Here is a 68898-nt window from a genome sequence, read left to right on the forward strand (position 1 = left end):
CATAGGCGCTTCTTATTGAAGACGCACAAATACCGCAGAATGAAGGACTTCTTCGATGGCACCAATGAGAATGATTTTGTTCCAAAACTAGCTACTGGTACAATAGTATTTGAAATGTGCAAGAAGGTCAAGTTCAAACTCGGTAAGAGGTCATTAGGAGGTGCTGAAAAGTCGAGAAGGGGAAGGAAGCAGGTTGAAACTACAGACATCACAGACGTGCCATTTAAGAAGATGTCTATCTTCTTTAAGTATTTACCATACTGGCGAGAGCTGGCGGTGCGCCATGCCATTGATGGGATGCATCTTCAGAAGAATGCGTTCGATAGCACCATCAGATTCTTGAGCTTATCAAGCAAAGCAAAGGACGGACTAAAATCACAAAAGGATCTTGTTGACTTTCAATTAAGACTAGAGCTCCACCTGCAAGAACTACCTAATGGTAAGCATTATCTTCCCCTAACTAGCTACAACTTAACACCAGTAGAGAGATTGGCCATGTGCAAGTGCTTACGCGGGTTGAAAGTGCCGACCGGATTCTCATCAAACATCCGATCACTAGTCTCATTGAAGGACATGACGCTTGTCGGCTATAACTCTCATGATTGCCATGTGATGATCACAGTTTTTCTCGCTATTGCGATTCGAGCTATCAAACCAGTATTCATGAAGATGGTTATCACACGGATGTGTTACTTCTTCAACGTGATTTTGCATAAAGTGATTGATTGTGTCGAGTTGGCTAGGCTTCAACTGCTTGTGTTGGAAACTCAGGCCCAACTCGAGATGTGCTTCCCTCCATCCTTTTCCAATATCATGGAACATCTCATGGTCCACATGGTCCAGCAAATAACTGAACTAGGGCCTATGTACTTCCATCAGATGTGGACATACAAATGGTTCATGTCGACTCTCAATGGATACATGAGAAACAAGGGCTTTCCAGAGGGCAGCATGATCGAGAGCTACTATACACAAGAGAGTGTTGATTGCTGCATAGATTACATAAAAGATAAGAGAGCTATTGGTTTATCAAAATCTCGGCATGAGGGCAGATTGTCCCCAAGAGATACCATTGGAATGAAAAGTTCATCAACAAGAATAACTAGCAATTGGAGAAAACGCATTCAAGCATTCTACAATTGCTTGCAATAGTGGATCCCTCCATCGAGCAACACCTAAATGAGGTCCGTGGACAAAGTAATGGTTGCTTTGAGTATTGGATCATCAAAGAGCAAAGCGTCGATTCCCATCATGGTTGAAGGATCATTAGCATCTATTTTAAGGAAATTCCATAGAAGATGTAACATTGACCAGGTTGGTGTCTGGACCATCAAGCAATGTCACCTCATGGCAAGCATATAAAATTAATGGATACACATTTTATACCACCACAAAGGACAACAAAAGCGTGGCTTACCAAAATAGTGGTGTTCGCATAGAGGCGATTGATACATCCAGAAAGAACATAACTTACTACGTTTCATAGAGGAAATATGGGAACTTGACTATGGAGAGAATATTCGGATCCCCGTCTTTCGAAGCCAATGGGCAAAACACCGAAATGGCGTTACAGATGACAATTATGGGTTGACACTTGTAGACCTAGCCAAAATAGGTTACAAAGATGACCCATGGGTACTCGCTAACGTGTTGCACAGGTATTCTACATAACAGACCCTATGAATGCAAAGAAGCACATTGTCATCTTCAGAAAACAAAGGATCCTTGGAGTTGAAGGTGTAGTGGACATTGAGGATTACAATGAGTATGAGGAATTGGACCTTTTCAAAGACCATTGAAGCATCCCCACATAAGTAGAGATTAAATATGATACAAATATCAGTCCTATGAGGCTGATAACACATTTATTCAACAGATGGTTCAAGAACCGTACAACTCCCGAGGGAGCGGGCGTGAAAGCCATGCCAAAATGATAAGTAAAACAACAACGGTAATGATCCAAGCTACTGTCCACATGAACCCTAGACAGCACTCAGGACTATGCGCTAGCGGAAGCATCCTACAAAGGGCCAACACCACAGGCAACGTTGGGTGCGGAAGCGACCACCTACTCGATGTCCTCGGCACCAAAGTCCGGGTCTTCCTCTGAAGCAACAAAACAAGGGTGAGTACAAACATACTCAACAAGTCCAACCACACCCACGGAGGGGGAATAACAATAATATGCACAGTCATAACAAGGATAAGGCTAAGATTCATTTGCAATAAAGCTACATGCAAGGGTTCACTTTCAGAAGGGTTTTCACAAAGCCTTTATTTAGTAATCGAATAATTGAGTGGGGTTGATCCTACACAAAGGATTCAAATTTTAATGCTATCGGACTCCACGTCCATGGTAGCTCATGGCACAACTGCCGAACACTTCCAAAATTCAACACACGTCGTGAAAATCATCCATCTCCCAAAAGCTAGTTATGTGACCAAGCCGTAACTCGTCCAATACCGTGGACATGGCTATTCAAATAGGTTTTAACTCTGCAGAGGTGTACACTTTACCCACAAGTAGGGTACCGCAGCACGATCACCTTAGTGTCAGTGCGGATCCTATAAAGCCATTCCACCTTCGCTAAGACCTGACTAGCCAACATGGAAGCAACCAAGGGGGTTAATGACCTACCAACGAGGTCTTAACCGGGACCTAAGTCACAAAGACTTACTCCTTCTCCATGATTTTCTGTTGCTCACCAGCTCTCCTAATGGCTAACAGACCAGCCAGTGGGATTTATGCTAAGCCTTTGCCCCATACAAAGGTTGAGTGGTTGCACAATAGATTGCGTTAGGCAAGATGACACATCAAATCGGTCCTTAATTAAGACAAAACGGATATCTCCCAACCTGCTCAACTACTAAGGTACGAACCCAACTTGGCATTTCACACAAGAAACACCCATCCTTCTCATCAAAACATTTTTTCTTATCTTTCACAAAAATCCCATTTATTTTCACCAAAACACTCATGCATTTATTATTTGATAAAACACATTGTAGTCATAATTGAATTGTAATAAAATGAGTAATAAGGTCCTAAGCATTTTAGCAGCAATTATCATCCAAACAAAGCATATCATATTTAGAGATAATTCTAGGACATCAAGGAATAATCATATCAATCAAGGGGTGGCTATCCAACCGGGTCTTTAAGCAGTAAAACACTATGCAATTTATAAAAATGGCCAATAGGTTGTTTCTGCAAAATTGGGATAAATATGCATCAAAGGGTGAGATTAGACTTGCCGTCCTCAAAGCCTTCCGGGAGTTCTTGCTCGCGGTACGGGTCTACGGGCTCCAGCTCGCGGTATTGGCCTTCAAGCTCCCCTTCAGGCTCCTCCTCCTCAGTCACTCCGCGATCTATGGCACACACGAGCGAGCACACAATAAATAAAAGAAAATAAAGTTTTACCCGTTGAGCTCGGAGAGAGAGAGAGAGAGAGAGAGAGAGTGAACCAAAAAAAGAGAAAGGAAGAGTATTTTTAGGGAATTGGTAGATGACTCAGTGGAAATATATTTGGGAGTGATGTGGTCGAATTTGGGGTTCATAGGAGGAAGTTTGGCGCATAAAATGTCAGCGAGAAGGTGCTTAGGGCCTACTTTGAAAGGGTTTAGGGACCTTTTTGTAAAGAAATTTGAGAGAGGGAGGGCTCCTAGCAAAAATAGGAAAATAAAGGGGAAGGATCTCGGTGGGAAAAGGGAAAGGGGGTTTAGAAGCAAAATGGCCTTTCTTCCTCCTCCAAACAGAAACAGAGGAGGGGGAAAGGGAGGGGGCGGCCGGCCGGCGGGAGGGGGGGAGGGAACGAAGAAGGGAATGAGGGGGTTCCATTACCTTCCTCACCTTGGGTGAGGGCGGCGTGTGGAGGTGGCGCGGAGGTGGCCGCAGGGAGGCAGCGGTGATGGCTATGGCGGCGGCGCTGAGAGGCACGGGAGGGAGAGGGAGTTGGCTGGGGGAGCTTGTGGTGGAATGAAGGGTGGAGCGAGCCCCTTTTATAGGCTGGAGGCAAGGAGGAGGGGGTGGCAATGGGCGGTGCACAGGGGGCGCACAGGGACGGGTAGAGTAATGGCGGCTGGGATGTGCGGGCACAGGGCGATGCTGTGCACCGAGATATGCGGCGGCGACGGGCGGCGCGCCGGCGTGCGAAAGAGCGTGGCGCCGGCGTGCGGCGCGGTAGCGGGCAGGGCCAGAGCGCGCGCATCAAGGCGGACAGGTGTGTGGGGTCAGGGCAGTGGCATGTGCGAGAGCGCGCGGGGCCGGGCATAGGGTGGCGAGCGCAGGACATGTGCGTGTGCGGTGGGGCCGGGCAGCGTGCGCGGGGCACGGTAGGGGCTAGGCGCGGCACGCGGCAGGAAAGAAAAGAGGAGAGGAAAAGGAAGGGAAAGAAAGAAGAAAGGAGAGAGGAAGAGGAAGGAAAAATAAAAAGAAGAAAAAGAAAAAGGAGATGGGGTAAAAGTAAAAAGGTAGAATTAAACTGTTGAGAATTAAAGGGGTGGAGACGGAGACGGCGGGAATCGCGGGAGCAGTCGCGGGCACAAGTGCTGCGGTCTTTCAACCGGCACATGGCGGAATTCGCGGAGAGAGAGAAGGGGAAAAAGGATGGTGGTCGGCTTTGGTGCCGGAATGGCAGAATCGCGGGCAAAACGGGATTTGGGAGCTCAAGTTGTAAAAAGATTTAAAAAATAATTTTTAGCGAGTGATTTAATTTGGTGAATTTTTACGGACGTTACAACCATGAACAAAGAATCAAGTGTGTTGAAGCAAGCATTGATAAATCCATGAAGCTATGGTTACAGACTAACTGTGAAGGAAGAATTGTTAAAGGATAAATTACATTTATTTTCTCTTATGTTGTTTGACTAATTAATATTCTTATAAGACTTATTAATTATCTTGTAAGACTTTATTAATGTGTACTAGACTTTATTAGCTTGTAACTTATTGCCAGCATAAGAAAAGGGTAGGGGTACATTCAAGCCACAATTCAATATAACCAGTTCTGATAATAGTGCAAGTTATTACATCAATAATTAAAGGTCCTAGAGAGAAGAAGTTCAAATGCATAAGAAAACGATAGCGGTATAACCATGCATGTTACATATTTCATCATACTCTAGCTCGCCTCCTTAGATATGAAATATAGTTAATGTCTCCAATCGTTCAGCCCAGAACTTCATCAAAATAAGTGAGAGCATGGATCAGTGCACTCTCCTTCGCTTCACATGGATGACCACGTACATTACTATAAACGGAGAACATTGGTGACGTTAACTGATTTGGCCTATAGAAAGTGAGTTTCGCTTGGAACCTCCATTCCGGGGTGAAGTTCGGGTGTCCACCCATCTAAGTCAAATGAAGCGTATCCAGAACTTGATCCAGAATCGCACGAAGGCTCGCTTCGGCAATGGTGCTACCATGAAATATGTCCTATAAAAGATGATAAGAACATGATGAAAGTTAAAAGATGTAACGCTACTAAAGTTAAAAGAATGATAAAAGAATGTTCCATACCATGTCATGAAGTCAAGAAAGCCTCTCGGTAGTCATAATCACATTGTTGTCTTCCTCCTCGAGGCATCTCATTCGAAACCATGAAAAGTCTAGCACAAATTACCCATGACGGTTAAGCTGCTCTAGGCAGGCCTCCACGACGGTCCTGTCAACAGTCACCATAAATGCCGCTGCGCTACCCCATGCGGCAATTGAGACCATCGGATGGCCTGTCCTGGTGACAACGAGGTGAGATCTGCACGTCGATCATGTACTTGAAAAGAGAGACGTTGTCTTTGCATATTTGGTCCTACGTCCTCTGTTTGGACCACAGGTAAAGTACCACCTAAATGTTGAACAACATCTCTGAGCCATCTAATATTATTGATAACTTGCATTAAGGTAAATTTAGAATTTATTCATGCGTAGTAACAAAATCAATTAAAAGAAGGAAAAAATATTACTATGTTGGGAATTGTTCCTCTGGTTTGATTGACGAATGGAATGTCAATGGGCCCATGGAATTGCAGTCCTGGAACACTAGGTGGAGTGTCATCGTGCCCAAAATATCCATAACCACCTCCACGGCCACCACCACTTGCCATACTTAGCCCAAACAATCCACATAAAATTTACAAAATGTTCAGAATAAAAGATTATCCAAAATAATGGAAGAAATTTACAGTTGTAGGTTTATATCTCATGAACATTGTTATAACTAATTGGAACTAATTGGCCACCTCCTCTCCTCCTCCGCCACCACTCCTCCACCGCCGCCGCCTCCGCCGCTCCTCCTCCTCACCTCCTCCACCGCCGCTCCTCCTCCGCCTCAAAAGTCGCCGCTCCTCCTACGCCACCTCGCCTCCTCCTCGCCGCCCACACCCACCTCTCCTCCCCCCGCCCGCCGTGCCTCCCTCCTCCCCACCGTGACATCATGTCATGCCGCGGCTCCTCCCCGAGCCGCGCCTCCTCCTCGACCGCCGGCACGCCCAACGTCCCCGATGCCTCTAAGCTGCCACTGGCCCTCCCCGCAGCCTCCGCACCGCTGGCTGGCACTAAGCCTCAATGAGTTTAAACTTTAAAATTTGAAACGATTAAAGCTCAAAGATATTTAAAATTTGATATTTTGAACCAATTGAAGTGACACCTTATGAGTTAATGATAATTCATCCAGGATTACTGGAGTAGATAGCATTTTCCATCGAGAAAAACTGGATGAAACATGAGGTGTCCTAATTTTATGACCAAATTTGGATATTATTGTAATTATTATTTGGTGCAAAAAAATGAAAACTATGCGAGAGATGTATCATTTTGGGAACAATGTATATGTTGCCACTTCAATTTGTAGAATTTTATGACCAAATTTAGATATTATTGTAATTATTATTTGGTAATCTGAAGATATAAGTTAGATGCAAACATAGTTCAATTTTGAATTAATTTTGATAACCATGTAGAAATTCATTTAAAATTTAGAAAATAGTAAATTTTGGGTGACGAATTGAAATATTTTGAGTGACCAATTGAAATATTTTGAACCAATTGAAATATTTTGAACCAAATGATATTTTGAACCAATTAGGTGTACAAATTTGCGTTGATATGCATAAATTCATGAATAATTTTTAATTGCAAGTATTACAATTTTGCATATTAAGATTGACTGAATACGTCAAGGAGGATTCTGATTCCGACGGCACATATGGATCGTACAAGACTCCACCTGAGTACGAACCAAGCCCACTGTTGGGGGAAAATATTAACGACCTCCTAATGCCCATTAAAACATCAATCGTGAAGGCCCAGGCCCACCTGAGGTAATGAATATTGTCGTCGGCCCAACATGGGAGGAGAGAGCCCCGCTCCGCCTCGCCCCACCCAGTGCCCCGGGGTCGGACGAGCCTGACCCCTTGATGGCCAGATTCCGCCTCGCTCGACCCCTTGACAGACAGGCTCCGCCTCGCCCGACCCACGGACCCTGGGTCGGGAGCGCCCGACCCCTCGCTGCAAGACTCCGCCTCGCCCGACCCAGGGCGTAGGGGGTCGGACTCATCTGGGCCCACAAGACAAGTATCCGCCTCGGGCGTAGACTGAAAGGGAGCGCGGATCTCGTGGGCCCCCTGTCAAGCTCGCCATAAATGCGCCGCAGCTCTAGCGCGCAGAAAGGCGCCCGCGCCCCCGACGCGACCCGCCACAAGTACCCATGCACGACCGCACAGCACAGGCTACGGTGGTTGCGGCTCTCCCCGATTCGTTACAGGGCACTCATGACCTGCGCCGCCCGGGACAGGAGGAGGCCCCGCTCGTTCTCACGCCCCGCGCATCCGGCGACAGGGACGTGACATCCGCGTCCCACGGGCCATCAGCGAGATAACAGGACCGCCGCCTTACCCGACGGGCACAGATGCCACGGCCAAACACCATCATTATGCCTGGCGGCAACGGCCACCAGGGAGATCGTCGACAGGATCCGAAGGTAGCCGCCCTCTTCCGACGGACGCGCTGACAGGAGCCGAAGGCCAGAGCGGGGGGCGGCGGCCCTGGAACTTGGTCCTTCCCCTTGTATTGTATTTTACTTGAATTAGCTTATCTCTTTTACTTCTCCTCACATCCGGTCTCACTTGTAACCCCGGTGGCCTCCTTGCGCTATAAAAGGAGAACCGGGGGCCCTAAGACAGGGGACTCTCTCAAGCCAACAGAACCAAGGTACTCTCCTTCAGAGCATCAGTGCACACCCAAGAGACTTGGGACTAGCTCCCTCTCTCGCCCTTCTGTAACCCCTACTACAGACCCCACGTGGGCAACACGAGCAGCACCCCATACTGGACGTAGGGCTTTCCTTGCCCGAACCAATCTAAACCCCGTGTCTCCCACGTCACCATCCGAAGCCTTACGCGCATAAAAGAAATTCACTAGTCTTAGTCTTGATCCGCTAATCTCGACAACGACACGCACCTAGGACTCACAGGCGTCCAGATGACTTGGACCCTAAATACAATCCAACTGCGGATCATCAGGTACCTGCATGCACATTCATATACTAGCTAGTGATGCGTTTGTTGTTCACATGAAGATGATAAACTCCAACTAATGTTTTCTCTATAGAACGATGACCAATCCCTAGATCATTCGCCGCCACGACGTCGTAGAACATCAACTTTTTCTGCAGGAAGGTGAGGTAGCTGCCTCTGCAACAGAGCCTTCGGCTGCAACACCTTCCAGTAGTGCTTCGAAAAAGCAACGTGGGAAAAGATCCCAAAATCAGATCCCTAAGAAAGGTACTCTCATCATAGAGATGCTTGGCTCCAAAAGTGAGTCTATATTACATGAGGGGATAGCTGCTAGGTTTCGGAACATATGTCAGGGACAAATTGCAGACCTGGATCACGACCAGTAACTAGAAGAATGTGCCTTCCACTACGAAGGAAGTTTTGTGGGCCACATTGAAAGAAAAGTTCACTTTTCCTGAAGGTCATGAGGATTCCGCAAGAAAATTTGTTGAGGGCCTCCTTGGGAGATGTTTCAGGAATTTGAGGTCTATGCTTAATACAGAGTATGCAAAGAAAGGTAAGAATGCTAGGGATGACTTCGATAGGATTCCTCCAGAAATGTGGGAGGAGTTCGTACAACAGAAGAACACGCCGAAAGCAATAGCCCTAAGCAAAGAAAATACAGGAAGGCTATGAAAGCCGCCGAGAACTGCCATCACTTGGGTGCGGGAGGGTACGCGGCCAAGATCGCTAAATGGAGGAGAGAGCAAGAAGAACGGCGATTAGCTGGTTTACCGAATTTGAAGGCCTGGATGAGCGCAGCAGGAATTGGGTGCTAGCGCGAGTTGTGATATTCACACTCGACGGAAAGGTTACATTCAAACACCCAACAACAACGAAAATTTACAAGAGGTTGGAACAGCTCGCCGAGATGCAAAAGAAGGGTCTTTTCAAGTCGAACAGGGAGAGAAATCAGCTAACCGCCGCAATCAAAACCACGGAACACACTGGCCATGTTCAAGGAGTGTCATCAACATTGCCCTGAGGTAAAGTATTCTAGAACGACCAAGGAAGCTACAGGAAGCGGGATCGTTATAAGAAAGACCTTGAGGAGAAGATGAGAGCAATCGCCAAGCAGGAGTTGATTGAGTTCTTTGCCACCTAGCAAGCACATGCACAAGCGATGACCAACCCGACAGCATTTGATGCTCAATGACAGGCAGAACGACCCCTGCAGCTAGCCAACATAGGATACATTGCTCTGAGTAGTGCTGGCTCCATTGCAAATGTGAGGTATCCCGTAGATGAGATACAAGTGAATACACCATGCAGGTTGGTGATACCTTACGGAAACAGAATAAGTTTTGAGAGGTTGCAACCAGCATGGTAGTAACGGCTCATTTGTTCCTAAAGGAACCCCTGCCAGAATACTCCTAGGTGCAAATTGTTACTATGTTGGATGAGTCGTGCGAGCTTGACATCCCTACTGATGAGGGGATTAAAGGTTCTCGGTGATGCGATGAACCAGTACATACTGTGGCATTACCGAGATATCATTCTGAATGTTAATGCATCGCTAGAAACCTCACAGCCGAGCCACTGAGGGTAGCTACCACTGAGGGTGAGCAGCCAGGTCAGTCACATGTGCAGGGAGCTACCAATGAGGGCGGGCAGCCAATGCCGCAATCACCTATGGAAGAAGGTCTCACTGAGCAGGAATGGACTTTGTTTCTCCAAGGCGATGATCCAACATCGCCGAGGCCGCCATCTCCACCTCCCTAGAGGCCGCCATCTCCACCTCCCCAGCCGCTAGCAGTACCTCGTATGGTCAGGACATATGAGAATAGGAATCCATCGACACAAGTCAACAAGTTCATGAATGTACTAAAGACCAAGGCTTCATCTTCCGGTGAGGTGGAGAAATTTGTAGCCTGCGGCCCCTCTCGGCGAAAGGAAATAGATGAAGGCCTCAATGTCTTTGGGTCAGATGAAGTCCTAGATAAATATGAGCATGGCAAACCATTCTTGTATCGATGGGATCTGGTGGGAGGCCCATGGGAACTCAATAAGCTGCATGTATGGATCATGACCGCAATGAAGCAAGGCATTCGAGCAATCACCACGCTTATCCTAAAAAAGGTTTTCCTTGGCGCTGAAGATTACCCACTTGTGATCGATTTCAAGGATTTGTTCAGACTTTACTGTCATCAACACCTCGACATCCAACTCATTGTCGTATGGTGCTTGTAAGTCCGCATGTGCCGCATACATGATTTTACATGCATACATATATATTTTACATGTCTAGTACCAAAGCGACTACCTATTCTGCAGGATGTAATGAAAAGAGGAAGAATTGACGAACGGCAGGTACTCGGTAGCGTACCTTGACCCAGCATGAATTAGCAAGCCAGAGCACAAGTTCAAACTGAATGAAAGGGTCAAAAGAGAAATGGAAGCAGCACAAACACAAGCGGAGAAAAATGTTATAAAGGAAAAAGCCCAAAAAGAAGAAAAGCACAAAGTGTCTGTGTACATTGCAAGACTTATGAGGAAAAAGGCTCACAAGCAGTGGATCATGGGGGCTTACAATTTTCAATAAGCAAGCTAGTTTAAATTACTATTTACATACTTGGTGTTAATTAATGCCATCATGCAGAGACCACTGGATTTGCATTTGTATTTACCCCAAGCTTGGATTTGCAATTATCCTCGACTCTCTCGGATATACCAAAGATAGTTACAAGGAATTCCTAGACATTGTACAAAAGTAAGACATCCCTTGGCAGTACTTAAATGCATGTTGAGATTCTATGCACCTAAGTTATATTACTAACTCTTGCCTTTATATCCTCAAAGTGCGCACAGGCTTTACATACTCAAAGGTGGGGAATGCCTTGAAAACAGGAAGAAAGTGATGAAAATAATAACACATAGATGGCTAAGAATATAAAAACTTGGTTTCTTTTCATATAACGTAGACTTGTCGTTTATAACAACTCATCATTTTTCTATTTGATTGCAGTGCCACAAGCAACCGTCCGATTCTGTGCTATGCGGATATTATGTGTGCAAGTTTCTTAGAAACAATGGGAGGTACCCGACAAATCCCGAAGACGTAAGTCTCTTATACACTGCCGTGTGCTAACTTTTTAATGGTAATACATCCTAATCTTCATTTACTGTATACCTGCAGATGCTTAGGATCGACACTCGCGATGTGGCGCTCGAAGACAAAGGCATCATCAACATTTGTATGGACATGGTGAGGTTCATCCAACGGGAGATTTGTCATGAGGACAAAGAATTCTTTAATCCAAATGGCGTGTTGGCGGCGGACGGATGCCAACATCTTCGTAGTTGGACGAAGGCGCCGCCGATGTAGCTCTATTCCAATTGTTGAATTATGTGAATTATTTATTATTCAAGTTTGTTGAATAATGTGAATTATCTATTTTGTATGATACACTTTTTAATAATGTAAATTATTTATTATTTAAGTTCGTTGTTATGTGGTTGGAAATACGTATTTAAATTTGGCCGCAAAAAACTAGCGAAAAATAGAAATTATAAATAAATCATGAGAAATAATATATAGGGTGGGAAAATAAATATTTCTGTCGGGTGGAATAACCAACCGTCAGCACAGAATGCCAGTGTGCTGGCGGTGGGTTATGCCACCCGCCAGCACAGAGAGCTTCTGTGCTGGCGGGTGGATAACGTCGCTCGCCAGCATAGACCGTCATTTGTGCCGGTTCAAAGTTGCTGGTTAGTGCTCGGCCCGCCAGCACAGAGCTCTATTAGCCGCCAGATCTTTTCTGGCCTGGTGTATACCTAGCAATCTAGCATCGAATGTTCATGAGTATCGGATGGCTTTCAAATCATGCGGTTTGCCGCTCTCGATTGGCTGCTCTTTCCCTCAACCTTTTAATAGCATGGAATCCTAAGAGTAAACATCGAGTCAGAGACCAAAACAGCACACGCAAAACTCCTGCATTTCTCTTGCCGTGTTCTTGCACGTTCTCCAAAGAAAAAAAAGTGTGGTGTTTTCGCGATGGAGATGCTCTCCAGCGCGGTGGTCGGCGAGCTCGTGAACCGGTCCATATCGTTCCTGGTGTCCAGGTTCGAGAAGGAGACGCCGACGGCGACCGCGGAGGACATGCAGCGGCTGCGCCACCAGCTGCTGAGGAGCGGCGCCATCGTCCGGGACGCCGAGCAGCGGCACGTCCCGAGCAAGGCCATGCTGCTGCAGCTCAAGGCCCTGAGGAACGAGACTTTCAGGGGCTACTACATCCTCGACGTCGCCAGCTGCCGCAACGCCCTCCGAGGAGGAGACAGGCGGCGGCGCAACGGCAACGATGAGGCAGAGGACGACGGCGGCGACGAGGTGGGACGCCGCGCGTTCTCCCTTTCCAGGTTCAACCCGGCGAAGCGCGTCCGCTTCCGCTCCGGTGCTCCAGAGACCGAGCCGGTGCCGGTGGATCTGCAGCAGGTGGCTCGCAGCCTGGAAGTCATCATCAGCGACATGAAGGAGTTCGTCATGTTCCTGGGGAGCTACCCGCCCTTGTACCGTCAGCCTTACAGCGCCCACATGTTCCTGGAGAAGTGCATGTTCGGCCGCCACATGGAGAAAGAGATGGTCATAGATTTCCTGCTGCAAACAACGGAGCCTCCTCCTGGTGCTGAGAACCTAGACGTGCTCCCGATCGTCGGCCCCGCGTACATCGGGAAGAGCACCCTTGTGGAGCATGTTTGCCAAGATGAAAAGGTGCGCGGCCACTTCTCCCTGATCCTGGTTTACAGCAGGAACTGCCTTAGAGATGAGACGGCGGCAGGTTTCAGAGACAACTGCGTGATCAAGCACCAGAATGACAGTGCCCTAGAGGAGAAGCTCCTGATTGTTGTTGAGCTCTCAGGGGATGTGGATGATGAGACATGGGAGAGGCTGTACTCGTCCGAAAGAGGCATGCCACATGGGAGTAAAATGATCCTCACCAGCCGATCCAAGGAGATAGCGAGGTTTGGGACAACACAAGCTCTCTGTTTGAAATGTCTGCCAACAGAAGTCTATTGGTATTTCTTCAAGAGGCTTGCCTTTGGAGGTGATGATCCAGAGCAGCACCCAAAGATGGCATCCATAGCTATGGAGATGGCACGTAAGATGCAAGGATCTTTCATGTACGCGCACATTGGTTCAGCATTGTTAAGAGCCAATTTTAGCATTAAAAGTTGGTCCATGGTTCTCACCAATTTAAGAGAGTTTCTGCAAAAGAATATGTCATTGCTGGGTGAAGAATACCCAGATGATCTCAAGGCCAAGGATCATCCTCAATGGACTTGGAACTTAACCAAACAGAAACATGACGAGTACTTTATGCTGTATGAAATTTACCCAAGGGGATCTGGTGCAGAGGAGGTCCCAGATATAACAATGATAGATCTGCTATTTGGATGTGCTCAGCCGCGAGGGAAGTACGAGGTCTTGTTTTGGAAATCTCAAATACCACCCTACTTTAATTATATTTGTACATGTGAGACTGTGGTCTGTGAACAGTAATGATCTGTTTGAAAGTATGTATAATGAAGTAAAGTGTTTTAATTCTGTGTTTGTTTGAAATAACAAATAGCCCAATTAAATACTTTTGATCTGTCCACACTCTAGCTCCAAAAAAATTCTCCGAGCTGATACATGCTCTATTAATAAACAATCAATAAACACTACGGCATTAGGTTGGATAGAGTCTAAAGGTAAACCCTTGGGCTCTTGGTGATATGTCCATTGGTTTGAAATAGTCCTGTTTCTGTGTGGTCACTCCAGCTAACTCGGGTGGGTATTTCATTTTAACGTAATAAAACCATCAAGTTTTCCTTCTTGTGATTCTTAGTCTAGCCAGATGGGCGAAAGTTTCTTAATTGTTCTTGAATGGGTGTGTGAGGTGTTTCTCTGTTTTTTTTAGTTCGGCTGATAACATTTGGATTAGATATGTTAATAAGAATCATGCTCAATGATAATTTATTGGTGAGCCTAGCTCAATTGGTTATGTTTCTTGTATGGGAGCTGCCCACGAAGGTATGAGCTTCTGACTCAGCATAGGAGCTCATTTTTCGGAAAAGATAATCATGTTGCTCGGAAAAAGAAAAGAACCGACACCACTAGCAGTCTAGATTAAACTAGATAGACCATGTTTAACACAAGTATTTCCTCCATCCTAAATTGTAGGTTGTTTTGGTATTTCTAGGTTCGTAGCTTTTGCTATCTATCTAGATATATACTATGTCTAGATACATAGTAAAATATATGACTCTATAAATACCAAAACGACCTATAATTTGGAACGGAATGAGTACCAAATAGTAAACTTTTTTGGGGTGGGGGAGTGGTAAAAATAGTATTCTGATTTTTCATACGAATTAAGGAGAATTATGCCTAAATAGTCCATATGAAACACATTTAGCACAACTCACTCAAGTTAAAAACTATGTGAATTACTGGTTTGGTTTCATATGAATTGGGAAAAAAATACAGAAATGAAGAGTTCATATATAGAATACTATTAATAAATAGATAGATTCAGAATTATAAATTATTAAAAAGTTAGTACTTTGATTTCCATATGACTTGCGGAAAACTTAAATAAAGATTCGGTGTAAAATACATACATAAGCAAAATAAGGGTGTTTGGATTCAGGGGCTAAACTTTTATCACTAAAAATTAGCTCGTGATGATCCAAATAGAGGGACTAAATGTGGGTTAAAAATTAACCAACTTCTAACTAAACTTTAGTTCATTACCCCTCCAAATCCAGCTAATGGGGCTAATTTCAGACCCCAAATGCTAAAAGACCAAATACCCTCCCACCAAAAGAACAAGCAGTGCGGGAATAAGTTGCAGCATGTCCCACTTGGGGTAGAATGGACTTTGATCAATATATATGAGCATGATCAGTGTACGAATCAGTTGGCATGTGGGTACTCGATAAAGGCATGGTATGAGACTGATGAAGAAGCAGGTGTCGGTTTCTGACTTTATGTGGTATTCCTACAGTACGTATATACCTACGGGTAGTGACCTGAAAGGTATGACAGTGTCCAGTTTCAAAGACATGATCAAGCATCACACTAATTAACAATGCTTCAGGCGAGAGATTGTTGGTCGTCAATGAGCTTTTAGAGGATGCGGATGACGAAACATGGAACAAGTTGTACTCTTCCCAAAGAAGCATAGCACAGGGGAGCAAAATAACCATCACCAGTCGATCGGAGAAGATTGTGAGGTTTGGGACAACACAAGCTCTTAGCATGAAACGCTTGCCTGTAGAAGCCTACTGGTATTGGTTCAGGACGGCAGCCTTTGGAAGCGGTTATCCAAGGCAGCATCCTGACATGGCACCCTTAGCTTTGCTTTGGAGATGGCGAATGTGATGCAAGGATCTTTTCATGTTCGCATACGTCGGTGCTGCCCTGTTAAGAGAGAACTTCAACCCTCAAAGTTGGTTCAGGGTTCTCACAAGGCTAAAACAGCACCTTCAGAAAAATGCCTCCTTGATTGGCGAGTACCCAGACGATGTCAAGACCAGGGATGATAATTCACCCTTCACCTTATTGTGTGATCTTGTACCGTATAAACAGAAGCTCCAAGCTCGTTGTTTATGGCGGTTTAGTATAACTAGTGTATCAACTCGTGCTCCTGCACGGGCTAATGGTTTTTAAAACTGTTGTATTTGAAAAATATTTATAAATTAAACTCCTAGTTAATAATTGAAATTGTTTACCTACTACTCTCTCAGTTTTTTCAATACTTTCACACGATACTTATATAGATGTGTACTTATTTTTGTCCAGTTATGATTGATTTTTAATTATTAATTACTCTATACACTTTTTCATCCACGTTCATATTTTTTTTCATTTTGTATCTCATCTCCATACATTATGTTTAACATAAAAATAAATACTTTTCATCACCTCCTCACATACATGTACAGATAGTCTACATGGTGACACTCATCATACGTATATATCTTAACTTAGTATTTCTATATTAACAATGACATAAATAGGTAATTTAGAATTATATATTAGTTTACTTTTGAACTTTTTTGAATGATGCACGTGAAGATAATTAGATTAAGGTTTAGTTGTTTACTTTAGGTTATTTTTAATAACAACATACATGGGTAATTATGGAGTTACTTTAGATTAGTTTTTATAATGGTAGAGCTCGGTAATTTAGATATAGGTTTAGGTTTTATTTTAGAATAGTTTTATAATGATAGTGGTGGTTAACTTTTTAGAAAAAAATAATATACCAATGACTATGATTATTAGAGTTTACAGGATTGACGTTTGATGTGATGTTTCTGATTTTTGTGAAAATTTATAGGATTTGTTTTTTTTCCTAGCGTGTCATGAACTAATGCGGAGTCTCTAATGGAAAAAATAAGGCCCTATTGTTACATAACTATTACCTTGATCTATCTCTCATCTGTTAAATATTCGAACACAATACTTATATAGATATATACTTATTATCTTCATCCGGTTGCAACAGATTTTAGTATAATATTTTCATCCATATTTACAATCTTTAACTTTTTCACTTTTCATCGATGGTATGCGCTTGAATTTGTTTAACAGACCCTAAATTTGACCTATAATTTTAACATAGAAATCTATATTCTCATCACTTTTTCTATATATTTATAAACGATGACACACGTCAATGCTCTTAATTATTATATCACATACTAATAGTGTAAGAAATAAATAATTTAGAATTATATATTGGTACATATTTAATTAAGGTGATTTGGATTCAGGGTTACCTCATGTTATTTTTAATAATAGCATATGTGTGTAATATAGATGCAAATTTAAGGTTGCTTTAAGTTGTTTTTTTAAGTATTAGTGGTGGGCAATTTAGTTGCAAATTTAGGGGTTAGTTGAAATATTGTTTATAATGGAATAAGTGGGTAATTTAGATGAAGATTATGGGTTACTTTAGTTTATTTTATATAATAATAGAGGTGGGTAATTTAGATATAAATTTTGGGGTTACTTTAGGCTATTTTCACAATGGCATAGGTGGGTAATTTTTTAGAAAACATAATAGATTCAATGGCTATGATGATTTGCCTACCGATTGATGGCCAGATGTTGATTTGCCTACCGATTGATGGCCAGATGTTTTGTTTTTTGTTGAGAATTTCTAAGATTGCTCTCTTTTTCTAGAGTGTCTCCTAGGATCCTAGGTGGCTTCATCTGCAAGCTTCAAAAGGAGCTTCCATGGTCAGATGTTTTGCTTTTTTTGAGAATTTTTAGGATTGCTCTTTTTTTTCTAGAGTATCCACCTAGTATCCTAGGTAGCTTCACCCGCAGTTTTCAAAGGTAGCCTTCAATTATTTAAGATTGTAACTCTGCAGTTCAACCGACGACATGTCAAAATAAAATCTAGCTAGTTTTCAGATGTGCTTCACAATGTCAACTGACTGCGTGATCAATCAAAGCTATGTTAGATTTTCCGCACTCTGTTACCATGATCTCTTGTCTTAAGGATGTCTTCGGTACCCTGTGATTTGTGAACCATTGCGATACTGTGAGCTCTGGAGTTCAGTTAGAAATGAGATGAGCTTTCAAGTTTGAGACCGCATCAAGATTCGCCTGTGATTCTTGCCGCTGTGCTGGCTGCAGCTCCATCAACACCGGTTCCTGTAGTTTTAGCAGGCTAGCTGTTGCAGCCGCAGCTGCAACAATCTCAGCCAAACAGGACGGTGTGCAGAACTATAGAAGGAACTATCCCTTTCTAGCACCCTACAAATCTTCTAAAAATCCACAGCTCTAGCAAATGCAACCTCAGAGCAAGCAGCAAACCTCCGGGGTGAAGGGCACAGCCTGGCGTGTGCGGTGGCGGGCAGGACATACGCGCGGGCGGCGGGCACCTCGCCCAGACGAAAGACCAGGTGAGCGATCGCCTTTTACTCGCATCAATCAGACTGCAGCTCCGGTTGGTGCCTGAAGACTGACGTTACAATCAGTAATGCTCTGCAGAGCCATGGCATTGAGCTGGATCCGTAGAACCAGTGTGAAACATTCACAAACTGATCAATCAGCAGCAGCATTTGACGGAAGACGCCTACAAGTTACCAGCACCTAATCCTCAAAAAAAAAGTTACCAGCACCTGGAATCAGAATCGTTCAAGTCCTGAAAAAATTGAACAAAAGGGGATTCCAGAAGAAAAAATCGCGTATCAGCACAAATAGCCGCAAAACTGAGATAAAGCTGGGAACTCTCGACTGACACAGCGGGGAATAAACAACATGCGACGGCATTATGTCTGATTAGCAGTAGCACAGTAATCTGCGGACAAACTGGACTCGGCGCTGACAGCAAGGAAAGTATGTGTTTTCAGGCAGCAAAGTATGTTTTCAGGCAGTAGGTGCTTCACTTCCCACCAAGCGACGGGAACTGGGATTGGTCTTGGATTGCAGGAGCAGCTGGTGGAGCACGATAACCCCCACCATATCCCCCTCTGAAGCCCCCACGGTCACCACGGCCCCTGCCACGACCACGGCCACCATAGAACCTTTCTCCTTCAGCAGGTTTCAGGAACTCATTGATGCTCACAGACTGAAAAAGTAAGTGAAGGATTACCACATTAGCAGCATAAAGTAGAAAAGGAACTTGTAAATTCTGACATTCGTTTGAACTTTGAATGCACCAAGCAGGAGAAACAGCTATAGCAGTTATAACCACAGGACAGGAACAGCAAATCAACCCAGTAGAACAGGCAATTCTAGTGTGTTCATGCTGTGGAGTTCAAAAGAGCCAAAAAATAAAAGGCCTCGCCACAATTGAGTGGCTATTTTTAGTTCACCAGAATGGAAATCAAACTTTTTTAGTATTTTTCAGCAGCCTGATAAGGGGAAGTCTGAAAGAGGAGAATGATGCAAGACCTTCTTAGCGCGCTCATCACGTTCAGCATTTTCTTTCTTCTTCAGAGCATCCTTATCAGAACCCTATAGAGAAAATAGTTCATCAGGCTCGAACACCTCTCCATTATATTATAGGTGCATGAAAAGATTAACAGGCATAATGGAAACTTACCAATTTTACGAAAATTTCATCATTTTCTTTCTTGTTGGAAAGCGGCTGCATAGACTGAAGATCCTTATCAACTTCAACCTTCCTCTCTTCTGTCTTTAGGGCAAGAAGTGCCTTCCGCTTTTCCTCCCTTATTTTCTCAAACTCCTCAAGAGTCATCTCCTGCATCATCAGATATTTCATTCAGACAATCATAAACATGGTAAAAGATATAAGTACAATAAATGAATAAGGAATTCAAATATCTTGCTTATGGGGAACAGACGTAATGATCACCCAGCCCCTGGAAGAGCAACTATGAGAAGGAAATATCAGAAAATATATCGCAAATTTCAAGTTGAATCGGGGCACTGGATTCCGCTACTTTTGCTATTGATAATCGCCCGTTGATCCTTAAGGTAGATTCAATAGCCCCATCAGTATCGCAAACACGCTTTAAAATTGGTGTTTCCTAAGATACATAATAAATTGTCTGCGAAAGGGAAACAGAGCCAATTACTCACTCCTCTACTGGTTCCATAAAACATGCACATCATGAAGCCATAGCAGCTCTGTGGCTGCTGTGAGTCTAAACAAATAAATTGGATATGCCTGTGTTTTGTTGCATGATTGTTGTAAAGCATTGCAGAACAAACATGAACCAGATCCCACTGACTGACAGAAAATAACAGTGGTTTAAAATGATTAACTAAGACGCGATCCGCTTGTTAACTTCAAATTAATTCAATATGCAAAAAAACAAAGGAAGAAAAAAACAACAACCACACAACAAGCAAGTTAACAACAAAAAACCTTTAGTCCATATTATTAAAGCAGGAACTAAACATGTTAACAGATCACATTTATTGTGAGGCTGGGAAGGACAGTGGATTACCAGACATTGTGATTTTGCCTTCAAATAAACTTTAACCCATATAACTCTATCAAAACAAATTACATTCAGAGTGCATATACAGCAGGCAGATGTATACCTTATCCTCTTCCTTCTCTTCTTCGGCATTTGCGTCCTTGCTATCCTTGTTCTCCTCTGCCTGTGGAGCATCCTCCAGTGCACCCTGCTTCTCTGGAACAGGGGCCTTCTCATCCAGCTTCAGGCCTTCCTCAGTTTCCCTGGTCATCCAAACAAAAAAACTTGTTAACTCTGTTCACTAACATGTTCCTCAACAGCTTACAACAATACATAGGCACACAGCTATCTTACTGGGAGATAATTTCATCAGTGGTAGTTCCCCAGTTCCCACGGCCTGCACCCTCGCGCTTCATTTCATACCCACGGCCGGTACCACTATGGCGCTCATAGGTCCTCCGAGGTGGCCTCTCAGAGTCATCACCAAACTCACCATCACGGTACCCACCCCGCCGGCCTCCTCCGCCTCCACGGTAGGGTGGCCGAGGGCCTCTGTCCTGGGCACCTTCTTCACCTCCAGCTCTGGCACCACCTCCAGCACCGTATGCTCCCTGAAACCCATTAGCGTCTTCGCTGCCATAGTCACGGTTCTGGCCATAACCTCGCCCACCTCTGCCACGGCCGCGTTCACCGCGTCCATATCCTCCACGGGAGGGAGCACCACCGCTGCGAGACTCCCTCACTGAAACATGTACAGCATAAGTATTCCGTCCACCAAAAATTCATCTTTTTATGGCATCTAAGGCTAAAATCTGACTAATTGTTTCAAACATCACAAAAATTAATTCTCAGGATGACATCAAAATTAATGTTTTGTATGCTAATCAGCAGGATATCCTAAAATTGCCCCTAGAAAACAATATCCAAGCCTCAAAATGGGGAGAAAACCTATCCTAAACCCCAGATCCAACACCCAAGTGACCCAACCCCAAACTCACCGGCCTGTGCGGGGGGAGCAGGCTTGGTTGGCAACTTGGCGGGGGCTGGCTGCGCGCCCTTTCCTGCGGCCGCCGCCGCCTGCTTCTTCGCCTCGGCCTTCTGCTTCGCTGCCGCAGCAGCGGCCAGCAGCTGCGTGGGATCGTCGTTGTCGACGGCGCCCAGGATGTCAAAGGGATTGAGGGTCGCCATGGAGACGGCGGCGGCAAAGGTCACACTGCACTCGCGTTCTTGTATGTGGGGACTGGGGAACTGACCCTTCTGGCTACAACACCATCCTGCCGGACCGCATCGCCATGGCTCTGACGAGGTCGAGGAGCGGGGCTAAGGTTGCGGCGGCGGCGGCGGCGGAAGGAGGTGGAGACGAAGCAGGTGGGGGGCGAAGTGTGTGAGGACGTACAAACCCTAGCCGCAATTCTAGTCCCAGTCTTACCACCCGGCTCGAGCCCATATCCTTTCGCCGTCGATTTGGCGCGCGAAATGACCTCGCTGCCCTCACGCTGATGAGGGGCCCAGTGGCTGCTGGGGCGCCGATAGCCGTGTGAGTGATGGGTAGTCACGGGATTCGCGGGGTCCGTGGGTCCGCGGGATTGATGCTGCGCGCGTGGGCTGGGTGAGGCTGTGGGTCGGGGCCGTGAGATTGCAATCGAGCGGCTGGCTGTTGTCCGCGTGCCGGAACGGGGGGCTTCGGCTGTCGGTGTTGAAGGATTCTCCGCGGCCGTGCTCAGCGACGAGGGTTTTATGGTGCGTCCCGGCCTCCGGGGTTTTAACTTTTCAGCGGCAATTGCACGTAGCTCGCTCGATGTCGTCTCATTATCCAAACGAGCGGAAATGCCAGTTTGGCTCCGCTTGTTTACAGCTCGAAGGAATCAAGATTATCTCTATCTCAAACAAATTTTATTTTTAATATCTATATGGGTAATGTGTTGCAACCGCAAAATACAATAAATAAATAAGATATTATGTTAGGTTGGAAAAAAATTTGATAGTATAAATTAAGTCCCAAATCAATCAAATTTAAGATAGGAAGGAACCAATTTGCAAACCGGTAACAGTCGATCATGAATATAGGTGAAGAAAACTAAACATGAAAAAGAAGAAAGATATCATTTCTCCTTGACCTGCAGGTTGCAGCACATACCACGAGAAGCTGTTGCTGAGCACACAGGCAAAGGCAAAGTTGTAGAGGGGAATCCAAGTTGATGGCAAGAAGCCAAGAAATACGCCATATAGCGACACCTCGCAAAGGGTCATGTGTAATGTCATGGGCTCATCCGCGCAAAGACAGCACTTATTCTCTATATATAGATGCATAGAACAATATTGGTTGCTCCATATACAATTCTTGATTTCACATTGAATCAATGATAGAAAGATAACCAAAATTTTAGTCAAAGATATGGATGAAAAAAAAAATATATGATTAGCTTTCTTGAGATCGTGTATTGGAGTCATATTTCGGCTTATATCATGTAGCATGCTTTCTTAAATTGAATTCATCAACTCAGTAAGTAAAAGTATAACTTCATAATCATACCAGTTTTGTAGCAAGTGAAGTGGGTCAAAAAAAAATTTAAGATCCATTATCAGACGTTACGTCTAATAGAAAAATAAAGATAGACAACAACTCTAATTCACTATCACTCCAATTCTCTTATTTTGTTTCACTGTCTCTTAAAAAGTTAAAGGGCTATGATTTTGCCGTGAAAGGACTTCACCTGGCTATCAAATGGCTTGCAAATCCGATCATCTTAGAATCAAAGTGCATGCCAGATGTGCAATGAACTTCCATACGTAAAACAAAAGCTAACAGGCTAGCAAACATGTTTCTTTCCAGTATACAAAAACATGCTTGAGTGGAGATTTCTTTTTTTGTTTCCATCTTTTTTTTATACACCTCACTGTTATTGATTGTAACACCCTGATATAAGTCTATAAAATCTCAACCTGGCCTTGGGAAAATAGAAATCCGCGACCTGTAGAAATTAGAGTTTATATTGTTTGTTTCCTTTGAAGGGCATCAAAGTTGCTGTGGTGTAGTGGTTATCACGTCAGTCTTACACACTGAAGGTCTCCAGTTCGATCCTGGGCAGCAACATTTTTGTTCACGTTTTTTTTATTAACCCCCTTTTCCCTCCCCCTCCCTGTTGTTAATTCCCCCGTCTTTTTCCCCGCACTTCAACATATCTCGCAGAACGTTCCAGGCTCTGGTCAAGTCGCTGCCCGCAGCCGGGCACCACCGCACCAGTGCGTCACCGCGAGCACGGGTACGGGGTACCTTCAGGAGTTCAGGTTCAATCGACACCGCGACATGCCGACATCGCGCCACTTCTGAATTCTGGTGTGCGCGCGCGGCCGGAAACGAGCTGCCAATCTGCCATGGGCATCCTGAAGTCGGGACCCCACCCGCACGCCACAGACTCGCACACACGCTGACACTAGGCACTGCTCCAGGGAGGGGATCCATCCACCTTTCACGCGAGTTCTTCCTTCTCAGGCGCGTGCGTCCGTGGCGGCGGCGGCGATGGGCCCGGGCGGGAGCCGGGCGCGGCAGAACGCGATGCGGTCGGGGGTGGTGGTGCTGGGCGCCGTGGCCTTCGGCTACCTCTCCTTCCGCGTCGGCTTCAAGCCCTACCTCGACCAGGCCCAGGAGGCCATGAACTCCTCCCACGACCCCGCCGCCGCCGCCGCGGCGAGGGACGCATCCGACGACCGCCCCGGGGACGGGGCCGACCTCGCGCCGTCCAAGGACCCGGCCGTCGTGCTCCGCGACTGAGGCGCGGGGTCGCGGGTGTTTTCTTGCGCGTTTGGTTGCGCCATTTCGACGAACACCTTGTACGCAGACTTTGTTTCGACTGTTTGGTACCCTGGAAAGCTTCCCTTTGTCAATTTATGTGAGATTTTTCTGTTTTGAACTGGTTTGTGCTTGATGCCGATATAAAGCTTGCTGTTTGATTGATTCTGCATGGGGGAAGAAGTCAATTTAAGCTGTGTGAGCGTTTGGTGATATGAGCAGAAGATTGTGCTGTCACTTGCAAACTTGTAGTGACATTCTTAGCTGATGAACTAGTCAGGCAGGTAAACATAGGACGAGGGCGCAAAGCGAAATTTTCCTCCAGGCAGTATTAATCAAGGTCATGAAACTGACCATGGAGGACACTGAGAGCATATGCTTACGTGCTTAGGATCTCATATTGCCTCGTCATCTACTCTTTGCGGTGGAGGAAGCTTTCAAGCAAGCATTTGCGTTCTCATGAACTGTCGGCTCAGTCCTCCATGGGCCTATTTTTTCAAGCAACAAGCAAATTTCTAATGAGTCGTATGTTGATAAAATTAGGTGCCAGATTTCTTTTCCTTCGCATCCGGTATTTGTTCCGACAGTTCAAAATTTTAAATGGATTGTTACTCTAAATCATGATTCACAATATATGACGATTTGAATTTTCGAGTTGGTAAATTTCAATAATGAAATGCTAAGGGACCAAAAATTGAATGCGATACATGAATTTCGCAGAATATAAAATAGATAAAAAAAATTGTAGAATGGCCATTACAAACCCACAAAGGGCATGAGATGCTTCCTCATCCCCAACTAAAGTGACATGAACTGAGCTGTTCCACTGAAATGCTACAGTACACGAGTTAAGGAAACTCGGGCCGAATTATTGTTAGCATGTACAGTGAGCATCAACGTTGGATCTGGAATTCTCTACCTCGGCACGAATCGTAAAGCTAAACTCTCGACTTGTCCTCTTGAGCCCAGAAGAAAATCGTGACGATTTTCCAAAAAAAAAAAATCGTGACGAGCGCACGTTCAAATTCCCAATGTTCCCAGAGCCTTCCCTTCCCTTCCCGACCGTTACGCCCCTCTCCCCATTCCCCAGTCCCCCGTCTGGCCGTCTCCCTCCCCAACTATGCAGAAGAGCGTTGGAGCCAAGCAGCCGACGGCGCGGCGGCGCCCGCTCCGCGTCGTCTCCGCCAACAAGGCGCGCCCGGCACCGGCATCTCTGCTCCGCAAGCCGCCGCCTCCCGCCGCCGCCGCACTAGCCGCCCGGGCTCCCGCCGCCGCGGCCGACGCAGCTCTCGACCGCCTCCTCCTTACCCGCTCCGACCTCGCCGGCATCGTCACCCAGGTCGACCCCCCCCCCCCCCCCCCCGGGAACCCTAGCTCCCTGATCCTCATCTCGTTCAGCATTTGGTGACTTGGTGAAGTCGGAATCTGTGCGATGTTCTTTGAGAAAATGAATTGTCGCTTCAACTATTTGTCTATATTAGATTGGTAGTTTGGTAGGGTTTTGCTGTGTCTACCGGTATTAGTCGCGATTTGGGTTGGCGAATTTCTGGTGATGTTCTGCATTGGACAGTGCCTGCGGGTTCAGAAATTCAGGGCTAGTTTCGTATTAGATTCAGAAAGGTGGGGCATAAGAAAACCCCATCCTGCTTTGTTGCTGAGTTTTTGCGCAGTTTATTATCTGTTTGTGTAGTCTTGTGATCGGCAATTGGAATATTGCTTCTATAAAACAAAGGGGAAAAAGACATATCTCTGTCTTTTCCTGAAATGAAATGTAAATCGTTCCTTGTCACGAATCAGTTACTCGCTTGCTGATCCCTTAATCACTTGTACTATACAGGATAATATGTAGTACAGAATTATTTTTTTGAAATGTCAGTCTTTCCGTTTGTATAACATAAGCGTACCAACTTTCTGTTCTTTCTAATGTTTCCCATGTTTTCTGCTTGCCAGATTGATGAACTGATCTCTGATGCCCTTCGATGCGAGACCGTGTCCAAAAGAGGGAAACAAGAAATAGAGTCCTTCAATGGCTTCTTATTGGACACTAATTATTCCTTGAAGGTGTGTACTGTCATCAAATTTTCCATTTCTGAAACATCTTGACATGAGCCCCTTGTGTTGCAGTTCACTTTACCATCATGCTTTTTCTTTGGTAAGCAGCAATGGTCTTCAAGGCTGAAGCAAGCACTAGAAACTGGTCCGGCGAAAACAGAAAATATCTCGGAACACACACTGGGAACTTGCTCAAATTCTGCTGCACCAGGAAATGACAAGTTGATCTGCAGCAGCAGCAGCAGCAATTTACCTGATACAGATCCGGTAGCATCACCTTGCAGCAACTTTACTGAGGCTGACATGATTGTCTCACCTTCACCACTCGTCTCATGGCGTACTGGGGCTTGTATGGTTGAGAGCGGAAAGCAGTTATTTCTCTTGACACCATTGCCAAAAACAAAAGCATGCTCATCAAGGTGCCCAACATCAAAAACTCAGATGAAGACAGCTTCTAGCACGGACCAGTTGAATCTTCCCACTTTACCTGTTTGGAAGCTAACCATTTCTGATGGTGATCATCCTGATCTTAATCGGAAAAAAGATGATCATCATCCTGATCTAGAGCAAGGCATGAAGGTAAAGGAAGCGAGGACTGTCGCCATGACACCTCATGTTGCTACAGCAAACAAGGGCTCACTAGAAGACAGGCTCTGTTCGCCTTGCACTTTCTCAATTCGGAAGAGCATGGGAGCACTACCTAGATCATGCCTGAAGACAGCATTATCTAGTAAGCAGCAGTTCTCTCCAATACCGGAGGGTTCAAGGAAGGAAGACATTGACAGCAATGGACCAACCCAGGGTTACAAACGTTCTGAATCATCTGATGAAGTCTCAAAGGATCTGGCGTCAAGGTATGACATTTATGGGCTCAATCAAACTACCAAGAATACATATCGTACAAGAAACGCCCAAGATACTCTTCAGTGGTACCTGTCACCTCCCAAGACCTGTGTGTTAATGGATCTGTCAGATGATAAGCCGCATCCAACTCCAGCAAGAAGTAACACGAAGGGAAAACATGATGTTTCAGATGACAAGCCCATCCAAACCCCTGCTGTGCATAGCAAGGCCTTGTTTGGTACCCCCTGGAAAGGCTTGGAAAGCACGAACCTGAAGGGAAGGCAGGCTGGAGAAACTACTCTCAAGAAGGAGCTGTGGACTCGATTCGAGGCAGCCTCGACCAATGAGCTGCACTTTGATAAGTCACTCTTCCAGAAGATGGACGGAAAACGTTTCCTGGACATGCTTGAAGAGGCTTCGTGACTCTAGAATGTGGAGTAAAGCAATTGGGTTGGCACTTGGGTAGGGATTTTTTTGGCAGCAAGATATATGGGACTGGACACTGCAATTAGACCCTCTTCTCTACTCCGGTATAGCCCATGCCAGAGTGTTTAAAGCCAAACCGAACTGCTCAATGCATCATGACTCTGTCTAGTGTTAGGGCGCGCACTGCCTTTGCTAGGCTCAGGCTGAGCTTGCGTAGGGCGTGCTGAATGGTCCCAAAGGGGCGCTGCTAGTCTTGTAGTCCCTCAATATTTTGTAAGCTGACCATAAAACTGATTAATCTTTCTTCATTGTCCGATCCTGAGTTTAATGTTCTCAATGATATTATGCTAACTTGATGCTAGAGGGGTGTGCTCACTGCCCATCGCTTAAGGCTTGGCAATCTTTCTTTGCCTCTCTGCATATCAGTGTTCCTCGTACTTGTTTGCTGCCATAGCCTGCAACCGTGGTGACACGAATTATAAGATTCATTCCACCTAGTTAGTACGTACATGCTTACCGATTTCCTGCAACAACAGAAAATGCAAGGTCGTCCTTTCCGAGATTTCTTTGTTTTTGTTTGGGGGTGTGTGGGGCCTTTGTAAGGGGTTCTTTACCCCCTCTTTCATCTTCTTAATGTAATATATGCAGCTCATCTTCTTAACGTAATATATGCAGCTCACCTGCATGTTCGAGAAAGCAACAGAAAATGCATAAGATGCGCTCTTTAAACATGCAATTAGTTGGGTAACTGAACAACCGTCATACACAGTGCATGCAGGCTAGGCCCCCAGCTAGTAACCAACACGAACACAATTTTCCTGACGGAGATCGATGCAATTGTTTCTCAGATTTCCTAAATATATAGAATATAATTAGTTAGCTATTTCCCTTTGACAAGCTGCCCGTCTAGCTCAGTCGGTAGAGCGCAAGGCTCTTAACCTTGTGGTCGTGGGTTCGAGCCCCACGGTGGGCGTGTTAAGGTTTTACTTTTTGCATTATTAGTTTTGACATTTGCCACCTCACCAGCGCTGCAGACTGGTCCACATCCCTACCTGACCGTCTCCGGCTGGCCCTACTGATCCGCTTGAGCACCCGTGAGCTCTCTGCTGCAGCTTTGCAGGCAGAATGGCCAGATCGCCGCCTGGCCCGCGCCTGTCGTGTCTGCCGTGTGCCGTGTGGATTCATGCGTGGTAAACCGGCCGCGGTGCTGTGCCTGTGCGCCTCTGCCTCTGCTGGCGCCCGGCAACGGCACAGCCTCTGAAGTCTGAACTCCCCTGATCGCTTTCCTTGTCAACGGTGAGGACTGCATCTGTAACTATAGTTACAGTGACAAAAAGGTCCAACAGCCTTGGCAGCGCCCTTGAGACCTTCACCCAAGTTCCCCATGAGCAAATAAACAACTGGACACAATCTCAATGAACAGAATTGAATATTGATTTGCGCTGTTATGTACAACAACAATGAAGAATAACTATGGACAACTTTCGCCGGGGCACGATTACAAGCCCCAGCCCCTAACCGAATCAGCTTGTGTTCCGTTATACGCTTGTATAAGTGTGGGAGTCCAGGCTCCGCCGAAAAACTTGAGTCACATAGCACCCATCCCCCCGGCGACCGGGGGCTTGGGAACACGCCTCCGCGAGCTCGATTTCTTCTCCTTTTTCCGCTTCACGGAGGGCTTCTTCGACGGGGGAGCTTTCCTGCTGCCTGGCCGAAGTTTTCGAGACGGTGGTGCGTCGGTCGTTGAGGGGGGCCTCCTACCGGACGCAATCATTTGCTCCAGTAGCTCCCTGTGGTACGCCTGGTGCAACGTCAACAGCAACCAAAGTACTTGTGAGTTTAACATGTGCGTCCGGTAGGAGTACACCCAAAAATAAAGGCCACTTATTAGTTTAGTTGTGCACTAACTGTCAGGCAGTTGTGCAACAAGAAAGTGCGGGAGGACCGAAGACCATAATGGATTGTGGATCAGGTGCATTACCTGAACGACGAAGTTGCGCCTTTCGCAGTCCAGGAACATTTCAGGCATCCAGCCAACTCTGGCCCTGATTTTGTCCCGGACAGTGCTGAAACTTATCTGATCCCTGGAGGTGAAGCGGTCAACTTCATTGAACCATAGGCATGTGAAGAGGTTCGTGATGGGGATGTGTTCTCTGATGATCACACAACCTTCAGGGACATCTGCATGCGAAGGAAAATGGGCAAAATTAGGATCCCAGGAAGAAACTGAAGTGCTCTTACCAGGATCTGATGAGACCACTGACCACTCGTGATGGGAAACTTTGCAGGAGAATAATGTGATAGGCCCTCGTTTCTGTAAAACTCTATTTGGTAATCAACTGACGCGTTGTCATACTTTCCCGCAGCTTTATTAGCTTCTGCTTCTTCAAACACATCAAAGCGTTTGTAATGCCGAGATATTGCAAAAGTTGCTTTCTTCCGCCACAGGAACCTATGGATGGGAGTTAGGAATCAGATTAAACACTATCACTGAAAGCAGGCCAATGGCCGAATTTTCATTTGCCACAGTAAAATAAATGTACTAAAATGATCAAATGCAAATATAAGAAATATTGCTTATCTAAGTGGGCAGTTATCACAAAAGAAAGTTTTCCGAGATAGCATCTTCTGAAGTCTAAACCCACAACAGATCTGCTATAACCAGTTTACTACAGAAATGGCACGTTGTGGTAGTAAGAAATTAAAGGTGACATTTCTAGGGTGTAAGGCAGCCCCAGAATTCTTTTGGCTTCCCCAATTCGACAAAGCTGTAGATATTTTCCAGATCTTTAAGAATACAACCATCAAAATATATCATATTGCAAACAAAGCTATTTACATAAAAAATACCTCTCAAGCAGGAGATATGGATCGGCAACAAGCTCAAGTTTTGCATCTATCCAAACTGAAAATCTCACATTTGGAAAAAGCCTATGGAGCAGAAGTTTCGGAATCTGCACAAATAAGTATTTGTCCATTCAACATGATCAAAACACCGCATAGATAAGGAGGTATCCATGCCGATGCAAATGACAAATAATCTCCTGCAATTGAACTACTACTAAAGTCAATGAAATTAAAAATTATTTAGAAGAATTTTCAGACATCTGATAGGAATTACTTTGAACAATAACTAAATACACATGAAAGGTGATTGTCACTTCTCAGAAAACCGTAGGATAGTTCTCTATTTGAAACAAATTAAGGCTTTAGGAGCTAAGCCAAGGCAGAAAACCTATGAAAATCTGTTGAATAGGCTAGCAAAAAATAGTGAGTGTCTACCGGACAGAAATGATGGATAGCTCATAAGCATATTTTTTGCACGGTAGCTTCCCAAACAAGTTTGACAAGCATCCAGCATTACCGAAATTCCTTATGATATATTAATGTATGGCTATAATTAAAAGCCTAGTGTCATTAAAATGTAATTTATATAGCCAACGTATCAAGTCAACAACTTTCTACTAGTAAATTAGCCTGTGGGACCCATTACATGGCAGAATTGTAGTTATTTCGATCGAGAAGCTTTCTGTGCTTAGCTTAGGTGCTCTGTCACCTGTCAGGTATGAGGTTTGTATTCATTTCGGAAAATGATGGAATCTACCATTTTTTTGTTGCTTCCTAAAAAATGTGAAGAAGCACATATCAGGAGAATTGATAGTTATTGCAATTAATAAGAAAGGCACCTTTCCCGTACGCCTTGGGTCTTCATAAGGGAGGTTTCGGACAACCACTAACCTCCAAAGTCCAACTTTATTATTATTGTACAAAGAACTAGAATTCTTGACATAAGCTTCTGTTTCTTCATCTACAAACATGTAAAAGCATGCATTTGCCTTTGAAAATTCACTGATGTTCCTCGGATGTTGAATCATGTCATAATTTCCTGTGCAACAGTATAGCATAGTGAGAAGATATATCCATTGCAGCCATAAATAAGGCACATCTTTTAAGACCAAGGTAGATAAAACTATCAGTGAATGGTGATGATTACCGAAAATAGCAGAAGCTACAACTAGTTCACGGCATTGCTCCATCTCTACCAGGTCATCATCCTTGATGTCGAATCCAGTACCTTGGCCAGGCTTCTTTCCTCTGACAAAGCTGATAAAAAGTGCACAAAGCATTCACTTAAGTATTCACATTTCACATAGCTTTTTTTTATCTAACTGCAGATTTAGTCTGGACCAGGAGATGCATGTAGCCTACCCGCAGTGGACAGTCATTGATTCACTAATGTCGAAAGATTTATTTCTCTGCTCCAGGGATGGATGTCCTCCAAATTCAGAGCCCTGACTTGATAAATTTGCAACGATGCCATCTTCAGATATATAGTTTAGGTTCTTTAGGACAGGTGATGGTGAAGCCTGTAGAGGCATCAGTGCAAATGCCTGATCTACAGAGACATAGCAAACAGGGCATGCTACAGGAAGAAATGAGAACAAATCACATGATCAGCGACATGTTAAATACAAATAAATGGCAATGCTAGTAGAAAGATGCAAAAAACAAATCTTACGTCGGGGTCCAGTGCGTTTCTTATCAACCAGGGGAGGAGGAACTGAGAAACCTTCACAAGGATGTGTGAAATTTGCATATGAAAGATGAAGTCGATTTGGAAGCTCGATTTTGTTGACAACACTTGAGTATTGGTCTCCGGACATCTTTAGAGGTCGGGTTGTGCTGGGATACACTGACTTCTGTATGGCATTTGGGACTTCATAATTATTCACAATGCTAATTGAACTACTGTCATCTGAAACAAGTTGAAAGGAAAACAGTCAGTTGTAGTACTCTGTAACAACAATGTGCATTCCAATAGAAAACATCTGTTGACACATCTTGAGGATACTACATTAACAAAGCATACAGCACGAGCAGCAAAAAGTGCATTGATGGTTTGAGACAGCATACAAGTTTCATGTCTGTGTATTCCAATTAACAGCAAAAATTGATTACTAAAGGCCACGCAAAATAGGCACTACCAGAGTTCAGCTCAACTCTACCATTTTATTTTTTACAAATTAAAACCGTCTGAAACATATGAGAGCGCAATTCCATTGACTTCCAAGTTCCTAACCATTCGAACTACTTCCATATGCATGAGCACTAACTATACACCTTATACCCTTCCCAAAATATGTAAATAGACCCGGTCACTTGCTACAATATCCAACCAGCCACAGCTGACACAGCAATGCGTCGTAAGGTGTGTCCCTTCACACCATCCGCGAGTATGCAACTGGTGCAAACATTTGACAGCATACTCTCCGATGAGCACGCGGACGCTATTACCATGCCAATACTAATTCAAATTCTGTAAACGCCAGCTGCGTGACCCCGAGCCAACAAAGCTACCTAAACGGCGCCCAAACCAGAGCCAGAGAGCCCAGTGCGGCGCGCAGCAGGAGCAGCAGCAAACGAGCGGGGAGCGGAGGGGATCGGTGCGCGGACCTTTGACGACGGCGAAGAGGGAGCAGAACACGGCGGCGGACGCGACGGCGAGCAGCAGCAGCACGCCGGCCCTGCGGCGGCCGACCAGCCGCAGCGCGCGGTGCAGCAGTTGCAGCCGCTCCTTCTCCCCGCGCAGTGCCCACCCCCTCCCGCCCGCCTTCCTCGCGCCGCCGCCGCTGCCGCCGACGGCGGCCGCGAGGGAGCCGTAGCTCCCGGACCGCAGCCCCAGCCCCGCCGCCGAGCCGCTCATCGCCGGCCGCCCGCTCTCATCCCAATCGCCGGATCGGCCGGGTGCCCGGGCCGCGAGATCCGCGCCTCTAGCGAGGGATTCGGCGACAGCGGCGTCGGCGTCGGCGAGGAGGAGCCGCGGGCGGTGTGGGAACCGGATCAGAGGGGGGTGGGAGGAAACCGAGGCGGATTGCTACTTAACACGCCGGGGGCTGGACCTGGACGGACGGGGCGCTCGCGTGGGTGGGGATCAGAGGCAGAGTTGGGTGGGGGTTAGAAGCGCGGCGCGGCGGCGACGCGATTTGCCGGTTCGGAATGGAGCGCAGCGGAGCGGAGTGGGGCGGGAGGAGAGGAGGGTAGGTGGTGGTGCGCCGGCCGAGCGAGCATGTGACGCGGATGTGATTTTTGCGCGTCCCAGGCGAGACGACGACGGACGCGCTGCGGCTCGGGGGCGGTTCCTTCCTAGCTCCTGCTGCGCGCGGCGCGGGCGCTCGCACTGGTTCCCTCGCGGCCTTCGTCCGCCACGCCCCTGCCCCTCCCCTGGGCCTGGCCGTGTGCAGCGCGCTACGAGCCTGCTACGACTACGAGCGAGCGACTGCGCCCCGAGACCGAGAGTGACTGGCTAGGCAGACGGTTAAAGGAGCTCGGGTCGGGGGGTCCAAACGCGGACGCGGCCGCCGGTTTGATGACGACGCCCCACCCGATCCACGCAACGCAAGCTGACGGGTTAACGGGGACGGGGTCGGCGGCGTCCGTGCCTTCCGCCGGTGATTTTAAAAATAATTGCCTGGCCCAACCTTTTTTTCCCGTCCGTGTGCGCGGTTGGTGCCATTTGGCATTGGCAGGGTGAGATCGCACGCCGAGGGCGACGGGTCGGTGCGATGCGATGGCGAGGAGTGTCTGGCAAGTGAGAGACTGAGAGCACGTTTAGATGTTTTGATGCAGAAGCAAAAGCGTTGAAAGAAAGTTGGGGTGCGTCTCGTCTGCGTCCGCGCGCGCACCTCCTTTTGGTTGCTTTCCTTTTCTGAAACGACGTTTTAGCGTCCATTTTCCCCGTTTGGTGGATCGGCGACGAGTGCACACCTGGACTTCGCGTTCAGCTGTCGCCAACATTTTTTGTGCTCCCAGCAGCGGCAGCGTGCCAATCATTGCACGTTTGGTTCAGATCGCTAGAATTTGTGCAAGGATTCCGTTTGATGGTTGATGCATCTGGGTCTATCAAAGGCCTGATTTGGTAGGCTAACTTGGCCACAGCTATCACGAAGCTGGCTGCTTGGCAGAAATGCCCAGATGGGCTATCCTCATTCCTCAGAGATGCTAAGGTGTGACGGATTTGAACGTCCTCGTAAACGATTGAAGCAGGCAGAGAAAAAAAAGGGTACTGGTAGTGGTACCACAAGCCAGTATGGCTTCACGCTACGGTCCTAATAACGTAGACATACAGATCTGTCGTATGCGAAGCGCCTATCATGCTCTCCGCAAACGTGAGGGGCGGTCATTTTAAACCACGCCGTGCCTTCGCAAAAACGCACACTGTTTGTCCGTTAGATTACTAATGGATGCCAGATTTGTTTTTTTTCTCTTAAGATCAAGAAAGCGCATCCCGTTACAAAACATTGTTCGAATTGGATTCAGAAAGCTAAAGTTACGAGAGCCTTTTGACTTTTGTCAGATATGCACAAGGGGGCCTTGTGTGTGCTAACTTCGGCTTGTTATCAAGCTGGGCCTATCCCTATATATAGTTTTTGGGCTTAGCAATTTTCCATTTTGGCCCAAGGTGGCATTCAAGCACCTGGCGTTAATCAACACTAGCAGTGAGCTAGAGAACAAAAAATCACTGGTTCGCTTCACCACCTGAAGCTGAAGGAACGAATATGGAAGGTAACCATGCAGAGCAACAGAACTACTGTTGAATTCTTTAACCAAGTAGTAGTAGCAATCAGCACAGAGAAGGCTTGACAAGTACAGTAATTTAAGCCTACAACAGAAGGGGTTAACCATCATCACTAGCACATTAAAATTACCCTGCTAACAATCCACCTCCAAGAGCCGAATAACCTAGCAGATTTATTCTTCTTCAAGTCGTCGTCTACCTCTGGCAGCACGTACACACACACACCCTGCAGCCTAGGGTCAGTACGATCAGTAGCACCTGCCGGGGTACTTTGGGCGGAAGAGGCGGTTTCCGACGGAGTACATCCCCTGCAGGCCGTTGTCGCGCTTGACGAACTCCTGGAACTTGAGCGGCAGCCCCTTGTTGGCGCGGGACGGGTAATCGGCCACCCCGCACACGCGCGCCGGCGACCGCGGCACGTACACCCGGCACTGCTGGCTCGTGAACGCCGACATCTGCTGCGACGTCTGGATCAGGAAGTAGCCGCCGGGGCCCGACCTCCCCGGCACTGTCAGGGCCCGCCGCCCGTGCTTGCACCGCAGGTACACCTCCGCGCCTGCACGAACGAATTAACGCTTGTCTCGATGTTCAGAAGAATAATGAACTAGCATAAGTATACAGGAGCCAAGCTAAAAAAAGGTCGTAGGGCCAGAGCCAGACCTGGGAGCGGGGACGCGTCCATGGGCGCGAAGTACCCGGGGTACCTGCACGACTTGCACCACACCACGCCCTGCACACCGATGCTGAAGTTCACCATCGGTGGCGGCGGCGGCAGGCCCATGGCGGATGCGCTGCCGATGGAGAGGACCACGGCGGACAGGGAGAGCAGCACGCACTTGACCAGCAAAGCCATCGCGGTCTAGCTCTAGAGGCCTTACCTACAAGGCTAGCTTACACTGTACACAGTAACTGCTACGTACACTGTACTGTTCCGAAGCAGATCAGGACACAGGTCTAGCTAGTAGGATACTACAGGTTGCGAAGACAGGAAGCGAGAGCGTTGCAATTTATAGCGGCCGTTGCTCTTTTGATTTCCTATAGGTGCATGCGCGAGATCGTTCTTGATTGCCGTTTTGGCTTGTGGATCAGCGCGGAGATACTTCAAGTTGCGCGGAAATTACGAGGGCTCGCCGGGGAACCGAGGGCCAAAAACATGACTACATGATGAACTCGCATGTGGCGTTGGAGTGCACTGCAAGCGATCGCTGCTTCGTTAACTGCAGCCAGCGCCTGTTAATTGCTCGGGAGAGTTTATGTCAACCCCGGTTTAATGGCAAAACCAGATGAATGAATTACATGTACGTCAAGTTTCACACATACAACAATTTCAAAAAATACCATAAACAGTGTCATAACATAAAGAGAGAGTATTAAATTTATTACATGACCAAAATCTTTAATACGTATAGCAAAATGAGTCTTTATTCTAGCAACGGAACTCCAACGATAACGACGACTCCACATGCAGTTGACTGGTGGCACACGTACACCTAGAACTCCTCGAAGTCTTGAGGAACCTCCTCAAAGTTGACTTGATCTGAGCAACGGTTTTAGCAAGGGTGAGTACACTTACAGTTGATACTCAGCAAGCGTGAAGAATGTGTAACGTAAGGCTATGCAAGGATAGACTATGGTTTAACAGCAATTCAGTATTTTAATTGGTTGGTCAAGTTTTATTAGCATTTACTAAATATAAGTTTATACCACCCACGTTAAGAATGAATATGAATAAAGATAACAATAATAAAAAATGTTAATTTACTTCAACTTCCGATAAATTAATCATGTGAGGGTCCAGACTGCTCTTGACTGCTCTTGACCATGAGCACGGCTGTTATAACAGCTTTACACTCTGCAAAGGTTGTACATCTTTACCCACAAGTCGCGTAAAAGTTTAAAAGAACTTTAGACCCAACCATGCTGTGCGGGTCAGACACAATACCACACTTCCGAGGTGTGATTGCATAGGGACGCTACGAGGCCTTTCAAAAGATCCCCTAGTAAGGATAGCTCGCTAAGGTTTCATGATCATCACAATGCATAAACCTCTCTCAAACTACGAAGCTACCATAAAGCAAATCAGTCTGAGAGCGCTCTACACCAACTACTATTTTCCCCTCTTACCCCTTTCGGGTAAAGCTACCACAAAATAGAGTTTCTAATTAATTAGCCAAGACCATAGCCACATAGTTCTTGTATTTTCTTGGGTGGTCGCTCCATATTCCAATTAAGCACGGTGATTTTGTATTAATAAAAGGTATAGCATAAATAAAATAGGTTTAACATTGGTTCATTAATACCACCATATCCAGTTAGAGCAACTAAGCAAGAACTACCCAACAGAAATGTAAACCCAGGTTGATCAAGATGTAGGGATAAAACTAGACACGCTTTAAATAGGACCCATCATGTTTATATACTTAAAGTGCATATCATATGTGTATTGAACATGAAAGTAAAGGTTGTATAGGATCAAATTGTGGTCAAGGGCACGACTTTCCTTCCTGAACTTGCTCTTGCTACTCAAAGTCTTCAAAACCTTGCTCTTTGAATCCCTCGAACTACGATCCTTCTATGCACATCAAACAAATAGATACAATCAAACAAAGTACTAAAATAAGAAAACATTGCATCAAGCAGTAGCAACAGAGCAAAACAAGATCATAAAACTAATCTATGTGTCAACACGAACTCATAAGCGTAAGAATAGTTTAAAATGAATTTAAAACACTAAAGATATAAGCTATACAAGGTTCAGGAGCTTAACTGCAAGAAAACTAACCTTCCAGCTAAACTTACAGAAATCAAGGGCTAAAACCTAATTAAACATATAAACCGAAGGCCTAACGTGTAAAAGAACCAAATAGGATGGCAGATAGAATTTTATAAAAGAGCAAGGCTAAAACAGAAAAAAGGACTTAGTTCGAAATACTTTTGAATTGGATGGATCTCAGGTGCGAAAAGGGAAAACAGTGAGGGACTTTTTGCACGGCTCGGTTGACCGATATTGACCCGGGTCAGATCATATCTGAGCCGTCGATCCATGATTGGACGGTTGCGGTCGACCGGGAGAAAGCGGCGGCGAGTACGGCGGAGAGCAACGGCGCTGCAGAGGACCTCACTGGAAACAAGCCTAGCTCGAGCGTCGGTCCACAATCTTCAACGAGGACTAGCTCAAGACGAAGCTGATGGCGTGACAAACCAATCTAGGCGATTCCGCAGTGGCCGAGGTGACGATGGCGCGAGGGGACGCGACGGAGCAGCTCAGCGCAGCGGCAGTAGCTCCGGCGAGCTCGTGCGCGCGAAAGAGGGCATGGGAGCACACGGGATCTACACGGGCGGCATCCTTACCACGTTGCGAAGCTCCGAGTGGCGATCTCGTCGACGGGAAGGCGGCAGCGGTGGAGAACGACGGCGGCAGGTTCAAGCTCGGGCGGCGGCTAGGGTTGCGGCGCTGCAGAGTTCGAGGGCATGGAGCTAGGATTTGGTAAGGGGCTTTGGGGCGCGGCGGCGGTGCGGTTTATATAGCCCGGGAGGCGATCTTGGCGTGCGCGCCACGGCGCGGGACAACACGGTCCGGCTCGGACTCGAGTTCGAGTCGGGCGCAGACGTGGGCTCGAAGAGGGGGATGACAGGCGAGCCCCGCCTGGCATCGTAAGGTGGCGGAGGCAGGCGCGGGAGTGGGCCACTGCGCTGCTGCTACAGGCTGGGCCGAAAGAGGAAAGCGGGCTGAAAAGACAAAGAAAGGAAATTTTCCTATTGTTTAAAAAGGATTCAAATATGAATTCAAATACAAATTTGAATTCAAACAACCAAAATCAATGCACCAGCATGAATGCAACAATTAACTCCTATGATTCATTGATTAAATTTTAGAAAAACATTTGAATGCCTAGGAAATTAAATATATCTTGGAAAATCCTTAAATCCTTAAACAAAAGCAATTAAATTCTAGCAAATTCTAACAAATTTATTAATTTGTAAAAGTTGAAAATTAGGGTGTTACAATTTAAAAGGCAGAGTCCAGACACTTCCTTCCGGAGTTCCAGGTGTGCTAGATTCTGTACTCAATTCAGAATGTCAGGCACTCAGGCAGTAGAGTAAGCAGTAGCACTAGCGTCGTCGTCCTCACGGCTCAGCTTCTCTGTTCTGTCGCGGCCCCGCGCTACCACCATCCTCGGTTGAGCATTTGGGCCGGCGCGGCCGGACTCTGCAGATCGAGGCCGTGTGGGGTGAATGAGAATGAGATGCAAGTTGATCGTACTCGTGCATCAGAATACTCCACCAGACGTCGCGTTCAAGGCATCGGATCCATTTCAATCGGGAATGTAAGCTCCTGCGTAACTGAATACTACGTGGTGACGAGTTCAAGGTACTCATTTAGAGTAACTAGAGGTAAAAAACAGTACTAGCAACAGCGACGGTTGATCATTCCAATGAGCCGGTAGATCCCGATGGAAGAAGGTTAGCGGTGGTAGCAGGAAATTTATAATGATGGAACAGAGTTTGAGAAGTCAACGGGAAGCGATGCAACTGCTCAACTTCTGAGTTCTGATGGCTTTGGCAGATCGAAACAGTACTGCGCTTACACATCTACCTCCATGTGTTTTTTCGAGGAAAATGTTGTATTGTGTTATACTAACTCAGCTAAGGGTAATCTCAGTGGGAGTCTCATAGAGGTTTCATGCACATTAAATACGGTGACACATCAGCATATGTGATGACATGTCATGGTAGTTATGAAGTGAGAGAAAGAAGGAGTTTCATCAGGATGAAACTGTGTATACACTGTTTCCAAGACTATGAAACCTATTGAAACTTGCATTGGGGGCTATAGTTTCATTTCATCTAACCATGTCCAATCACACGCCTCACAATTAAATGTCATGGGCATCCTATGAAATCGTGAAATGAAACTGTGCACCGGGACTCCCTGTTTCATTCATGAGAATACACCCCATGGGATGATGGGCATCCTTGGAAACAGTACAATGAAACCTTGCACTGGGACTAGCGGCGATATCTCTCCCTCTTTTTATTGGAGGTCACTTAGGTTATACTTCCTTTCGTTGTTCCAGATTAGATCGTGTTAGCTTTATTATTATTATTGGAGGTCACTTAGGTTATACTTCCTTTTGTTGTTCCAGATTAGATCGTGTTAACTTTATTATGAGTCAAACTAATCTAATTTGATCAAGTCTTTTTAAAAAAAATACCCCCTCCGTCCAAAAATGTTAGTCATTTCAACTTTCTTAAAAAATCAAAAAGTCAAAGTATCTTAAGTTTGATCAAATTTGTACAATCAAGTACCAAAAATTACGATACCAAATAAGTACTATTATATTCTTCATTAAATATATTTTCAAAGTTTATCTATTCGGTACCATAAATTTTTGTAATCTTCTCTATAATTTTGGTAAAATATAAAATGGTTTGACCCTCCAAGAAAGTGACCAGGGGAGTATATCAGTATATATTTCATGGTGGATTTAAGAAAAAACTAATTGAATGCTGTAAACTATTTTTCCGTACGACAAATTGAATGCACTAATGCTACTTTGTTGTGCACGGCACCCAGCCCAATAAGAAATGGCCTGTTTTCTTACGGAAGCAACGGTGGCTGGGCTTCGATTTGAATGGAGGCAACGTAAAAGAAGCTTCCGATGAAGGCCCAGATAGTTGGCCCGTGACACGGTCGCCCTCTTGCCACTGCTGCCACCGTACCCAACGGCTAGTTCAGTTTCATTTCAGGAGATGGTTGCTGCAAATAATAAAGCCATACCAGTCGGCATCCGTCAGCAGCCGCCACGCAGTTCTGAGTTTTCCCACAGACAATCGTTTTCAGTTTTCCCGCAGATAATCAGTTCAAGTTCGAGTTGGAGCAGCGGTGTAGCTAAGCGCCAAGCAGCAGCAGTGCAGCACCGGCCCGGCCGTCGCGCGGATCAATCGGCGGCGTAGACCACCACCAGGTGCGGGTTGGGGTTCGGTCAGGCAGGCCGTCAGGTAACGCGACCGAGTGACGGGGGCAACTGGGCGTTTTGCCGCCCACGTAAATGTTTGCGAGGGATGCTGGGCTCTCGGTGAACAGGTGATCATGCGACCCGCGCGTTGCATCGCGTTTTGTGTTCGTTGTTCACCAAGGGTGCGAATTGCGATCGGGCGGACTTGTCTAGCTGTGAGATTGTGGCTAGGCTAGGCACTACTGACGACGAAACGCATGGAAAATCTCAGAGCCTGGCAATGGCGCCGCTCTCATAACTTTGAGTTTGGTCCGCGACTCGGTCGGCGTAGTCGAGACTTTGCAGTTTCCGAACAATAAAATAAAGGACACCCACATTCCTCCATTTTCGAGAAGACAGGACCGACCGAGAACAGGTTACACACACAGACGACACAACCACGCTTCAGACTTCAGAGACTCAAACACAACCTTACAGTCAACAAACGCTCCGTATCGAGCGAGCGTCAACTAAAAGCACGACACACTTACGTGACACCAAACATTTCGTCTTATTTTTGCCTCCGACAACTCTTGTTCAATTTGAACGAGCATCCATTCCGCGCATGCACTCGCCAACGCATCCCTCGCTCCACACAGATAGCTGATCGATCCAGATCGCGACGCCTCCGGCCATGTAGGTCAGTAGGGCGGGCACTTGCCGCCGGCGCTCGGCGCGTACATGAGCGCGGTCTTAACGTGCCAGACGCTGCGCGCGCCCCTGGGCGCCGTGGCCGCGCGGTCCCTCACGAGGTTGAGCCCGAGCTTAGGATTGGACGGGATGAATGGCTTGGCGCAGAGCGCCGTCGGCGACGAGCGCAGGTACAGCCTGCAGGTGTGCCGGTCGAACATGTCCACGTCGTACACCATCACGATGAAGTAGCCGTTCTTGTCGCTGGCCGTGCTCGTCTGGTTCAGCACCCGGTACTTGCTCTCCTCGTCGCCGTAGCACACCAGGCTCGCCGTCGCATCTGCATATATATATAGCACGCCATCAGATCAAATCAGACTGAAACTAATGTTAGCTTCAGTACAATGTCAGGGAGTAGAAACAATGCGATGCTAGAATCTAGATGTTTGATTTGCAAGTAGTGCTGAGGTTGAAGACTGACTGGGGAGAGGGGACGCGTCCATGCCGCTGTTGTAGCCCCTGAGCTTGCAGGACTTGCAGTAGATGACGCCATGGACGACGATCACAGGCTGGACCGGCGGCGGCGAGGGGTACGATGGAGGCGGGGGCGCTGGAGCCGTGGGCTTATACGTAGCAGGCTCGTCGACCGTCGTCGATGCAGAAGGGACCACGGCGGCGAGGAAGATCACCGCTACCACTGCCACAGCACCATGGATCTTCAAGGATGCCATTATTGATCCTTACTCCCTCTCAAAGAAGGGTGACCTAGCTCGCTCCTATTCAGCAGTGAAATTGGAAAGCGAGCGAGTGTGGGTCGTTGCAGCAACAATCATGTCCTAATTTATAGAGCGGGAGAGCTAGGGTTTCCGTTTGGTTTGCTTTCCGATCAAACAAACCGAACGAGAGCTAGCTAATGCGGTCAGAGAGATTCCGTTTGCAGTTAATGCCTTTTTTGTCTGACATACCACAACTAGACTACTGGTAAAGAAATGTACTACAGCAGTGAACTGCAGGTCAATTTCTACAGCATGTCTTTGACGACTGCAACAGTAAATGAACAATTGAAATGACCACGCACCAGAGCTGGATTCAGCGATTCACCCATATGCTCCTATCTACATCGCCAAAGTTTGCAGCGTCCGAGCACCGGCCGCGCCTGTTGCTAAACGCGAGACAAAAGGCAGTAGATCGGTCTGAATGTTACACTCTGACGACACTCGAGCCTTTTAACCAACTGAATTTAACCTTAACGCCCATGTGGCCATGTGCATGCACTAACATCTTTTACAGAACTACTCCTCCCCTAGCACTCCATCTGACATTGTTTAGCCTGAAATGAAATGGTAGATCCTAGCTGAGGGTGAGAGGCTACGCTTTTCGGGGCGCTAGATTAGTTTTTCTGGGCATCGGGTAGCGTGGCCCGGGCCTCGGAGATTTGTGCGGAACGGCGACCCTTGTTGTTACTCATCCTGACAAACGACATGGAGTGATTTCTGCAGTGGTATGTGTGTGTGTGTGTGGCGTTGCTGCGAAGGCAAGCAAGCCGGTCGCCTGGCTCCCTTGATTTCCGGCCTCGGAAGCGTCCATGGATCGTCGTCATGCAACTGTTTCTCAGAAAAGCAATCCATCTTTGATTATTAAGCCTATCGTCTTGTTCAGGTTTTATTTGAGGGAGATCACTTAACGTTGTTGTTTCAGTTTTCTTCATGTCTACAAGGTGCATTCATGGATGGGCCAAATGGGCTAGGAACAGCATAGACAATAACGGGCCCATACAATCTGATCTTTCTTCTTCGGCTACGCCGTGGGCCAGCCCAGATAACAAATAAGTGGGGGACGATGGATGCCGCAGGCTGGACCATCCAAATTTCAGCGGAAAGGAATATACCGTGTGTGATAGCAGCTACAGTCTCAAATTTACTGGGAAAAAAAACACTACAGTCTCAAAAAAATTTAAAAAGCTAGGTGGCTAGCATACAGTTGTTTTGTGTCTAAAAAAAACTAGCTCAAGCCGTACTACTGTTGAGAGATGAGCATATTACTTGTTACTTGACGACATCAATCGTCGAAGCGCATGCGAATTTAGGCAGAGCTCCTGCCAATGTTTTCAAAAAAAGAAGAAGAAGAAGAAGCGCATGCGAACCCGGTCGCTATCACAGCACTAACCTTTTTCCTCAGGGTTCCGGGAAGTCCATTCCTTCAATCCATCCATCACTAGTGCGCTCTCGTACACGCAAGATGGCTTGCGTCGCTGCTTAAGGCTAAGCGGACACCAAAATTATCAGCCAACCCAAGCAATGCAAATTGGAGAGACGGAATGGTTGGAGATGAATTGCGCGTTTGTTTTTGTTGCACGTCTGCAGACGACTAGCTGCGTGATCTAAGAAAGAAATCAAATTCCCCAGCAAGTTTTTTCTTCCTTTCTGAAAAAAGAAAGAATCAAGTATCGGTCATTAAACTATATCCTAAACTGCCAGTTGGTATAGTTTAATTTGTATTCTACTTCCATCGATGACAAATAAGTGGTGTTTTGGGTATCGATGCACAGCTTATAATAAAACACGCATAACTTGGACCACTAATGTTTTTATTAATACGTGCATAGCAACATTATATTTTCGTGAAACCACACTTGACGCAAATCTAGTCGTATTATTTTCAACTGCCAAAAATAAAAAAAAAGTCAGAAAAGAATTTGTAATCTAGTAAGTTTGAATTATTGACTTGATCAATAGTGCCGTAAATATCTGACTAGCATGATACGTAATTGTTTGTCAGTTTGCCATTTCCGGCAAATGCTTTAATAAGTCGACCAGCTAGGTTCTGTTCTTTTTAAGGACGGATGCTACAAAGTTCAAAGAGTACTCCAAGGTACAGTTAGGTGTAGCTTCGCTTTGGATCGTTTGTGACCATGTTCAAAATTCAAATAAACTACTCCTTTGCCCTAGAAAATACTTCTCCGTTTTGAACCTATTGCTTCCTTAGTAGGTTTAACATTGCTCAGATTTTGTTAAATCCGTTTTGAACCTACCGTGCATTTTATTGAGCTCATGTTTCCTCAACATATTGGTTGAAGGTGCTATACATTGGTTCCTGACTAAAGCTATATACTTTTTTTTTAATCCGAAACGATGGCAAAATCTTTGTTATGGTATTATTAAATGAAAAGGATAAGCAAAATCGGGCCCAAAACCTTACAACTAGGAACAGCACACTCCACCAACAATGATTTTGAACAACGATACAGCGACGCTATTGTACTACGCACATGCTTTAGCTATGCATCTGGTCAGAATTCTAGCTACAAAGCCTCTGGCGGTCTAACATCATTTCTCCAAGATTGTTTTTTTTTATGAAACAGGAGGGGAGATCCCCTACCGGTTATATATTAATAACAAAGGGTAAATGTACAATCAGATGAAGAAAGAAAAACAGAATTACAACAAAGATAGCCAGATGTCTATACTAGGGTGATATTTCTTTTTTGCTCAATGGATAACCATGGCAAACTCTCTCCTGAATATTTATTTGCATCGCTGAACTGCAGGCACTTGATTTTCAAAGATGAAGTTCTTTCTAGACGTCCATATACTCCATGCCATGATGACAATTACCTCCATGAAGAAAGGCCTGGCAATATGATCTTTAAGGGAGTGTAAGTTGTCATTGATGTATAAGCCTATCCGTTCCCAGCACAGTTTGGCAAATTGGCAATTTCTCCAAGATTGTTTGTGCAATATTCTCCATGAATGATTCGTATAACCTCCATTGTAAATTGAAACCAGCTTTTGTATATTCACGTTGTTGTTTTTTCTTCACCTGAATTTCAAGATGAAATGATTAAATAGCTCCCATTTTCTGTTTAGCAGAAATGCTAACACAGCTGACAGCTATGTAGGCCACAATAACAACATTGATGCAGCAGTTCAGTAGCAGCTGGTATTTTAATTATTTTCAACTTTTCCCACTGTTTCTAAAAGCTAGCTATGTACATTATTATTACATGAGCTAGCAAATTATTACAACGAATCAACCAAATGGTGAGCAGTTCATCTTCTATTCCTTCTTCCTTCTACTACGGCCGGCCTTGCTGCTGCGCAAACTTCTGATTTCACAAAGCTTCTTATTTGACAGCACACACGAGCATCGTTATCGGCGCGTGTTCATTTCTCGATGAATCCGGTCATCTTGAGCACGAGGTTCCTGACATCGCGGAGGTCCCGCCCTTTGAGCGTCCTCCCTTTCCCGGCGCACATGGAGTACGCCGCCGTCCGGCCTCCCAGCAGCCTCCTCCGAGCAAGAAGAACGTGCGGCGGCACAACGATCGTCAAACCTTTCGCGCTTCTCTGCTTCGCGTCGTCGGTGGAACCGTCTTCTTCGCCGTCGCCCCCGCCGCCGGTTTCTTGATCGAACGTGGCGTGCTCCGACGCCGCCCAGGGGCGGCACCGTCGCTTCCGGCGAGAGATCTCGATCGGCGCGGACAGCTCCTGTGAGGCCGGCTTGGGACGAACTGGAGGCAAGGTCGTAGTGCCTGTCCTCCTGATGTCGTCGCCGTTATCATTATCACGATGGTCGTTGGAGCTGGGCCATAGGATTTCAGCTTCTTGGAATTCCTCCATGACATGGTATGGTGGCCTCGCCGTCGGGGACGGGCAGAGCTCGATGTGTCCATGGCCGGATGAATTTATAGTGGCGTCTGGTGTGCTTTGGAAGGAGGCGGTGGCGTGCCTTGGCGAACCAGCACTCTTCTTCCTTGGGTGGGAAGATTGCAAAGGCATCAGCGGCTCAGCGCACTGTGTTGGTATACGCTGCAAGGAAGAAAAAGAAGTGTGGCCGGCCGGTTGATCTGGAGTGCGGTGCACCCTCTCGTCAGCTGCCACGTGGCGACCGCCAGACGGATACGGTTAGAGTTGCGCTCAAAGCTCCCTGACCAAAAGGTCTTCTAATGTGAACTGTGAAGACGACAGAGAACAATTAGAGCTCTGATTGGCAGCACACAAACACAAGTGCAGTGTACAAGTACAAACACATCTTGACAGAATCGTTACACGGCAAGTTACATACAAGGCGTATTCACCGCATGCGTGTTTCGCGTTAGAAACTTAGAATCACTCATACAGTTTTATGTCGTGGAACAAGAAGTTTTGAGTTTGAGAAACTTAATTGTGGCCGGAGCCGTCAAGGGAGAGGCAAAAGAGTCGTCTGGTTCAAATCCAACTCCCAGATTCCAAATTCGGTAGTCCTCATGCATGTATTAATTTCCATATTGACCGTGAGTACAAATCGATGTACAAATGCATGCTCTTGGGCGTTTGGCAAATGGCAAACAACATGGATTCTGTAAATCTGTGATGCAGTTTGCGACCTCTGTTATATTATGAGCACAGTGCACTCGAGGATCGAGCGCTAGAACACGGAGCCGATCCACGTCATCGTTCCAGCGGCACGAAACACGAGCGACCCTGGGGTTGGGAACGTCGACGGGGCGGGAGCGCGCCGCGGCGGGCGCCTCGGATGGCTGCACCTGCACCGGCACGGGCGACGAGCTCGTCGGCGGCCCGTGCGCGCGACTGTGGCAGCTGGTCTCCGGCCAGAGCACCTCGAACTCGTCGAGCTCCTCCATTGCCATAGCCCATAGCAAAGTGTCGAACGGCGAGATGCCGCCAGCTGGTTCGGACTTCGGAGCATCGACCCAGCGTGTCGGGGGAGAGCCGTACTTATACCGCCAGACGGGGATGGGATTAGCCGGGAAACTACGTATCTCTGAAACTCTGAATCGCGACGGGATTATTTCGGTGAGGGCGACCGCTCGTCGGGACGAACCCCACACGCGTCGCGAAAGGGATGGCGGCGAGGGGGGAGGTGTGGATCCCGTTGGCGCCATCCCGCCGCGGACGCCGGACGCGGCGCCGGGAGCACACGCGGTTCCCCGCGACGCAGGCTACACGCCAACACCGCGCGCAGCGATGCGATGCGCACGCCGTGTTGCCGGGTCGGAAAGGAACCGCTCCGATTGCAAAGCGCTATGGCCACGTCTGAGCTGCGGGAATATCTGCAGGTTGCATCAAGTGTTTTCCTGGGTAACTTGGATCAGAGATTCAGAGTTGCTATGAAATTGCAGGTGGCTTACAGTCTTAATAGGATGAGGTTTCATGAAGAGTTTCATAGACATTAAATTTTATATCACATCAGCAATTTTGTTGACTTGACAAGTTTCTTTATAAGGACAGTTACCTAGTTCTCAATTTTAGTAACCGTGTAATAAAACTATACACTAAGACTGGCCTAATACTCGTTGATGAATGGTCGTGATTAGGCTTTACTTACTGCATTTGTTGCGCGCAAATCATGCTACTGCTTTGGTACTTCTAGCCAGCAACAAAGCCTCTCGTAGCGTATTGTGCGATGCGATACTAGGCAGACACCACTCACCACCCCGTCATTATTAAACATCACTTGTCATAATTCAGTTAGATTGTTCCCTTAAAAAAAGGTATAATTGCCCTTTTTCAATCCTTACCGGCTAACCATAGAGCAGCTTACAACATACCTTCACTGTTTCAAATTATAGATCATTTTTAACTTTCTTAAATTTATACATTTTGCTATGAATCTGGACATATGTATCTAAATGCATAATAAAACTACGAATGTAAACAATATTAAAATAGCTTATAATTTGGAAGGAAGTGATATTTCACTTATTAAACAAGGTCTATAGTTGGTCCAACCCCTAGAAATGACGAAGAGGTCCTTGAGGTGAACTTGAACTGGGATGGAGACAATAGGGTCGGTTTTGATTGGTGTGGAGAAAACAGGGTATGTTTTGGATCACATACAGATCATAAGAATCTAGATATAGGGCTTTTGTTGTTCTACCTGGGCTTCAATTTCAACAGAATGGCCCACATATATTGTCCTCCTTGGAAGAAACTACTGCAAACAGGGCGTGTTACAATTTGGGCTGTTGTCGAAATATATGGCCCAATGTGGAAGGCTAGTCGCCGCCGGGCGGGGTTTTCATTCAGTTAAAAAAAACGTCGTACGCAGATCCGTCACGGAGGGCCCAAGAACGGGCTAGCCATAATCCCCTCTCCCACCTCGCATCGCCGCTCGCCACTCCGGCGCCGCTGTTGGGGAGGGTGACGGGAGGACGAACCGGTGGTGGGGGCGGGCGCGACGGCAGTGAGGCGAAGGCGTCGCCTGCCCGAGCGGGAGCGCCGGAGCGGCTTGGTTTGGCGGTTGGACGAGAACGGTCAACGGTGGCGGCCTGGCGGGGACGACGATTCCGCTTGGGGGCAGCAGTTGATGTGTTGGGCGCCGCGTGTCCGCCGCAGCCGCTTCTCCATTGAGACGATCTGCAACTTCCGTACGAGGTACGATACGACCGTACGTTAAGCCTTTATGAACGATGCGGTGGGCTGGACCCTATCCTGGCCGGACTTCAAGGACACAGCGGGGGCCAATGAAGCGGCGGCAGTCAGGGGATTTGTGGCGTCCACTATAGCTACATGATGCTGGAGATGCGGCATCATGGGATGCGATGCGAGACCCGGCCCGATGGCTCGATGCCATTGGACACTTCACCAGATCCCGGATGTGGAGGTTGCACCCACAGTGCGGGCCTATGCAGCACCTGCTGGACGCTCTGCGCCGGGAGAACACGGTTCTGCCTGTACCTGAGCAAGTGGGCATTAAAGTTGTTCTCTGGTACATCTAGTTCCTTCGAATTTTTGAGAGCACTAATCGACCAAGGAATGTCGACGGGAGGAGCACATCGATATTCAGAGGCAGCAGTAGTTTACACTTCACAATCTCATAGAGTTGTGATCTTTGTGCTTCAAAACTTTCCCCATCATTATTCTGCGCATGGAAAGCCTCCTATGGGCAATTGGCAGAGACAAACCAGGTGTGCAGTGTCAGTTGCAAATTGGGTGGCATCCCTGCAACTCTTTTCCTGCCAAGCTTTGATTTGTTCCTTCGGGGGTAAAACTGTTCTGTCGTTTCGATTGCGTCTGCATTAACCTTGCGAGTCATTCTTATCGGAGACTGTTCATTCCACAGATAAATAATATTCACATCGCCTTGCACATATGAATTATCACGTGCATACACTCGACAGTAAACTCCACATCTTGTTTTCGCTACAGTTTCAGCTATCGACTCGTCACCCTTGTTTTTTTTTCTTCACTTCTTTCATGGAGCAGCTGCTTCCACATTCCATTCCAGTGAAACCACAACTTTCCTCCACACTCCTGGGACTGTACCACAGGTTCTCAGTAGTATTTCTCCCACCCGAAATGTTTGCTCGAAGCAATCTCCATTTCGTACAGTGGGGTTCTTCACACATGGCCGAATATGAAGAGCCGGCATGTATATATAGCCTGTTCACTTTCTGTCTGTCTGCATCGTGGTTGGTAGTAATATATCTGTGCAGCCAAACCCGGGCCCACCTGTCACTGTATCGAAACAACTTTACAGTATCCTACGTGGTCCAGTTCTTCTGATGTGTATGTATCTGTTCACCGCAGGCCTTTCGTTTCGTGTAAAAAAGCTGAGCCGAGCCCCTGGTCTCTGATGGCTCGTCGCCTGTGTTGTCTGTGTCACATGACGCGGCATGCTACTCGCAAGTCGCAGCTTAACAGTGCCTGCTTCAGCAGCGAGCGGGGCAAGACGCGCAGCAAAGCAAACATTCTCGGGGTTCAGATGAGGGTCCGAGACGATCGATCGCCGACGCCGCTTGGCATTCCGCTTGAGCCAACCGCGACACGGGACGTGGAGGGCGGCGGCAGAACGAGCGGCGGCGGTGGCGCCGGACTGTTCCCTGGGATCTATGATCTATCCACTCTACCCGCGAGATAATGACCCAGCTGTGACTGTGAGCCTGTGATCTCGTCGTAGTCGCAGCGTGTCTCGCTTCGGATCAGAGTGGGGGCAGTGGCAGCATTTGTTTTCTGAAGAAAAGGGATCGGGGAGGGGTAGGATAGCGTTTGTTTTTCTTAATCCGGAGAGGGAAAAAGTTCAGACTTCAGAGTAGTGGGGCAGACGATTCGCTGTTGGCTTTGCCACCAGGAGCAAGCCGCCCATGGCGCCCTGTCCCTCCGCCGCACATGGCGCGCTCGCCTTTGCGTCGCGAGGATCGGAGCCTGGGCGCGCGAGACGATCCGTCATCTCAGCCCTGCTGCTTTGCGGTCAACTTTTACCCCGCACCCTCCGTGGCTGCGTCTGCGTCCGTCTCCTCCTCCTCCACCACCACCACCCACCACGGGCACGGCCCAGTGCCGGAGCGGGGGTCTGTCAGGTATCTTTCGTCACATCACCTGGGAGGTGTCCGGTGTAGCCACCTGACGGAGTGCTCGGACGGATCCATGCATGCGGCATGCACGCATGAAGCATGATGGCCATGGCCCCCCTCTCCGCTCGCGCTCGCGGGGTGACACGAGCCCTCGTCGCTCCTGTGCCTGTCGTCTCTGAGGAACATGGACATGGGTGGCCGACGGAAGGGCGACGAGCGACGAGCAATGCACGCCTCTGGTGAATGGCGAGTGGTGGCCGGCAGCCAGAGCTCGGCACTGTACGCCGCCCCTGTGGAGATTGGTTACGCATGTGCGCCGTCCCGTCTATTCAAAGCTCGCCGGCCTCCCTCCGGCGCCTCCTCCTGATCCCCTCCTGCCGATTGGAGTTTTTGCTGGGGTTTGGTTTGGGAAACTTTCCACTGTGCCGGCGCTGTAGATCCTCCGCTGCCGCAGCTGTCTGCGTCATTCTACGTGCTTGTATCTCCTCTCTCCCTCGCACGGCTCAGAGCCACGGGTACTCTATCCAGTCTCCTCGCGGTGCGATGCCAATGCAGTAGCCCAGAGCCCCAGAGCAAAGGCTACCTGGAACTCCAGCAAGCAAATAATTGCACTCCATTTGCCTGAACTCGAGTGATCTATAACACTCACCAAAAAAGAAGCAAAACCATGGCTGCCAGCTCCCAGCGCTGCAGCTGCTGCTTGGGCCCGGAATGCTCAGCCTCGCCCTCACCCGCGCACTCGGCTCCAAAACCGCGTGGAGCCGGTCACGGATCGCCTACAGAGAAGGAACCCTCTTCGTGCGCCCTCCAGGGGTCCAATAATTCAGAGGGCAAGTACCCAGGACAGGCTACAACCCTAGCTCTTGCTCCCCACATGCGCGAGTGCGATCGAAGCGCGGCCGGCGTGGCGCCCGTCCTAGCGCTTAAGCTTAACCTGTGCCTGACTGACTGGGGCCGTGAGCAACTCAGGTTGCACAGTGTGTGTCCGTGTTCATGTCGCTGTAGCTTTTGCTTGTCGTGCGCACCGATGGTGTCCGGAGTCCAGAGACGACAAAGGGTCAAAGGCAGACCACACGAGCTCCATGGTACCAAACGCATTGTTACACGCAGAGGCAGAGAGGCTCCGGACTATGCAAGGTGCGGTGGCGAGACCGCGAGGTCATACCGCGTGCCTGGTACCATATGGGCAAAAAGGAGCATTTTTTTTCGAGTGCAATGTTGTGAGGGTTTGATCTGGATGGGGTTTTGGCACTGAGGTGACAATACGTGATCGCAAGGATTACTGCAATCAGCCAAAAAGTCCGGATAATGAGAAGGATTGCTGCAATCAGCCAAAAAAAAGGTTTTACTGTTTTGGAGGAGGAGAAAACAGGGCATGTGGTTGCTCGTCAGCTCTACCAGCAGATCAATCGCTAGCAACAGTGAATCGCCAAACAGGCGCACGCACGCACGCACTGTGTTTTCTCCCTCTGTACGGACAGGTAGGCCCCAGTCTCGTCACGTCAGATGCCCCTGTGGCCGTAGGGGGCCCCACCACCCGCATTCGACATAAACGCTGCCTCCTCGCTCCCGCGCCCGCGCTCTACAACCCTCGACGGCCCCCAAAAGCGAAACCCGAGGCCGCCACCACCCCCCAGTCCACCACCCGGCAGCAGAGGGCGCAGCCGGCAGAGAGGCAGCGGCAGCTGCAGAGACACACGCGCGCGCGAGCGCCAGCCATCATGGCGCCACCCTTTTCCTCCTCCAGGGCCCTCGCCACCGCCCTGTGCTTCCTGCTCCACTTGTCCCTGCAGGCCGCCGCCGTTGCTGCGGCCATGGACCCCGCCGAGCGGGAGGCGCTGCTCCGCGTCATGGAGGCCGTCTCGTCCGACCGCGACTGGCGGGAGGCCGCCGCCGCCGACCCCTGCAGCTCGCCGTGGCCGGGACTCGAGTGCAAGCCTGCGCCCGGCGGCGGCAGCGGTGCCGCGGCGCTGATGCACGTCGCCCGGCTCGACTTCGGGGTGCCGCCCAACCCGACGTGCAAGGACACGGCCACGTTCCCGCTCGGCGCGTTCGCGCTGCCGGAGCTCCGGGCGCTGTTCCTCGTCAACTGCTTCAAGAACCCGGACGCCATCACCGCCTTCACCCTGCCGCCGCCGGTCAACCTCTCGGCGTCCCGCCTGCAGCAGCTCAGCGTCCGCTCCAACCCGTCGCTGTCCGGCACGCTGCCGCTGCAGCTGGCCAGCATCAGGTCGCTCCAGGTGCTCACCGTGTCCCAGAATGCGCTCATCCGCGGCGAGGTTCCCCAGGGCCTCGGCGAGCTCAAGAACCTGGTGCACCTCGACCTCAGCTACAACTCGCTCACCGGACCTATCCCGAGTCGGCTCGGCGAGCTGCGAGGTCTGGTCGGCCTCGATCTCAGCTACAACTCCTTCTCTGGGCCCATCCCGAGCCGGCTCGGCGAGCTCACCCAGCTGCAGAAGCTGGACCTGAGCTCGAACAACCTCACCGGCGGCGTCCCGGGCACCGTCACCCGCCTGAAAGCGCTCACCTTCCTGGCGTTAAGCAACAACGGTCTGCGCGGCCGCCTCCCCGCCGGCCTCTCCGACCTCCGCGACCTGCAGTACCTGATCATGGAGAACAACCCAATCGGCGTCCCGTTGCCGTCCGAGGTCGGCAACATCGCGCGGCTCCAGGAGCTCCGGCTGGCCAACTCCGGGCTCTCGGGCTCGATACCGGAGACCTTCGGGCTCCTGTCCAGCCTGACGACGCTGTCGCTGGAGAACAACAGCCTGACCGGGCGGATCCCGGCGGGGCTGAGCCGGCTGAAGCGGATGTACCACCTGAACCTAAGCAAGAACGGGCTGGACGGCGTCGTGCCGTTCGACGGCGCGTTCCTGCGGCAGCTCGGGCGGAACCTCGACCTGAGCGGCAACCCGGGTCTGTGCGTCGCCGACCGGACCGTCGTGCCGGACGTGGGCGTCGGCGTCTGCAACGCCGACGCCGTCGCCTGCAAGACCTCCGCCGCCGCGGGGAGCTCGGTCGGGAGAGTGGTCAGGGGAGAGGGGACGAGGGGTCGCTGGCCTGCTGCGCAGCTGCTCAGGCCCGCCGCTGTAGCGCTCTGCTGCTGCCTTTTGCTCTGAACTCTTCTGATCCTCAGGCGTGCGCGCGTGCATGCAATTGGTTAGCATGAACTTGCATTTGTTGATCTCTTGTTCTCTCTCTGTACGTAATTGCGTTGCTGTAACCTGCGATGTTGATTTGTGCGAGGAGTGTAGCCGTGACTCGTGACAAGAATTCCATGGGAAGACTCAAGAGTGTAGCCCCTTTGGCACAGCTTAGCCGGATTCGGCTTTGGCTTCTCGCTACAGTAGCTACGCACTATGGTGCGCTGTTTTCTACTGTAGCGTGAGGCTAGACCATAAAATGAGGTAAAAAAAAGTGAGAAGAGGGAAAGTTGGTGGAGCCGGAAAAAAGTGTCTTACTACAGCACTGAGCTTCTACTGTAGCATGAAGCTAGAACATAAAATGAGGCAAAAAAAAAAAGTGGGAAGAGGGGAAGCTGGTGGAGTCGAAAAAAATGTCTTACTACAACACTGAGCTTCGGCTCCGGCATGCGTTACAGTACAAGTATGGAGCTGGAGCCGGTGTAAGCTGCACCAAACGAACCCTCGGTATGGGTGTGGGGGTGTAAGCCGCACCAAACGAGCTCTTGGTACGGGCGTGGGAGCCTGTGTAAGCTACACCAAACGAGCCTTTAGTATGGGCGTGGTTCGTGATTGGCACACACGTGGGTTTTGTCGGACCAGATCACCTCATTCATTCACTTTGTGAAGAACGAACGATGATCCTGGGCCCGGCGGTCAACGAAAGCAACAAAGGCAATAGGGTTCTCTCTTTTCCTCTTGCCAATCTGTCCGTCACTATGCGCATAGTCGAGTTTTGTCGTAAATCGTGCTGCACATTGCTTCGGTCTTCAGACACCACTTCTCGGTGAACAGTATCAGTTGGGTTTAGACATTAGTGCGTTTCTGCATGCGTCCCAATCAAGACCACCAGGGTTTTTCGATTTCGAAGTGAAAAGGGGAAACGGTGTAAATGTGTTTAAATGGAGATGATTTCATTTTGGATTAGGTCAAAAAGAGGCAGGAGCCTTACTGATGGTACCAATAACGCGCGTTTGATTTTAAACGAATCAAAGGGCACAGCCTTGCTTGGTGCGAGTACTAACCATACGAAATTAACCCAGGTCAAAGGGCTCAAGGCTTGCTCGTTGGTCGTTGCCTCTATCAAACGTGGATGTTGATTTGAAATTACCAGGCTCATGCGGGCGCATGGATTGAGGCGATTGTTTTTTAGCAACATTTTTTTGGATGAAACATTACTTTGTGTTACGTCTTGTAAGGGCCTCGGTCAAAAGTTTCTTGGGTTTTCACTTTCCATGTGGAAAATGGTATAATGGAACGGGAGTTTACATCAAATTCCTGTTATGTTTGGATGGAAATTATTTCATATGAAATAAAAATTTGGAATACTAGTCCATCAACCTGTGCTCCCGTACGAGCTAATAACTTTAGGAGCTATTGTATTATAAAATTATTTAAAAATTATACCTCCTAGTTAATAATCGAAATTGTTTACCTACGGCCCTCTCATTTATTTAATATTCTAACATAATATTTATATAGATGTGTAGTTATCTTTTAATAATTAGTAATTAATCTATACATCTTTTCATCCATATTCACACTTTTTTTTCACTTTGCATCTCATCTCCATACATTGTATTTAATATGAAAATCTATATTCTTATTGCTTCCTCTGTATAGTTATAAATGGTGACACTGACACACATCATGCGTGTATATCTTAGTTATTATTTTCTATACCAAGAGTGTAGGAAATAGAAAATTAGAATGATATATTAGTGTGCCTTATGGTATATTTTTAATAATGGAATACGTGAGAAATCTAGATGCAAATTTAAGAGATTACTTTAAATTATTTTTTTATAATGTTAGGTGTGGGAAATTTGGAACCAAATTTAGGAGGTTATTTTAAATTATTTTTTATAATGGAATAAGTGGGTAATTTATATGAAGATTAGGAGTTACTTTACTTTAATTTATATAATGGTAGATGTGGGTTTAGATATAGATTTAGGGTTCCTTTATTTATTGTATATAATGACAGAGATGCGTATTTCGATATAGATTTAGGGATTAATTTAGTATATTTTGATAATGATAGAGGTGGGTAATTTTTTTAGAAAATATAAGTAGATCGAACGGGATAGTTCAAATGAAGATTGTAGGGAAAATCATTAACGTTGTGGTATGCACTTGAGACTTGCATGCAAATTTATGATACGACGACTGTAACTTCCTTTTTTCCCTAACAAGCTTCATCTAAAGGAGGCACGGTAAACAAAACAAAGGAAGAAAGAAAGTTTAAACTCGAGGTTTTTTGGGTATGGAATGGAAAGTTTAATGAAGTACAATCATTGGTGTCCCGGTTCATCTGGACTCCGTCGACACCAACTGTTGACAAGAGAAATGACAGGATAGGATCTGACAAGGTAAGTGTACTGGTCTACTGGCTAGCTAGGCCTGCAGACAGCTGCACGCTAGGGTCATGGCGCAAATTAGAGAGAGGAGGATCATGCAAAGAACGGGAGAAAAATATACCTGAAAGCCGTCGAAGTGAGATAGATGCACAGGAACGGAGGAAGAAAATGACAGGAATAAGGGTAATATTTCGCGTTATGATCTCTGCAGTCTGCAGACCGTCCCAGGCCAGGCCAGCTTCCGGCTGGATACCCTAGAGACGTAGCCATTTCTATAGCAGGGTACCAAATTGGTGAGGCGACGCATCGTCAGAACTTCCGCGACTCACACCTACTACTCCTACTCATCCTGGTAATATTTCCCCTGTCCCCTGCGAACTACTGAGCTCTGGTTCCCGAAAGAAGCTTCGAGCTTTTTTTTTCACAGTGGTCCGTGGTTTCCGCATTCTTCAAAGATCCACGGCCACGCGAACCATCCGACTTTCGCAGCGAGGAAGTACGAGAGCAAACAAACAAAAGCCTCCACGCGCGTCATGCACGCACGTCGCTGCCTTTCGTTCTTTACACTGACGTTCGCGAGCTCCCTCGTGGCATGGACCGAACAGTTCAGGTTATCAGCCGGCACACGGGCAGGCGGTCAGCTCACGGCGAACGCGATCATCACCCCCTTTACCGCAGCAGCACGCGCCGAGACGGACGGAGGGTGCGGACGCGCGGTGGGGCGGCGGTGCGATCGAGCCGGAGCGCGAGCGCACGCGCGGTGTCCGTCCACTGCTGCCGCTTTGACGGAAATGGGTTCCGCGACGAGCCGACGACACCCCTGGTGCGGGGCGGGGCCGGTGGAGGAGGAAGGCGCAAGCGCGAGGAAAGAAAAGAGAGCCTGCGCGCACAGTGCCGCACTGTGCGCGCGGGGGCAGGGGCCGCTCGGGCAGAGGCACCCATCCGCTCCTGCCGCGCGCGCGTGGCCCGACAGTGAGTAAAGATCCAGGCGTGCAACGCGCCGCGACGGTGGCCCGTGGCGTACTGCCGCCTGCAGGGCGCGAGGGAGGACGCGCGCGGTGGATGTGAGAAGAGTCCAATTTGACCGGTGATGAGTTACTCGTCTTCCTACGAGTGACAATTTACATGTAGAGATAAAAAACTCGATGCAATTCAACGTAACAAAAAAGATAATTTTGGTATTCCGATAAGTGTTTCAGAAGATGCCTAAGATCGAACAACACCAACCATACAAATCGCACATCACCATATGAACCACAAAGAACAATTTTAAGCATTACACAAGTTCAACAATTAAGATTACAAGTTCGTGAAATTTAAATAAATGAGTTCCAATTTGACCGGTGATGAGTTACTCGTCTTCCTACGAGTGACAATTTACATGTAGAGATAAAAAACTCGAGGCAATTCAACGTAACAAAAAAGATAATTTTGGTACTCCGGTAAGTGTTTCACAAGATGCCTAAGATCGAACAACACCAACCATACAAATCGCACATCACCACATGAACCACAAAGAACAATTTTAAGCATTACACAAGTTCAACAATTAAGATTACAAGTTCGTGAAATTTAAATAAATGAGTTCCAAAATACAAGTCTTGGACTCATGACAACAGCAACATGAGATTAAATATTACGGTTCAAGTTTATCCAAAATTTAACTTACAAAGAGAACACATCTACGCAACGTATGAGATAGATTAACGCAAAAGAAACGATCGTGTAGTTGCCCAAGAACACTATCGAAGCAACAATGACAGCTCTAGTCACTCATCACCCACCCTCAGATCGGAGAGGTAAAAGTGACTGAACACGGCCTCCGGTTCACCTGCAACTTTAGTGAGCGATAGCAACATGAGTACAAAAGGTACTCGCAAGTCTTACGCAAATACATAACAAGGATCATGCATAGGGTTGAACAAGGAGTAAGGTATTAAGATTAAGTAGATCTGCAAAAGTTTATCCCATCCTATCCTTAATTTGTGACCATAAGCATGTGAATAACATCCAATGGACACCTAGCAAATTTTATTAATCTTGCCCAAACCCACTTCAAATTTTAGGTGAAAACAATTGCATTAACATGGTAACATAGAGCGTAAATATATGAACAAGTAACATAAGTATCCGATAACTCTACGATGAATTCATGGGACTTGAGCTTGCTCATAACCGAGAGCATGGCAATTTGAATTGATTTATCCATGCAAGGGTGTACTCTTTACCCACACGACTCGAGAACCTTGTGGCTCGCACACCCGATCAATGGTGCACAAGGGGGTACTCATGCCAACCCTTTTCCAAACTGCCCCAAACTATGAGGAAAACACGCCTAGCTTGTGTGGAGGACGACCTAGGTCCATCTGGGACACCCCTAGGCTCCTCTACATAGTTCGAGGACCACACATGAAATGCTCATGAAATGCATGGAAAATAATAGGAACAGTAAGGAATGAATTGTTAATAGAACAATCACACCCTCAACAGTAACCAATCATCAAGATTAAATGGAATGATCACCTTAAGTGATTAATCCACTAGCAAGAATGATTTGCAAGATTAAAATTACTGGTTGAGCAACAATTATGAAATAAATCACACTAATAGAGGATCACGAAACATGGTCATGAGAGTTGGATTCACCTTAAAATCTATTTTCATTAATGATATATAAAATAAACAATATAAACTATTATTAAAAATATTAAATCATAAAAGGCATGTAAATCAACTAGAAAAACATAAATATCATTTTCCCTAGATTCTATACGGCAAACACAGAAGTGATTTCAACATTTTATCATTTTTCTGATATTTATTATGCAAATAACAAAATTAATACATTAAGTAAGAAATAGATCTAATACAGTATGACAACCCTAAACTAGTTACAGATTTGGAGCATACATGATAAATGAAAGCTAGCAAAATTAGTTCCACAATTTTTGGATCATCACATGATTTATAAAGTATTTAACAAATCTAGAACAAAATAAATCATAGAGCAAGACCTACAATAGTAGAATGCACATACTCAATTTTTAAATAAACTAGATATCAACATGAAGAGAACAAAACAAGTTTTGCATTTTTAGCGTTTCTATACACATTTCTATGCATTTCCAAAATTTTCAGCTATCTAACTCTTGGAAATAAAGAAAATCGAGGTCATTTTGCATCTAGACCCTTAGATCTATTGTGTCTTGCACTTGGGTCCCTGGATTTTCCCATAACCCCCCTCTTTCTCTCTTCTCCTTCCCACGAAACACACCCACGCACGCCTACAGGCACGGACCGGCGGCGCATCACCGGCCGTGACCTTGGCTTGGCTGTTGACGGGGAATGGCGCTGCACGGCTAGGGAGCAGCAGGGCCGCGCCCCAAGGCCGCGGGGCTCACCAGCTGCGACAGCTCGACAAGGAGGAGGCGGTGCGATGAGGAAAGGCGGGCAGAGGATAGAGGCGGTCGGAGAAGCTCCGTGGGGGAAGTTGCACGGTGCAGGAGAGGGTGAGGCAAGGGGCAAAAAGGATGTACATCTAACTCGGCCCCATCAAGAATCATGAAAGTATTTGTAAGACATGGGTTGGCTGAATAATTATGCACCATTATTTTTAAATAAAGTACATCATAATGTATTCGTCTATGTGGTGCGAAAGACTGTTAATTTGATTCGATTGATGGATCAAAGCACCGTGCTTTATTTTTCTCCTTGCTTGATGCTTATTTCCTAGTGATTCTAGGTTGAACTTGCAAAAATGCTGTTGAATGAGGGATAGATGCACCTGCTTGAACACTGGCCAGAACCAGGTGTTGATGATGACAAGAAAAAAAGGCTTCTTTGATTAGGTGTGTATTCATATAGAGGACATGTAGCAGCACTGATATTACATCACCATAGAGTTGTTCCATGCTTATTGATCCAACAAAAAAAGCACACTGTACCAATAGTATCTGGCAAGAATTTTGAAATGTCATATTACACATGAACTACTCTTTTCAGTAGTACAATCAAGTACAGTGTCATCTTCCCTTTCTGTGCATATATTTGTACATTTTATAGCACTGTAATCTATGCCCTGAAGTCATAATCAGAAAAATACGTTTTCCCCTATATTCTGAAAGTTTGATTGTCTTAGGTTCGTCGACTTAATTCAAGCTATCCTGGAGGGCTGGTATCGTACATCCAGAATGCCAAAAAACTTTTGGCAGATTCAAGGCTCGTATCGTACATCCAGAATGCCAAAAAACTTTTGGCAGATTCAAAAGCAGGCAAAAACCCATATGATGGTTTTACTCCTTCTGTAAGTCGTCTTATATCCATTTTGTTGATAGATTAACTTGGCCCTAATATCTTTTCTTTTCATGGGTTTGTTCCGGAAACACTTAAGTTGAGCATCATGAACTCTAAATCATTCAATTGAATAACTTAACACATCACAACATCACAATTGTTCTCAGGGATAAATGTCAGTTTGATATATTCTTTACCTTTTCTTTTCTTGGTGTCATGGTTCAAAGCTTTTACTCTATGATTTTGGTTAGGTAGCACTTCCCCGGGAAACGACTACTGAAAAATGTTTCCTTCAACATTACATAAAGTCTATTCTATCTTTATAAGAGGCCAGCTGCAAAATGGTTGATGGTCTGTACTCTTCACTTTATCTGTAATGGATTAATGACTTACCAACATTGTCTCTATAGTGCCTATCATTTTTTTAATAGTTCTCACGAATTTAATTTTGATCTTAGCATTAAGTGTGTCTTGTTTTAATCGTTTATACATATGCCCCTTCTGTACAAGAGATCTGGCAATCAGTTGAATTAGTTTGCTAGTTTCATTACTTACACATGATATGTGGTGGGCCTCAGAGAAGCTTCAGGTCTTGTTTTATTCTTATTGATGCTGTTCGTTGCCATGCAGCAGGGTGTCATACAAAGATTCCATTTGTTATTATGACTTCTGATGATACAAATACGCTAACCATCAAGCTTTTGGAGTCGAACTCCTAATTCGGAATGAAACTATCTCAAGTGAAAATACTAAAGCAGGTTTTTCTATTTCCCTATTCTTTTTATTAGCTTGTTAGGAGAAAACCTCTATTCTATCTACTTCTGATGTTGACCGTACATGTTCATTTTCTTTTTCAATAAAACGTAGCATGTCTAGCTGACAATGATGCAAGGCTTGCATTAGACCCAAATGATAAGTACAAAATCAGGTAGAAAATTTCCATATGAGGATCAATAACATTGTATTTGAAATATGCTAACCATATTGTTTCTGCATACACTGTGTGTCCGTCCACATTTCTTACTCTCAGTTTTGTGACATGACAGACAAAGCCACCTGGGCATGGAGATGTTCATTCTCTTCTCTATTCAAGTGGCTTGCTTGAACAATGGTATGCTCATTGATTCAAGAATTCACCACTGGGAGCAGTTTTTTTCCCTTCTTGAAGAAATTAGCAGTTATATATAATGAAATAATTTACTAAAATGATACTGTGTATTCTTTTGATAGGAAGAGTGAAGGGCGAAAGTGGGTTCTCTTTTTCCAGGATACAAATGGGTTGCTTTTCAATGTTTGTACTCTGACCTCCTACTGTACTATAATTTACTACCAAAAGATAGAAAAATTTTAACATCCTTAAAAATGTAACAAGAGATATCAAAATTGTAAACTGAATCCGATACCGTAGGTTCCAAATTTTAATACTTTGGTGCCAAAAAATAGGCACATCCCCGTATGTAAATTGTGCTACCTCTTCGTATTTTCCATGGACCCTTAAAACCTCTAATAAAGATGAAACTGCTTCCATGAGATAAAGGGACCTATTGAAGGAAAGGAATACAAACTTCTAGAGCCTTCCCCACAACTCATGATCCATGATATTTTCCATGAAGGCACTAGATATTTTTGCCATGAAGAAATTAGAATATTATAGAACATAGATATTTGTCTAGTGAAAACTCTGGAAGGAGACACATGTCATCATCGTATGAACTCCCTTGACCTATAAATAGAGGCGCTCTTCCTTACCATGCCATTCAACCATCAGCATGATAGATGAGTGGACTATGGTAGAAGTAAAGGGTGAGTTCTAGGCTAGCCACTAAAGAGAGGGTGTTGTACACTCTTCTGTAGTATTGTTGTGTTGTAATAAAGTTCTGTTTCTTACAAGTGTTAGTCTCCCAGTTAGGCCATATAGTTTCTAAGTACTTAGTGCATAAGTTGTGATCCATTGAAGGTTGGCTCTGTCACTCGGGATCACAAGGGTCTAGACTTCATCGTAGGTTGGCTTTGCCACCTAGAAGTCAGCTTCATCTGTTGGTTGGCTTTGCCACCCGGAAGTGAGATGGCGGCTCTGTCGTCGAAAGGACCCATCGCACTAAATAACTAGAAATTAAAAGGGCTGACCGACTCCAGAGTGAGTAGGTGTCCTAGGTGTAGGTCCTTAGATTAATGGGTATTAGGGCCACCTCAATTTCCTACAGGACCTTTGGCTACAAAGAACTAACATGATTTCTTTTTTTTTTTAATTTTGTAGGCAATACCATCAGCATTAGGTGTCAGTGCCACTAAGGGTTACAATGTAAATTCTCTCGCAGTTCCTAGGAAGGCAAAAGAAGCAATTGGAGGAATTACCAAACTTACTCATGTTGATGGTAGGTTTTAGTATCATTTACCCCATTGATGCGAGTTGTTCTGAAAGCAAGAAATCTATCATTTGTCATATTTTGAACAAAAAAAATTATGTAATTAATCTTTCAGTTTTTAGTAAGTTTGTACTATGAAAATCAAGAAAAATATTCTTTTATTTAGAAAGATTTTAAAGTGTCATTTCTCGACTATTCTATACTGGCATTTCAATTGGCTGGTTGCATCTAATTGATTTGTTTTGTAAATTTATCACAACTCTATTATTGTGGACAGGTAGAACAATGGTCATCAATGTAGAGTACAATCAGTTTGATCCACTCCTTCGTGCAGCTGGACATCCTGATGGAGATGCAAATTGTGAGACAGGCTATTCTCCGTATCCTGGAAATATAAACCAGGTAAACTATACATATTCCAAAGGGATAAATTTTACTTTCACTAGGTCGACACTTCAAAAGATCCTTGTACTCTTGCCAAATGCCATGAACACGGTTCTTAGGATGGCTTGTCTTATTACATTTCCCTTTTGGATGATGGCAAACCGTCTATTAATATATTGTCTTTCTCTTATGATTTGAAGGCACATGTAATGCTAACAGCGATATGAGTTAATGTGGATGATGTTATCTTCAATGTCACATAGTCATTATGCTGTTTATGTTCATTTTCTTTATTGCTTTTAGAACTGAGAAAAACTTTGTCAATATTATTATTTTTTACTAAGAAAAAATGCATGTTTTGTTGTACTAAGAGAAATATTGAACTTTTGCAGCTGATACTGAAACTTGGACCATACATTGAGGAGCTCAAGAAAACACATGGTGCCATTTCTGAATTTGTAAATCGCAAGTAATTTGTCTAAGCCAGTTCTCTTAATTACTTCTATTAACAGTGATACTGCCAAGTTCTATCTTGATTTTGCGTATAGGTTCTCAATATGAATTTTGGTCCTTTGTTTAACCCCAACCTCTTATCATTTTTGTCAATTTAGGTATACTAATTCAACCAAGACGGCATTTAAATCCTCCACTCGTGTAGAATGCATGATGCAAGACTATCCAAAAACACTGCCTCCATCAGCAAAAGTTGGATTCACGGTAAGAGGCAGCTGATCATCTATTGAGCCTTGAGCATGTCAGCTAACCATTTCTATCAGTTGTACCATGTGGATAAGTATCTTGAGTACAAAGAATGCGCTGCATTCCTGCTCTCAGTTTTTTTCTACTCGATATAGCCAAGGTCCCATCTTGCTGCATACCGATGTAGTGAGTGTACATGATAAAAAAAAAGATTGCATTAAGAATTTAATAGATTCGTTGCAGTGCCTTAACTCTCCAATGAATGATTAATGGGCACAGTCAGAAAAGAGAACTTATATTGGAAGTAGTTATCCACTTATTCTCATATAATGTACACTTTTGAAAAGGCAGTATATTTTCAGTGTTCTGTTAGGAATTCTAAGTGCCACTCTACCTTTTGGGGAATAGGAAAAAACACTCCAATCAAAGGAGAGTGGTGGTAATCTAATGTTGTTTTTGTTTCTCTAGGAACTAGGAAGAACATCACTAAATTGAATCTTAGACGCTATGTTCCTTACATGTGTTATTATTTCTTACCTCTAAGATCATTAGCAATCCATGTTATTAAGTGTTGTTCATCCCCTAACTATTTTATTATTATTCTGCCTTTATTTACTTCAATTCTAGGTGATGGATACATGGCTTGCTTATGCTCCTGCGAAGAATAATCTTGAAGATGCAGCTAAAGTAAGATTTGAACTCTTTCTAAGATTAGTGTTTTTATTCTACATTGTTAGTTTACCATTGGTTGTGATGTACTTTTGCCAAGGCTGCTTATTTGAACTAGGTCTGTTAATTGTTAAATTTGATTATTGATTTTTATTCTACATTGTTAGTGATTTTTACCATTGGTTGTGAAGTACTTTTGCCGAGGCTTCTTATTTGAACTAGGTCTGTTAATTGTTAAATTTGATTTTTTCCCCTGTTGTTGAGGTTAGTTTTAATTACACTTTGTCTATTCACTTCTGTCGATTCCGTCTATATTTGTTTGCGTATCTGATGTTGTGGTAAACTAGGACTATCCATTAGTATTTGCCATGTTTCTCTTACTTTGGAGCAGTTGTCTTTTTCCAACGTCTTGCGTGCATGGGTGTTTATAAATTTTATAATTTGATATGCCTTCCATGTTCCGAAAGGCAATCCTTATCATAGTGCAACCTCAGGAGAGATGGCAATTTACAGGGTAAATAGCCTTATTTTGAGAAAGGTGATGCCATTGGCATATTCCTTTGGTGGGGCATGCTATCCAATGGCAACGGGCTAGTTCTCAAGTTGTTTGTGCTCCTGCTCACCGCGATCCTTTCCCTCCCTTTCCAGGCTGGTGCACAGATTGCTGACCCTGTAATTGACATCTTCAATGGGCAAGAGGTAGAGATTTGGCCACGAATAACCTGGAGTCCACGGTGGGGTCTTACCTTCAAGGATGTCAAGGAGAAAGTGCGTGGCAACTCTTCCATTTCTCAGAGGTCAGCTTTGGTCATCAATGGTCGAAACATCTTCCTTGAAGGCCTTTCGTTGGACGGCACTCTTATTGTCAATGTTGTCGATGAAGCTGAGGTATTAACATTATTAAGCATCTTTAACTCAAGAGACCTGGGCATAATTCAAGTATCACAGTTTCGCTACTACCTTTGTCGGGCATACACCCCAGGACCACAAGTAGACCTTGGACGGATCACTAAGGGGCGTACTCGGACACGATCAAAACAAGGGATAGGCGTATCCCACTCGGACTAGTCAAGTATGTTTATGGAAAACTACTCGGATCTTACCGAGTAGAACTCTGTAATAGTACCCGACTAGGACTCAGACTTGTAACCCTACCCTCCCGTGTATATAAGGGCGGGCAGGGACCCCCCTCAACAACAACTCCAGTTCATCAATACAAACCAACACTCAGGACGTAGGGTATTACGCGATCTAGCGGCCCGAACCTGTCTAAATCGTGTTCATTGCGTCACCATTGATTCGTTGATTCTCGACGACCCTTACCGCACAAAAGGCCACCTAGGGTACCCCCTAGGCGGGTTGCCGGTCTAAAACACCGACAGCTGGCGCGCCAGGTAGGGGTACTCGTCGAGTTTCTCAGCGCGAGCTCAATGGCAAAGGTCATCATCAGGCCCGTCTTCCTCATCGAAGCTGGCGCCACCTTCATTTTCGGATCCTGGCTTTGTGTCGCCGACGGCTCGGGTTCGTTCCGGCGCCAGATCGTCGATACTCAGGAGAAGAAACTAGAAGATCTGATCGGAAAAAACCAAGATTTCAAAATCGACGAGTTCGAGTTCGACTACGCGTCAGATTCGACTTCGCCTCGGACTAGTCAATCCCAGCCAGTGTCCAAGTCGGTTTCGACTTCAAAGCGGTTCCCGCACGGACTCCGCAACGCAACCAGAGTTCACCAAGGCTTTCTTACTTGAACTCGATTTGAACTCGGGCATGATGAAGACGTCGACTCCGACTCATCTTATTCGCCAGAGATACCATTATCTGGTCCAGCCCAAGGATTGGTAATCACTTCCACATCACAAGGCAGATTCGTCCACTGGCCAGGATTGCGACCATCTTTCCTTGACTGTGACTACGACTCGCGCCTTGTCACCCATATAGACAACCTCCCATATCAAGAAGGTGTTCCACTCACTTAGAACCAAGAGGAAAGCTCCACAGAGATTGCAACGTCAAGCTTCAGAAACTACTACCCGGAGAGAGAGATACTTGTTATTACTCAGAATAACAACCCGCGTACTAGCCAGAACAGAACCCCCAGGCGATTAGCGCAACTCGACAAAATCTCCAAAGATGAGTCTACAGCTGACGCCCCTCACAATGAAACCTCCAAGCAAAGAAACCAAAGAAGGATGCGCAACGCTACTCGAGCCGAGCGACGGCAGTCGATGGCTACAAATATTCCCATTACAAATCTTGAAAGGGCCTTCGACGCAGTTCAGGCTCAGGAGCACAATACTCCACTCGTGGCTATCGCCTCGATCAACCTTTTAACAGCGTTGATGCCTCAGGATAGGGATAACGAAGCCACAACTCAACTTGTGCAGCGTGGCAACAGACTGATCGCACAACTCGCGGAGCAAGCCTACAAGTTACTCGACAAAGAAACACCAATTCCATCCATTCCTCGCATCTCAGCTGACCAAGAAGGTAGCAGGGGAGCTGCAGACAACAACAATACCCCAAAAAAAGGCAATGAAGTTAACCAACCTCGGCAGCACAGCCAAGGTCCAAGCAAGCACAAATCCCCAGCTCGCCATAAGGATATTGGCGAGGTCAGTTGCACCAACTCAGTTAGAAGCATCCGCCCTACTTGGAAGAACAATGAAGTGTCTAGCTCTAGTGATCTGCGAGAAATTCTCAACAGTCGGCGCGAGCGAGAAGTCGACAACTACAACAACTTTCCTGCTTTCACAAACCGGGTATTGAAAATAAAATTACCCGAGAAGTTCAAGCCAACCGGAATCACCAAGTATGATGGCAAACAAGACCTAATCCAATGGCTACGATGTTACTCGCTAGCCGTCCAAGCAGCCGGGAGGAATAACGACACCAAAGTTATCCACTTCGCCATATGCATGGAGCCCGCACCACTGACCTGGGTTGAGTCACTCAAACCCAAGTCTATTGACTCCTGGGCAGACATGACAAAGGCTTTCACCAACAACTTCGCCGGCTCCATGGCTAGACCAGGCAACAAGATTGACTTAAGTCAAATTAAGCAAAAAGAAGGCGAGACCTTACGCGACTATTTGCGACGGTTCTTCGAAAAGAAGGCTACCATAGTTGACATTTCCGAAACAGACGTCATCGAGTGCTTCCAGAACGGACTCTACGATCGATGAACATACCAAGACTTCGGTCGCCGACGACCAGCTAATGTCAAAGAACTCAAAGTCATGGTGCAGCAATGGGCGGACGAAGAAGACAAAGAGCGAGAATGTTTCGGCTCCCACCGTAACCATGGACGCGACAACAACCACAACAATGACCAAGATAGAACTCGACATAATGATACTCGAAACAACTATTCGAGTAATCACAATCGCAAAAGGAAGCTCGACAACACTGTGCTGCCATGACCAACTCCAAAAAAAGGGGCCCCGTAAAAATGATGAATGGCCAACCTTCACTAAACTACTCAAAAAGCAGTGCCCATAGCACCCGACTAGCAAGCACTCGGCAATAGACTGCTACAGCATGCGCTGAGTCATGCAAGACTTACCTGCACCACCACCTCCTGAAGAATACACCAAGAAAAAATATAAGGGCAAGAACAAAGTCCACAACGACGAAGATGAAGAGGGCGACTTTCAGACCGCCTCAAAAACCGTCAACGTCATCTTCAGCGGTATCACAGGCACCGCATCCAAGCGAGCCAACAAACTCGTACTCAGGGAGATCATGGCCATCGAACCAATGGATCCAACACCGTTGAAATGTTCAGAAGTGCCTATTTCTTTCAGTAGAAAAGATCAATGGACTAAGTTCTCAGAACCAGGCTGTTTCCCACTAGTCCTGGATCCGGTTGTGGCAGGCTCAAAGTTAACCAAAG

At 46.5% G+C, this 68898-nt stretch overlaps 9 protein-coding genes and 2 non-coding genes across 11 annotated transcripts in view; 7 read left to right on the top strand and 4 right to left on the bottom strand.

Annotated features, from left to right (window-relative positions):
* The first annotated feature begins 12544 nt into the window (after positions 1-12544).
* On the top strand, positions 12545-14047 carry LOC117849042 (disease resistance protein RGA2). Its single transcript, XM_034730648.1, has one exon. It carries the CDS (start codon positions 12545-12547, stop codon positions 14045-14047), a length of 1503 nt encoding a protein of 500 aa, XP_034586539.1.
* Positions 14048-18760: 4713 nt separating this feature from the next.
* LOC117849719 (RGG repeats nuclear RNA binding protein A) lies at positions 18761-21857 on the bottom strand. The gene is made up of 6 exons (XM_034731366.2): positions 21438-21857; positions 20794-21181; positions 20564-20702; positions 19596-19754; positions 19445-19507; positions 18761-19118 (listed from the first exon to the last, which is right to left on the bottom strand). Exons 1-6 carry the CDS (start codon positions 21625-21627, stop codon positions 18933-18935), a joined length of 1125 nt encoding a protein of 374 aa, XP_034587257.1. The 5' UTR covers positions 21628-21857; the 3' UTR covers positions 18761-18932.
* A 1603-nt stretch (positions 21858-23460) lies between these two features.
* On the top strand, positions 23461-23533 carry TRNAV-UAC (transfer RNA valine (anticodon UAC)). Its single transcript has one exon. It is a non-coding gene; the product is annotated as a tRNA-Val (tRNA).
* A 100-nt stretch (positions 23534-23633) lies between these two features.
* On the top strand, positions 23634-24401 carry LOC117846958 (uncharacterized). Its single transcript, XM_034728087.2, has one exon. It carries the CDS (start codon positions 23960-23962, stop codon positions 24209-24211), a length of 252 nt encoding a protein of 83 aa, XP_034583978.1. The 5' UTR covers positions 23634-23959; the 3' UTR covers positions 24212-24401.
* Positions 24402-25033: 632 nt separating this feature from the next.
* Positions 25034-27863, top strand: LOC117846957 (uncharacterized). Its single transcript, XM_034728086.2, has 3 exons — positions 25034-25568; positions 26180-26290; positions 26390-27863. The coding sequence occupies exons 1-3, from the start codon at positions 25350-25352 to the stop codon at positions 27545-27547; spliced, it is 1488 nt and encodes a 495-aa protein (XP_034583977.1). The 5' UTR covers positions 25034-25349; the 3' UTR covers positions 27548-27863.
* A 587-nt stretch (positions 27864-28450) lies between these two features.
* TRNAK-CUU (transfer RNA lysine (anticodon CUU)) lies at positions 28451-28523 on the top strand. Its single transcript has one exon. It is a non-coding gene; the product is annotated as a tRNA-Lys (tRNA).
* A 439-nt stretch (positions 28524-28962) lies between these two features.
* On the bottom strand, positions 28963-33779 carry LOC117850073 (probable hexosyltransferase MUCI70). Its single transcript, XM_034731859.2, has 9 exons — positions 33005-33779; positions 32070-32306; positions 31760-31973; positions 31545-31654; positions 31237-31436; positions 30401-30504; positions 29815-30002; positions 29532-29731; positions 28963-29351 (listed from the first exon to the last, which is right to left on the bottom strand). Exons 1-9 carry the CDS (start codon positions 33252-33254, stop codon positions 29139-29141), a joined length of 1716 nt encoding a protein of 571 aa, XP_034587750.1. The 5' UTR covers positions 33255-33779; the 3' UTR covers positions 28963-29138.
* Positions 33780-35120: 1341 nt separating this feature from the next.
* LOC117850283 (non-classical arabinogalactan protein 31) lies at positions 35121-36120 on the bottom strand. Its single transcript, XM_034732105.2, has 2 exons — positions 35787-36120; positions 35121-35682 (listed from the first exon to the last, which is right to left on the bottom strand). The coding sequence occupies exons 1-2, from the start codon at positions 35977-35979 to the stop codon at positions 35375-35377; spliced, it is 501 nt and encodes a 166-aa protein (XP_034587996.1). The 5' UTR covers positions 35980-36120; the 3' UTR covers positions 35121-35374.
* Positions 36121-41442: 5322 nt separating this feature from the next.
* LOC117847784 (uncharacterized) lies at positions 41443-42638 on the bottom strand. Its single transcript, XM_034729072.2, has 2 exons — positions 42237-42638; positions 41443-42095 (listed from the first exon to the last, which is right to left on the bottom strand). The coding sequence occupies exons 1-2, from the start codon at positions 42484-42486 to the stop codon at positions 41767-41769; spliced, it is 579 nt and encodes a 192-aa protein (XP_034584963.1). The 5' UTR covers positions 42487-42638; the 3' UTR covers positions 41443-41766.
* Positions 42639-52550: 9912 nt separating this feature from the next.
* On the top strand, positions 52551-54344 carry LOC117847310 (uncharacterized). The gene has a single exon (XM_034728498.2). The coding sequence runs from the start codon at positions 52772-52774 to the stop codon at positions 54170-54172; it is 1401 nt and encodes a 466-aa protein (XP_034584389.1). The 5' UTR covers positions 52551-52771; the 3' UTR covers positions 54173-54344.
* A 5687-nt stretch (positions 54345-60031) lies between these two features.
* Positions 60032-68898, top strand: part of LOC117850317 (UDP-sugar pyrophosphorylase) — an 11793-nt gene continuing 2926 nt past the window's right edge. Inside the window, 14 exon segments of the mRNA XM_034732144.2 lie at positions 60032-60127; positions 60734-60898; positions 61140-61239; positions 61522-61647; positions 61747-61816; positions 61919-61999; positions 62119-62179; positions 63146-63263; positions 63532-63656; positions 64031-64107; positions 64250-64355; positions 64965-65024; positions 65464-65544; positions 65655-65894. Coding sequence (XP_034588035.2) covers positions 60032-60127; positions 60734-60898; positions 61140-61239; positions 61522-61647; positions 61747-61816; positions 61919-61999; positions 62119-62179; positions 63146-63263; positions 63532-63656; positions 64031-64107; positions 64250-64355; positions 64965-65024; positions 65464-65544; positions 65655-65894 — 1506 coding nt within the window.

The sequence above is a fragment of the Setaria viridis genome, chromosome 3 (assembly GCF_005286985.2).
Source record: "Setaria viridis chromosome 3, Setaria_viridis_v4.0, whole genome shotgun sequence".
NCBI lineage: Eukaryota > Viridiplantae > Streptophyta > Magnoliopsida > Poales > Poaceae > Setaria > Setaria viridis.

What these genes read in the sequence shown, in the direction of transcription:
- LOC117849042 (XM_034730648.1), top strand. Translation starts at nt 12,545, where the DNA reads ATGGAGATGCTCTCCAGCGCGGTGGTCGGCGAGCTCGTGAACCGGTCC.
- LOC117849719 (XM_034731366.2), bottom strand. Translation starts at nt 21,627, where the DNA reads ATGGCGACCCTCAATCCCTTTGACATCCTGGGCGCCGTCGACAACGAC. An exon ending in TGCTCCCCCCGCACAGGCCG is followed by an intron (nt 21,182 to 21,437) that starts GTGAGTTTGGGG and finishes TACATGTTTCAG; the next exon opens with TGAGGGAGTCTCGCAGCGGT. An exon ending in ACTGATGAAATTATCTCCCA is followed by an intron (nt 20,703 to 20,793) that starts GTAAGATAGCTG and finishes TTGGATGACCAG; the next exon opens with GGAAACTGAGGAAGGCCTGA.
- LOC117846958 (XM_034728087.2), top strand. Translation starts at nt 23,960, where the DNA reads ATGGGCCCGGGCGGGAGCCGGGCGCGGCAGAACGCGATGCGGTCGGGG.
- LOC117846957 (XM_034728086.2), top strand. Translation starts at nt 25,350, where the DNA reads ATGCAGAAGAGCGTTGGAGCCAAGCAGCCGACGGCGCGGCGGCGCCCG. An exon ending in TCGCCGGCATCGTCACCCAG is followed by an intron (nt 25,569 to 26,179) that starts GTCGACCCCCCC and finishes TCTGCTTGCCAG; the next exon opens with ATTGATGAACTGATCTCTGA. An exon ending in ACACTAATTATTCCTTGAAG is followed by an intron (nt 26,291 to 26,389) that starts GTGTGTACTGTC and finishes TTTGGTAAGCAG; the next exon opens with CAATGGTCTTCAAGGCTGAA.
- LOC117850073 (XM_034731859.2), bottom strand. Translation starts at nt 33,254, where the DNA reads ATGAGCGGCTCGGCGGCGGGGCTGGGGCTGCGGTCCGGGAGCTACGGC. An exon ending in TGTAGCTTCTGCTATTTTCG is followed by an intron (nt 31,437 to 31,544) that starts GTAATCATCACC and finishes ACTGTTGCACAG; the next exon opens with GAAATTATGACATGATTCAA. An exon ending in CCATATCTCCTGCTTGAGAG is followed by an intron (nt 30,003 to 30,400) that starts GTATTTTTTATG and finishes TCCCATCCATAG; the next exon opens with GTTCCTGTGGCGGAAGAAAG.
- LOC117850283 (XM_034732105.2), bottom strand. Translation starts at nt 35,979, where the DNA reads ATGGCTTTGCTGGTCAAGTGCGTGCTGCTCTCCCTGTCCGCCGTGGTC. An exon ending in GGACGCGTCCCCGCTCCCAG is followed by an intron (nt 35,683 to 35,786) that starts GTCTGGCTCTGG and finishes TCGTTCGTGCAG; the next exon opens with GCGCGGAGGTGTACCTGCGG.
- LOC117847784 (XM_034729072.2), bottom strand. Translation starts at nt 42,486, where the DNA reads ATGGCATCCTTGAAGATCCATGGTGCTGTGGCAGTGGTAGCGGTGATC. An exon ending in GGACGCGTCCCCTCTCCCCA is followed by an intron (nt 42,096 to 42,236) that starts GTCAGTCTTCAA and finishes ATATATATGCAG; the next exon opens with ATGCGACGGCGAGCCTGGTG.
- LOC117847310 (XM_034728498.2), top strand. Translation starts at nt 52,772, where the DNA reads ATGGCGCCACCCTTTTCCTCCTCCAGGGCCCTCGCCACCGCCCTGTGC.